The sequence below is a fragment of the Juglans regia genome, chromosome 5, assembly GCF_001411555.2.
Source record: "Juglans regia cultivar Chandler chromosome 5, Walnut 2.0, whole genome shotgun sequence".
NCBI classification, from domain to species: domain Eukaryota; kingdom Viridiplantae; phylum Streptophyta; class Magnoliopsida; order Fagales; family Juglandaceae; genus Juglans; species Juglans regia.
The window spans coordinates 4,663,256-4,728,369 of NC_049905.1; the positions used below are offsets into that span (position 1 = coordinate 4,663,256).

A 65,114-nucleotide genomic window follows, 5' to 3' on the forward strand; every position below is an offset into this window, starting at 1 on the left:
TTACAAGATATATCAAATATAGGTGGGGTTTGCTCTCTATGTTCCTTTGGAATATAGAGATTGGTCTCTTTGATCTCTAATCTAAAGAGGGTGCGTATTCATTGCTCAAGGTTAGCAATGGAGGAGGAGCTTGCAAACTTGTGTGAGGGTCTCAAGTTAACTGAGGAGGAGCAACAAGAGATCAACCTCTCTGAGGAGGATATTTGGCTTTCACAGAGCATAAGCAAAACTTGTCCTGCTGCATTGGTTGTGGCAGACAAAGAGATGAACAAATGAGCCTTCAAAGTTAGGGGTGCTACCCGCATGGTGCGAGGCGGGAGGAGGGGGGGGACCCTTTCTCGCACCCCGCCCCACACCATGCGGGGGAGGGGCTTTTTCCCCCCGCTCGGGAGGCTGGGACGGGGCCCCTTTCCCCTTTCCTCTCCGCCCCTTGCTTAGACCAACCCATTAGGTCTAAAAACTTAATTTTGGGTCTAAAAATATTTTTTTGGATCCAAATTATAATATAATTAAAATTTATAAAAACAAAAAGAACTTAAATTCATTAGAGTTATATTTTGGATTGCTTTGGCCTCCTAGGCCAACCTTTATATAAGTGGTCAAGGCAGGACAATAGTCATACTTAAACAACTTAGTAACTTGGATACAATTTCAAGTCTTTAATAAATTGTATATATTTATATACAATATATTTATTTATATATATAAATGTAAAAAAAAATATTTTTTTATATATCTGGAGCAAAACGGAGCGGGGGGTGGGGCCCCGCTGGGGTCATCCCGCTCCCACTAGTTGTATAAGTTGTATTGATTTTTGTGTTTAGATAATGGTTAGATAAAAAAGTTATTTTATGTTTGAGTGATGATTGGGAATGAAATTATGATAAATTTTAAAAATTTTAAAAATTCTGAAATATTTTTATATGTCTAAACATACCCTAAAATCTTCTCAAACTGAAATAATAAAAAAGGAGAGCCATAACATCATAAAAAATAAAATTAGAAAAAAACAACTTGTAAAACCATGTAAACGATAGCCATTATTGCATAACCATGCAATTCCCTCCAAAATAAAAACAAGTCGTTGAAATTGTCAAAGAGCTTAGCTTTGCTTACTATTTTAAGCTATTTCTTCCGTCAGAACCAAATTACGAAGTCCATAGTTCAAATAAATTGCCAATTTCTCAGCTGTATTTCCGTAGATTAATTTTCTCTCATCCACAATCATTTCTTCAACAATTTTCCCCCCTAAACACATGCATTTGCATTTCTGCAGGCCTACTATTTTAGTCTTGACATTGAGCCCATCCCTGCCCCTAGACTAGATATATATAAGGAAAATCACTGCCGTAATGGAAATTGACCTCCCTGCATGCATACTTTGAGCTTGACTGAACGCCGATTAGGGGTATTCATCGAGGAAAAATTATATACATAAGCCTCACACTCCTACACACCGCTTAAAAGTATGTGAATTTATTCTTTTACCCTCATGTTTCATGAAATATGAAATATGAGGATAAAAGAGTAAAATCATATATTTTTTAAGTGGTGTGCAGAGTGTGAGGCTTACGTGTAGCATAACTCATTCATCCAGATTCCAATCCAGATATACCTGAACCGGGTTGGTCCAGGTTAGACTCGGGCCGAAACCCGGGTGGATAAAACCAGAAATCCGGGTTGTACCCAGATTTTCTTTTAAGTAAAAGCCTTTATTTTATTAATTTTTTTTTCTAAGAAGTCAATTTAATGAAACACATAATATTTGTGTTCTAAAAACAGTAAATGCATGTAAAACGAAAAAATAAATCCAATATTCATCTATGCGTACATCACAATGCAATCCACTACATATTACACGATTGGTATTTATACATTACATTACCAAACACAAAATTACAAGAAATGAGTTACAAAATCAGTAGCACAGTTTTCCCATCAGTGATTTAATCTCACACCGAAGAAGCTTCCCAAAGCAGCATTTTCTGACATTTGATCAGGAACTTTTCCAAGCTTGCCTAACATAAATTGCTTCATCCTAGCTGGGTTATCTTCTATCTCTTTCTCTGCAAGATAGATACATGTAAAAGAAAATTGTGACAATGCTAAGCATAGATTCCATTAGAAAAATGTACTAAGATACAGTATCTTTAAAGATTTGTTTAGTGATGGACTTAAAAAAAAGATGTTGATCACTGAGTTCCATTTTTAAATCAATACTGGGAAGTTGTAACCCGTGTAAAGACTTTTCAGATAGGAAAAGTCTACATTTTTTTTTTCTATCAATATTGCTGCATAACAAGTCAAACTTTCCAAAAATACAAGTAGAAGACACACACACACACACACACACACACACAAAAGAAAACAACCCATACCAACACAAGAAAAAGATGTAGACTTAAAATAAAGATGTTGATCACTGAGTTCCATTTTTAAATCAATAATGAGAAGTTGTAACCCTTGTAATGACTTTTCAGACGGTAAAAGTCTATTTTTTTCTATCAATACTACTGGATAACAAGTTAAACTTCTCAAATATACAGGTAAAATACATTCTGTTTGACTTTTAAGAAAACAATCCATACCAAGACACACACACACAAAAGAGAGAGAGAGAGAGTTCCATACCTAGACGTGTGCTAGAACGGGGAAAGGGTCTATGAGGTCATGTGCAGCATCTGCTCCACTGCTTCTTCCTAGATCTTTGGCTGAAGAAACTTAAGATCTGGGCAAATCAGTAGTGAAAAATGACCCATGTTAAAGAAAAAAAAGGAGATCTAAGAAAACATTAATCCATCACTTTCACCCCAAAGTCTAAAACCCATCACAACCGAATAATCATGTTTATAATATATATGGAGTAGCTACTTCTAATCTATTAAACTCAACTTCAAAATTTTCACTGACAACAACAAATCTTCTAAAAACAAAGCTAAAGAGAAAGCATTGAATCTCACAAGACCTTCGTCGAAATCAACAAAACAAACTCAAAATCAACAAATAGAGAACAAAACATACAGAGAGAAGAAAACATACCCACGTATGACAAGATAAATTACATGTCCAAGATATGTTCCTCACAAGATACATTTCCAAGATATCTTTTTTAAGTCTACATTTCTTTTCTATCAATATTGCTGCATAACAAGTCAAACATTTCAAAAATACAGGTAGAACACACACACACACACACACACACACACACACACACACACACACACACACACACACACACACACACACACACACACACACACACACACACAAAAGAAAACAACCCATACCAACACAAGAAAAAAACGTAGACTTAAAAAAAAGATGTTGATCATTGAGTTCCATTTTTAAATCAATAATGAGAAGTTGTAACCCTTGTAAAGACTTTTCAGACAGCAAAAGTCTATTTTTTTTCTATCAATACTACTGCATAACAAGTTAAACTTCTCAAAAATATAGGTAAAAGACATTTTGTTTGGCTCTTAAGAAAACAACCCATACCAAGACACAGACACACAAAAGAGAGAGAGAGAGAGAGAAATCCATACCCAAACGTGTGCTAGAACGAGGAAAGGGTCTATGAGGTCATGTTCAGCATCTGCTCCACTGCTTCTTCCTAGATCTTTGGCTGAAGAAACTTAAGATCTGGGCAAATCAGTAGTGAAAAATGACCCATGTTAAAGAAAAAAAAGGAGATCTAAGAAAACATTAATCCATCACTTTCACCCCAAAGTCTAAAACCCATGACAACGGAATAATCATGTTTATAATATATATGGAGTAGCTACTTCTTATCTATTAAACTCAACTTCAAAATTTTCACCGACAACAACAAATCTTCTAAAAACAAAGCTAAAGAGAAAGCATTAAATCTCACAAGACCTTTGCCGAAATCAACAAAACAAACTCAAAATCAACAAATAGAGAACAAAACATACAGAGAGAAGAAAACATACTCACGTATGACAAGATAAATTACATTTCCAAGATATGTTCCTCACAGTTCATAACAAAAAGAATGACAAGTCAACAACATGTCAAAACAATTCATCAGAAACACTAGGTAACAAAAGGAAGACACTCAAATAGTAAACCAACAATGTCAGATCCAAATCTTTTGGAAAGAAAAATGCTACCACCAAACAATACATTTGATCTCTCACAGTATGCTTAAAAAGGAAATCCAAGTCACCACACTTGGACATTTTTATGCCAAGTAAACAAAGTTTCCCCTTCAAGTTCAAGGTGTTATTGCATTCCATATCATATCCTTTCCCACGTGCTTACAAATCTAAAACACAGTCAAAAAACACAGATTTGGAAGTGTAATGCATGGGTTTCGGGGATATTTCCCAAAGAAGGAATTCGAACCTTCGGTTTGTTAAGAAGAACTAACACAAAGACAATATTTCACAACCCAAATCGAAATAATAGCACCAACATGGAGAGTGTATGTGAAATGGAGAAAAACTAACCTTGGTTGTAGAAGTCGACGACGAAGCAAAAAAGTAGAAGACGACGGCCATGAGGAACAGATCTTCGATTAATAGAGGATGAGTGACAGGAGCTAGGGTTTCAACACGAGAGAGAGAGAGAGAGAGAGAGAGAGAGAAGAAAACGATGGAGCCACGAAACCTAAGAGAGAGAGAGAGAGAGAGAGAGGACAGATGAAAGCTAAACCTAAAAAAGAGATGAACTGGTACTCAATCCGGTACTCGCTTTAAGTCACCTGCATCCGGACTGTATAGGTCCGAGTTTTATAATCTGGATTTCGGCTCGAATTTGATCCGGGCCAAAGCCCAGAACCGGAAAGCAGGTATCTGGGTTTCGGACTGGCCAAGAAAAAAACTCGGTCCGGATATGTCGTCTTAACGCCAATCCCAAAACTTCAAGATATGCAAAGGATCAAGCGCATTTGTGTGTGTGTGTGTGTGGTGTATTGTCAAGATACCACTGGAATACTATTTTTCCGTATGTAAACTATATTGTATGGTTTATGTTAAGAAAAATCATGTTTTCAAGTTGGTGTGAATGATGTGATTCTCATACCGTACTTAGGGGTGTAAATTTAAACCGGAAAACCGGACTGGACCGGTTGGACCAGTTTTGAACCGGTCCGGTCCGAAACCGGTTCTTGAATTATGCATACCGGCCGGAGCGGGTCTGATTCCGGTTCTATGATTTATGAGACCGGCCCGAACCGGCCCGGAACGATTGGGGGAAAAAATATAAAAATTAATATTTTATATATAAGTTTTATATATAATATATAATTATATGTGAAATTTTTATATATAATATATATCATATATGAAATAATTTCATATTATAATTTATAAATTATAACATAAAATGTTAATCTTAAATATGAACATTTGTAATTTGTTTGATCATATGTTATTAATATAATTATATATAAGATAATGTTACTATAATTAATTTATAAAATAAAACTTTAATCTTAAAGATAAAAATTTAATTGATTATATGCTTTAAACATAATATATATGTTAAATTATATTATATATAGTCTAATATATTATATAGCTATATTAATATATAAGTTTATGACTAATACTAATATATAACGATACTAATAGTATAATATTCATACTATTATATAGTCTAATATATTTTATAGCTATACTAATATATAAGTTTATAACTAATACTAATTTTTTTACTAAAACATATTTTTTGAAGTAGTTTTTTTTATTAACAGATTTTTATTTTTTAATGACAAACTTACATTTTAAAAAACTGGAAAACCGGACTGGATCGGACCGAAAACCGATAAAATCGAAAATACCAGTTTTGGAGGGTAACTGGGGTTTTGGAAAATACAAAATCGGTATATACAGGTTCGGTCCTAAATTTTGTTCAAACAAAATCGGACCGGATCAGACCGGTTACACCCCTAATCGTACTAGAAAAAACATGATGGTTTGATTTATAAAATAAAAAAATTTAAAATTTAAAATTTAAATCTTATCAATTAGATCTTGCCGCATCAAATGTGTGAATGATGTATCCTCCATAGGAGATATCATGTAGAAAGCTAGACTCTTAAGCAATTGATGTAAAAAACTAATTAAATTACACCAGATCAACTAGCGTGACTAGGAATAAAACTTTCACGATTAGGTAAATCAAATATGTAAATCATTACTTATAAGATATATCAAATATAGGTGGGGTTTGTGCTTTATGCTCATTTGGAACAAAGAGATTGGTCTCTTTGATCTCTAATCTAAAGAGGGTGCGTATCTATTGCTCAAGGTCAGCAATGGAGGAGCAAAAAGAGATCAACCTCTCTAAGGAGGATATTTGGCTTTCACAGAGCATAAGCAAAACTTGTCTTGCTGCACTGGTTGTAACAGACAAAGAGGTGAACAAATGAGCCTTTAAAGCTAGGGGTGCTACCCGCATGCCCCGTCCAGCCCCGCATCATGCGGGGGTGGGGGGCCCTGTCCCCGCACCCTCCCCCTCACCATGCGGGGGAGAAGCTTTTTCCCGAAAAATGCCATCTGCCACGCCCCCTCCTAGGCCAACCCATAGGGTTTAAAAAATTATTTATCTGTCCAAAAATAATCTTTTAGACCCAAATTATAATACAATTTAAATTATAAATTAAAATTTATAAATACAAAAAGAACTTAAACTCATTAGAATTATATTTTGGATTGTTTTGGATTCCTAAGCCAATATTTAGATAGGACGTCAAGACAATACAATAGTCATACTTAAATAATGTGGGCAATACATAGCTTGAATACAATTTCAAGTTTTTAATAAATTGTATATATCTTATATACAATATATTTATTTATATATATATAAATGTAAAAAAAAAATATTTTTTTATATATGTGGAGCGGAGTGGGGGGCGGGGCAGGGCTCCACTGGGGTAATCTCGCCCTTGCCCCAGCATGGGAGGAGCAGGGTAGCTTGCCCGCCCATGTGGGGGTGGGGACCCGCTGCCCACCCCTATTCAAAGCTACGATGGCCAAAGTCTGGAAAACCAATGGTTGTCTGACATTCAAGGATATTGCTAGGAACAAATTCCTCATTGATTTCCATAGCATGGCTGTGAAGAACAGGGTGTTATTGGGACTTCTGTGGTCTTTTGATAGGTACTTGGTTAGCTTACAAGAGTGTAAATGTGGTGTTGCTCTGAAGGACATAGATTTCTCTCCAGTACCATTCTGCATCCAGCTTCATGACCTTCCTTTTGTTGGCATGAATAAAAACATGGGAGAGAAGCTCGGGGAAGTGCAAGGCATGTCATGCTCATGGATGTGGATGACAAAGATTGTACAGAGGGTTTAACAAAAGCAAGTGTCAACATTTTGCACTCAGGAAATCAAGGTGGCTCTTATCTGCCGTTTGAGGAAGCCTGAAACTGCATTGGAGAACTTCTAGTAGCTATTGACATGCCTGCTCCCACCAAGCTCCAGATAGGCACACAGCAGATTGACCATGTCATGGCCTCTGCAGAAGACAACAACCTAGTAAGTCTCCCTTGGACCTCTACTCAACAAAGTCCAGCTAGACAAAACAAAACTCACCTTTTGTCTTACTGGAAAATGTGGGCCAGGGGAGTTTGCATCTAGTCCTAAGGTAACTATGGTTAACATGCCTGTGATTTGTCCCAAAAATAGGAAAAATAAAAGAACTAGTGCTATGACAGTTAAGTCCCTGAGAGTCTCTAAAAGACTCAAGAACGTAGCAATGGCAGAGGATGTTCAATAGCCTTGCCAATCCCCATGAAAACCCTTTGCTGGAACTGTCGAGGGATTGGGAACCCTTAGACAGTTCGAGAGCTTCACCTTTTAGTGAGAGATAAGCCCCCATTTGGTTTTTCTAATTGAAAAAAATGCAAAAGAAACAAAGTGGAAACCATTGGTAACAAATTGGGATTTGAATGCAGTTTTATAGTTGACTGCTTGGGTTGAAGTGGAGGTTTGGCAGCCCTTTGGAAGTAGGAACTCAATGTTGACTTAGTCTCTTACTCTCAAAGTCACATCTCCCTTGAGATCCAAGCTGATGCCTTAGACAAGAATTGGATCTTAATAGGCTTTTATGGTCAACCTGTAGTGGCTAAGCGAAAAGAGAGTTGGAGCCTGCTTAGACTTCTTAAACCTACTCAGAACATCTCCTGGTTATGCATAGGGGACTTCAATGAAATAATCTCCCATGATTAAAAGATGGGTGGACCCCCTAAGCCCTCTAAACAAATGGACGATTTTAGGTAGACACTTATGGATTGTGATCTTGGAGACCTTGGCTTTAAAAGATCCGAATTTACATGGTGTAATAACCGAGATGGCACTAATTTCACCAATGAGAGATTGGATAGGGCACTAGTAAATTGTGAATGGTAGCAATTGTTTAACTTTAACTCAGTCAACATTCTGCTTGTACAAAGCTCAGACCATAACCCCTTACTTGTCACAAACTAATCACATGAACCTACCTTCACCCCTCATAAAAGAATTTTCATATAGGAGGCAGCATGGATTAAGCAGGAGGAATGTGATGCTATTGTCAAGAGAGCCTGGTTTGGGTAACTCCAACATGGTTCCAAAGCAGAAGTCATTAGGAGAGGACTCGAGCGATGCAGATTTCAGTTAAGAGATTGGAATAGCACCTCCAAGAGGAACCATCAGCAAACCCTGAACCATAAATGGGTGCTGTTAAGATCCTTACAAGAATTAAACACTGAACTTGTAACTGAATAGATTCGAACCTCATAAAGGGAAGTTGATGCTTTCCTTGAGGAATATGATTTAAAATGGCGCCAGAGAGCCAAACAAAGATGGCTACAAGATGGTGACAGAAACATCAAATATTTTCATAGATGTGCTAGTCCATGGAAACAAAGAAACTTCATCTTTAACATTAGAACTAAGGAAGGGAATCGTGTGCCAAATGTGGAGGATATTAGGGTGCAGTTTCAAGAATTTTACCTCAACCTTTTCTCATCCTCCAACCCAATTGGTGATGCAGCTCTTCTGGAAAATCTTGAGCCATCTGTCACAGAAGAGATGAACATCAATTTATCCAAGGGGTACACTAGAGAAGAGGTGGAGAGGGCTATCTTTGAAATGAACCCTATTGGATCCCCTGGTCCTAATGTCTTCCCAACAGTTTTCTTTCAAAACCACTGGTCAACTGTGGGAGATTCTGTTGAGCTGCTGTCATTGAATTGCTTAATCAGAGGTAGGATTCCAATCCATAAACCACACCTTCATCACCCTCATTCCTATGAAGAGAACCCCTGTGCTTGTAACTGACTACAGACCCATCAGCCTTTCCAATGTATTTTACAAAATCAATTCAAAGGTTGTTGCCAATAGACTCAAAAGCATACAGCCACACTTGATCTCAAACCCTCAGAGTGCCTTTGTCCAAGGAAGACTGATATCTGACAACACTATCGTGGCCTATGAACTACTTCACTCCATGCAAAATAGGATGAGAAGACAAAAAGAGGGGTACATAGCTCTCAATCTCGATATGAGCAAGGCCTATGACAGGCTTGAATGAAGCCTTTTACAAGATTTGATGCAAAAAACGGGGTTTGAAAGTGGCTGGATTGACCTTATTATGTAGTGTGTGTCTGTAGTTTCCTACTCAATCCTCCTAACTGGCTCCCCTCAAACCAACTTCACACCTTCAAGGGGAATTAGACAAGGATACCCCTTTTCTCCTTACCTCTTCATTCTATGTTCAGAAATGTTCAGTTTTGCTTTGAACCAAGCTTAACAGAGGGGTCTTATCTGAGGATTTCATATAGCTTGAGGTTCTTTGTCTATTAACTACCTATTTTTTGCAGATGAAAACCTTGGTTTTTGCAAGACTCCCTCAAATGAATGGTGTAGGCTGCATGGTATTCTAAGCTCCTATGAACAAGCCTCTGGTCAGAGACTCAACCTAGAAAAAACCTCCATCTTCTTCAGCAAAAAGACCAAGCAGGTTACTCACCATTCCATAGGGGCCATGGCAGGGATCCAAGTCTCTGGTCCTTTTGATAAATACTTAGGCATGCCTTCCTATATTGGCAAGCAGAAATCCAAGGCCTTCAATCCAATTCTAGACAGGATCAAATCTCTGATGGGAAGCTGGAAGACTAACCTGATTTTACAAGTAGGGAAGGAGATACTTCTGAAATTTGTCATTTAGTCCATACCCACTTACTCCATGGGAACTTTCAAAATTCCTAAGGGTATCTTGAGAAACATCAACAAGTTTATGCAGTCCTTCTGGTGGGGGCTAAAAGAGCAGAAATCGAAGCTACATTGGCTAAGTTGGAAGGGCCTAGGCATATCCAAGCAGGATGGGGGTCTTGGTTTTAGGGAGTTTGAAAATTTCAACCTAGCTCTACTGGCCAAACAAGGTTGGAGATTACTCACTCACTCCTCCTCTTTAGTTGCACGAGTTCTACAAGCAAAATACTATCTTCATGCTGACTCCCCTACTGCAAAAGTTAGGACTTGCGACTCCTTTGTATGGAAAAACATTACAGTAGCTAGATCTCTCCTCCTCGAAGGCCTAATCTGGAAAATTGGTAATGGTAAGAAGGTCAAAATCTAGTCTGATAAATGGATCCCTATCCCCACTTCTTTTAGAATCCAATCTCCACCCAAGACCATTGAACTTGAGGCCACTGTTTCTTCCCTTATTGACCATGACACTCTCCAATGGAATCTACCTTTACTCTATGACATCTTCAATGAATCTGAGGCCACCACCATCTCAAAACTTCCTATTAGCCCCTACAATAGTCCTGATTAGTTGGCTTGGTAATGTACTACCAATAGAAAATTCTCTATGAAGTTTGCATATCACCTCCAAGTATCCCTTTCTGCAGACAACCTTGGACAATCCTCATGTCCTCCAAGTTCTCCTGCCTTGTGGAACCATATCTGGCATTTACAAGTCCCAAATTCTGCCAATATGTTTTTGTGGCGATCTACAAAGGACATTCTTCCCACTAAGGTAAACCTGCACAAAAGAAAGGTGGTTGACTCACCCCTTTGCCCAGTCTGCCTGCTTCATCCTGAGACTATTTCTCATTTTCTTTGGACCAGCGAAGCTGCTTAGGATGTTTGGAGTTGCAGCTCGAGAAGGCTCCAAAAGTGTAGCATCCATGAGGCACCTTTTAATTTGATCTTGGATGAGCTTTTTTCGACTCTGCCTATGGAGGATCAGACTGCAGTGGCCCTTACAACCAAGCAGCTTTGGCACATGAGAAATAAATGGGTTTTCGAGTCTCAGTTCCTTTCCCCCCAACAAGTTACCAAGCAAGTTTCCACAAGCTTACCAGAGCTTCACATGCTTAAGGGGGTCCAAGAAAAAAAGGTATCTCTGGCCTCATCCCCATCTCAGTGGTGCAAACCTTTCTTCAATCACTACAAAATCAACTGGGATGCAGCCATCGATAAAGTTCATTGCAGGGTAGGTACAGGAGTGGTCATTAGGGACTGGAATGTTTGTGTCACTACCACCTTAAGATCCACCTGTGCCTCCTTCCTTGACCCTTTGCTAGGGGAAGCCATTGCAGCACTGAGAGCAGTTAAATTCTGTGCTGAACTAGGCCTGAGAACTATCATCCTTGAAGGAGACTCATTGAACGTGGTGAATGCCATCAATGGATAGGAGGAAAGTTGGAGTTTAGTTGGTCTTCTCATCTTGGATATCAAGAAGCTGTTGAAACAAGTAGGAGTATGGCAAGTTAAACATGTTCCTCGACAGACCAATGCAGTGGCTCACTGCTTGGCCAAGAGTTCACTAGACCTCCCTGAGAAGTCTATTCATGTAGAGGATTATCCTCATTGTATTCACAACGTCCTTGGTTGATTTATTAATACAATTTCAACCTTTTCTCAAAAAATAAAAATAAAAATCAAATGCATTAGTTCAACCTATGTTAATTTGTAAATTTTATTTTTTATAATGTTTTTAGACTTATATGCGCATATATATACATAAAATACAATACATATATAAGCTATGCTATAACTATACTCATCCACTAGTCACATCACATTGTATTGATGTATTATTCACCACTTAATAAATAAATTCTTACTTTTTAAAATAATAAATTTAATTATTCATGAATAATGTTAAATCGCTGCCGAAAATGAGAATAAGAAAAGGATTTGAGATCAACAAAAAATAATAAGGACTTGTTTATCCATCATTATATCATATTCCGTTTCCAACAAACTTGGATGAATGAGGTGACGTAATAAAATAAATTTTATTAATGATAATACTTTCATTAACTTGCCCGCAGTGGCGGAGCTAGATAGAGCTTGAGGGAGCCATGGGACCTCCTCCAAAGTTTATAATTTCCTTATTCTCCTATGCTTTCTAAAATCTTGTAAAATTTCAATATATATAGATATGTCTCTATCTAATTTTTTCCTATAATCCCTAGATTTTGTATAATTTCTATATTTGATCTATTTTCAAGGATGTGACCGCACTAAAATTAAATTAAAACTAAGATTAGGAGAAATAATAAACTATTAACATTGACCCCAAAGTTTTTTATTATACAGCATTAAGTTTCTTAATATAGAATTCAAAGTGAAAATATAAGAAAAACCATTTAAAATTGATAATTTATATGAAAAATTGTAGAGATGATTTATCCTCTAAACTTCATTGAGCAAGGACAAGCTTAGATATTAGAATGAAATATGACATTCTAAAAGATCATTTGATAATTTCTATGAAAAAATAATTTCTAAATATTTCATATTTACAAAACTAATAATGGATGAATATTATTATATGAAATATTGTCGTAAAAAATCTAAAACAAACTTTAAGTTGTATTTTTAAAATTTTATTTCTACATTATTTGAAAAATTATCGAGATTTAATTTTATTTACAGTTGTACTTTAAGATTTTGTAATATTTTTAAATTTTACAAAAATATCTTGTGCAGTAGAAAAGTTGCCCCCTAAAAAAAATTACTGGTTCTGCCACTACTTGCATGCATGTGCACATACATACATACACACACATACATGCAGATACATACATATACATATATATATATATATATATATATATATATATATACACACACACACATGTATGAATAGATATATCGCTCCCTAATATATATATTAAAAGTATCAATTATGATGACTCATAATGAGAAACTTCACTTTGACACATCCGAAACATACATATTAACAACTTCTCATCCTTACTAAAGCCTAAGAAATTGAAAATTCTACTCATCATCTCCACACCACACACCACACATGATTTTTTTTTTTTTTTTTTTTTTTTTTTTTTTTTTTTTTTTTTTTTTTTTTATCTTTTTCTCTTCTCTTACCAAATGTGTGGTATATGGATTATTAGTAGAAGAATTCAATTAATTTAAGAAGTATAAAAAAAATAATAAATAAATAAAAATAAGTGTGGTGTGTGGGATAATATGCAAAACTCTAAGAATTAGCCATAAATATTAGTGTCTCTAAATGATTTTCATTATGCACGATAACAAATTGTCTTCGCCAGCTCGATAATCATGATGCCAAAGTGTAATTTTGTGTTGCCTTATGATTTTCAATATCATCAATAAAATTAGCAAATTCATTCATTAAAGAATTTATCTTAAATTAGGATGTGGGATAAATGATGATTTTACACCCTCAAACCAAAAAATTTCACATCCATTTTTCATCACAAGCAAAACAAACCCAATCACACACAAAATATATATATATATATTTATTTTTTTAAAAAATGATTATGGTTGCTCACCATAGATAGCTAGATTTCGATTGTTGGAATTCTGCCGCTACTAGCCCTTTTTTCTTTTTTTTTTTTTATAAGAAAACAAACTTTCATTCATAAGAACAAATTACATGTCAATCTGATCAAACCAAAGTACATGAGTTACAAACGCTGGAACCTCGTCCCACCACATATGCACATCATCTACATTCCATGCAAACCGTGCTAAAGTATGGGCCACCCCATTTCCATCCCTATAAACATGCTGAACATTTGAATTTCTGAAAAGCTGCATGAGCCCTTTAACATCCTGAATCAGATTCCCATTTGATGATAAAGTCTCTTGGCTATCTTGCAATTCCTGTACCACAACTAGACAATCAGATTCGACCACCAAGTTAGGAATCCCAAGTGGAAGACAAAATTGTAGTCCTCTCAACACAGCTAGCAACTCGATTGTGGCAGGTTCATCAACATTGTCTGCCGCTACTAGCCCTTGCTTGCCTTGGATTCTTGGTAATTATGATTATTTTGGTCGCAACCCCGAGATACGAACTAAGCAATGATAAGAGATCATGATCTGAAAACTAATTAGGGTTGGTAATTTTTTGGGGACGAAACTCCCTATTTTAGGGCTTTAATAGTAATCCTATGTCTTCTATTTTATTTTACAAATTGCAAAATCATTATGTGGCAACCTCGTTAGGATCATCAAGGTAAGTAAATAACTATATATAGATACATAAATAAATAAGAAAACAAGGTAGTTATGTGTTATGTTACAATTTTATATTTATAACAAAAAATATATATGATGCAGATACTTTAAGCCCCGCATTTCTATCATGTAAATTTGATTGTTATTTCGTGGACACTCGTCTTATTCGTATTTGTGCTCTACAAATATGCATACTAATAACCATTCTTCCAAAACCATTTTTTTTTTTTAAGTAGGATATCTCTTGCTGCCATTTTCAGATGTGACCGCAATACCTTGTTCCAAAATCATATAAATTGATCAGCATAGAAAGTATTGCCAAAAAGGGCGTCTTGACAGGCTAAAAATGACTTATTTTAGAGGGTTAACATGAGGTCATGGTTCTGATGTTTGGTTCTCATAAGCATGGTGGTGTTAGGGGCTACTGATGCAACTAATCTAAGTTGGTCGCGATATCTTTATCCATGCAAGTGGTTCAGAGTCCTACCCCCAGGTTTCCTAAACAAGGGGCCCTATGAAAGAAGCAAACCACTACACTCGAGATTGCAACAAGATTTTTCATTGCCGCGACGGACTTAGCACCGGTACTTAAAAATCAAGCCAACAAAATTAATATTATGTTTAGCAATATATAGAAGATTTCCAATGCAAACATGTTTTAACCCAAATATCTTTTTCTCTTTCCTTCAAGAAAGTTTTCCCCTAATTGTTAGTGGCACATGAAGGAGCGGTAACTTAATTTTGTATGGTGTTTGAAAGGGTATGTTTGAAAGGAGCAGTAACTAGTTAGGTGGAACAACAAGGTACGTATGTTGGGAAGTGTATTAGGTCCATGAACTTTACTTTGTTTCAGTGCTCTTCTTCCAAAAAACAAAAAAAGAAAGAAAAAAGAAAAGAAAAAAGAAATAGTTAATTTGAAAGGGAATGAAAGCCATATGAAAGTTCAATAATATTATATCCTCATGTGTATCTATTTCTTATTCTTCTTTGGAAAAAAGCCTTTTCCATTATTTGTTTTCTATTTCTTCCTCAACCCCTTCTTCTTTTTTAATTTATTTTCTACTTCGTATTAAGAAAATTAAAAAGCAATCTATGCAGCTTTTCCTTGCAAGCCGCTCTTTTTAATATCTATACACAAATATCGACCAGCTAAAGGGACCAAAATTATGGTCTTTAATTGCCCTTAAAAAATATGGCTGCTCTAATCGTCTCTGATAAAATTAGAACAGTCTAAATATAGTTATTCTATTTTTAAGCCATGTAAAACACATCATCTATATTACTTAAATGACAATATTTGATTTGTTAGATTCAAATTTTAAAATTTATATTCTAAATAAAATTATGATATGTAAACACTTTATCCGGTGGCTAGCTATACACACTGTCTTAAGAATAGAAGTTTTTTTTTATCTAAATACGATGAGAAGTAGAAGGTCTATAAATAAAATATAAGTGTTAATTTCTACAGAAATCTTATACAAGTAACTACATAAATTAATTTGACTTAATGTGGCACGCTATATATATTTTACAATAAAAATAGGTTTACATCTAACACATTACACTAAACCACGCCAGATCGCAAACTTCCTTGTATAAAATTTCTATATAAATCAAATATTTTTCTAAATAAAGAATTTCACACTGATATATTTTTATATAGGGTACCCTATATATGCACACAAGTGCAAATTGTCTTTTTGTTTTTTGTTTTAAGCATTTTCTAAACATCCTTAATAATTAATAAAAAATAAAAAATAAATTACAACTTCACTAATAGTCACTTCCTTAACCATTAAGAAAAATTAAGAAATTTTAAAAAATTAAATATATGAGTGGGCACATTTGAGAGTCATATAACTATCATTTTTCTTTTGATATTATACGTCGGATCTAATGAGATTTACTATCAAATATACTATGTCAAATTTCGTCAATTTAAAAAATAATTTTTCCACAAAGGAAACATTTCTCACTTGGATTTCTTGTCTATACCTTCAAATTAAGCGTAGCACTTGAAAACTTGCAAGACTCATAACCTTATATATTGACACAAAAACTATATTAATAATTATTTTAATTATATTCATTTCATTTGTTAGCATCTGAATGCTGAGTAATAGGTAGTCAGATTTCATATATTTCAAAAAATGATTATGGTTGCTGGCCACCATATATAGCCAGATTTCGATTGTTGGGATTCTGCCACTACTAGCCATTGCAAGCCTTGGATTCTTGTTAATTATAATTACTCTAGTAGCATCCCGAGATACAAACTAAGCGATGATAAGAAATGATATGAAAACTAATTAGAGTTGGTAGTTTTGCTGGGTCAAAACTTCCTATTTTCGGACTTTAATAACAATAATCCTTTATCTTCTATTCTATTTTAAAAATTGTAAAATCATTATGTGACAACGTGTGGTTGGAGTTTTATCACATCCTAATCAGAGCAGTGCTCCCCTCACAAAGGGAGCTAATTGAATGAATTTAACTAAACAATTAGAAAAATATTCTTAATTATCTTTTTAACCATATCCTATTAACATCTCCTAAAGCAATATCAAGTGACGAAAAAATAAAATATGATAGTTTTTTATAGACCACATACATGAATGGCATGCATGGCAGCGCAACAAGAAGCTCATGACAGCCCGTCGTGAATTTGCAGGACCTGCCGATGGCCATAGTTAGGTTTATTGGCGCCCTCTGTACCTGACACTGGGGCACCCTACGCCAGCGGCTAATGTACGGGCTCCACGACCATGCAAGGCAGTGGACATCTGGAAATGCCACGGAGCTGCCACGGCGCGCGCGGGAGCGGCACCGATGGTCACTTGCGTAACCACTGGCGCCGTCTATCCTCGTGGGGACGGTCTGCAACCGCCCCTCACAGTGGGGACCTTACCATGCAGTCCCCATGCTTGAGACCACACGTGGCCAATTTTCTCCTCGGCCCAGTCGCACCGTGGCACGGTGGGGGTGCCGGCGGCCACCATGTGGATCGTCGGCATTTTCTGGCCCACCTGAATGCCATCTCCTTGGCCAATGGAGGTATTTGTCAGCCATGCACTGCGACCAAGGAATACATGGCCACGAACACTGGACTACGTGGCCATTAACTGGAGGGCAGACCACTCCACGACTACTGCATTTGTTGCCGTGCAACCTGCTCGGCCACTAACTGGTGGGCAGACCTCCACTCCACGACAACAAACATCAGCACACATCTCCACGGCCATGGGCCACCCCTAAGACACGTCACACTGCCCATGCAAGTTTGCAACATGCAACACACGTTGCATGAACCATGTAACGTGCACACCAATCGCATTCGCTTGACCGCCACGTGCACAGCTCTGGACGCCTTGCATGTCACACGCACGCACGATCGGTACCCTGCATTATCCGTGCACATCTTGGATGACCGCCACCTCAGCCAAGTGGAAGCAGGCAGCCAACACCAGATACCTCAGCCAAGTGCGAGCAAGCAGCTAACGCCAGATACCTCAGCCAAGCATGCACCTAAAAAAAAAGAGAGAGAAAGAAGAACAAGAAAAAGAAAGAAAAAAAAAATGGAAGTGGAAATAAAAATGAGGAGCGAAGAAGAGAAGAAATGAAAAAATAGCAGCGAAAAACTTTGGTCAAGCAACGGACAGACGACAGAGGAAAAAAAAAAGAAAAGAGAAAGAAGAAGAAGAAAAAGGAAGAAAAAAAGAAAAAAATGGAAGTGAAAATAAAAATAAGGAGCGAGGAAGAAAAGAAACGACAGAACAGTAGTGGGCAACTTCGGTCAAGTAGCAGACAGACAACAGCAAATAAAATAAAATAAAATAAAAAAAGAGAAGAAGAAGGAAAAAATCAGTCATGGCGGCAAACTATTTTGGTTTGTCTACTTCAAAACTTACATAGATTTTGTTTTCACTAATATGATTGATTCTTGTAGCAACTTACCTCCCCGGGAGGCAAAAAGGGAAATGTAAGCCTAAAATGTTGTCTTATCACTCTTGTTGAGGAGTGCGGGTTGGCCCTTGTTCACCCGAAGACAGAATCTCCGCCAACAAAATTTACATTAGCGAAATCTCCATCAACAACTTACCTCCTCGCGGGCTGTGAGGAAAAAATGAAAAGGTTGGCCTAAAAGGTTGTCTTATTCCTCTCGCGGATGAGTGCAGGTCGGCCCTTGACCACCCGAAGACAAAGTATCCCCCAACGGAATCTTCATCAATAGAATCTTCATCAAACTTATCTGCACCAATGGAATCTCCAGCAACAGAATGACAAATGGATAATGCCTCAGACCTTTACTAGACCCAAGCAAGACAACTCAGGTTTGGGAATTTCGTACTTGTGATTGAAAAATATTTGTGCTAACAGGTTTGACTTTTGCAACATCTTACTTTCTCGTGAGGGTCAACAGACTGGTCCAACCTTAAGGCGGCTCGGCCTGCCTCACGGTGAAGTGCGGGTTTAGTCTTTTGACTACCCGACACTACTTTCGAAACAACATAAAGCAATCGGGCATCTTTTGCTTACCTTCCCGCGGGGGTCAATGGGTGGGTCTAGCCTTAAGGCAGCCCGACCTGCCTCGCAACGAAATGCGGGTCCAGTTGGCCCGACATTACTTTTTAGATAACATCTCCAATAGTCGACACTGGGTGTTCACGCTCATGCCATAACCATTGCCAGCAGGTTGCCTTCGAGAACGAGCATTCGGAGTTAACGTGCCTCCAAACTCCACAACCACTTGAAGTGGGCTCAGAGGGTCGACGGTCTCCCAGACAACTTCACGTGGGTTACAACAAATATACTCTAACACTAACTGTAATTCACATCAGAAAAGAAAAATTCATCAACGTCATTGAAAACGAGGACGCTGGAAGAACGTATGCATTTCGACAAAACTTAGGGCGAGTCCAGTCTTACGAACTACTCGACCCTTTACCATTTTTTTTTTTATATAAAAGTCAATAGGCGGGAAAGGTCAGGGATCGTCGGGCCTCCCAGGTGTCCGAATTTGTGGGCATGTCACTAGATTGCCAGGCCAACTTTCATACGCGCTTCGTGCGGTCGAGCTTACCTCGCCAAGACGGGCTTTGTGCTCGCACTCCATGAGGTCGAGCCTACCTCCCGCTTACCTCACCATAATCGACCAACTTTCGTATGTACTCCAAGCGGTCGAGCCTACGTTCCACTTATCTAGCCAGGACGTGTACGCACTTTACGCATCTTACGAGGTTGAGCCCATCTCTCGCCTAATCTCGCGCTAGGGAATCTTTACTGCTTAACTTAAGAAGAATGAGTGACCATGGCCAGCTCTCAAAATTTATTTCTCTACGAACAGAGGTGGATCGGTTCGATTACATATTTTGCCTTGAAAAGATTCTCAAGGTCACAAACTAACCTTAAGAATCGCGGGCGACTGTGAAGGGGTAAAATACACTAGGCCCAAAAATAGTTTCTAAGACCCAACCCATCAAGAGGGTCATCACTAGAAAACAAAATCTGAGAGAATGAGAGGGGACAAGAAGGGGCTAGGGGTGAGGGTGTCAGGAGGCATGGAAGTGTCAGGAGAAAGTGGGAAAGGGAGAGGGGGTTAGACACGCAAAGCAGACATCTCTCACTACTACGGAGGGGCACGCGAGTAGAGGGTCAGATAAAAGGGGCTGGGTGCCTACTGTTTCAGTGACTCTTGGACTTCTAACTTCTTTTCGACTCGGGGACTTTTTTATTCTTCTTTGACTGCTTCTTTTTTATTCTTCAACTTGTGAGCTTCAGAGAGAACCGATTCTCCAACAAATAGACTTGTATCTCCCATTGTACAGTGAGAAATGAGAGGTTATGAGAGACTGTAAAAAAGCTTATTATAGTGGAATCTCACACCCCCAAACCCCCGTGGACGTAGGCGTAGTACTGAACTGCATAAATCTGTATGTTCATCTCTTTTTATTTCCTCTGCATTTAAATATTGTTCACCGCCATCGATGTACGCACCAACATCGTATAGCTGCACCGGACCTTTGATGAGGGCTCCAAGCAACACCGATCAAGGCTCAGCCCATCAAGAACTGTGCGCACGAACATTGACTTTTGAATCATTGAGGCGGCTTCAGGCAGATATTTCTATCATCCTCTGTAAACTTGAGATGATATTTCCACCTGCATTTTTTTATATTATGGTGCACCTCGCAATTCATTTACCAGACGAGGCATTACTTGCAGGACCAATTCAACACAGGTGGATGTACCCTTTTGAGAGGTATCTGGGGAATTTCAAGCATTATATCCGGAATAAAGCTCGTCCTTAGGGTTCAGTTGTGGGAGCCCACATTCATGTTGAGTGCTTGACTCTTTGCTCAATATATGTAAATGATATTGAGACCAGATATCACCGTGTTGAAAGAAACTCAGGCATTCCAGAGTCATCCAATGAAGGATTTTTCTCGGTATTCTCACAAAAGGTGCGTCCGCTAGGGTCATCTAACACTCGAATGATGAAAAAAAAAACTCTTCGCAAGGGCCCACTGGTATGTGCTTAATAATTGTGGTGAGATCAAGCATTACCTAGAGTAAGTCGTTAATCTCTGTAGTTACTGAAGTACTTATCCAACCCATTTTCTAGTGCATAAAATAACAATATGTTTTTAGTGAGCATTGTAACAAGATCAAAATAACATTGAGCGTCGACACCAAGCACAATTTCCCGAGTGGTTCAGGAAACGCATACGTATTTTTCTAACTTTGCAATTTTATGTACCTTTTTTGGATATGCATCGTGGCTGGTGGATTGTTGTGCGATTATTAAATTCCACTATGAGTAAAGGTTCAAATTAACCATTCCTTCCTAATTGTAGTTGTTCTTGACTTTCCTATTAGATTCGAGAGATGCGTATGCGGAATCCAGTCGGTGTTACAGATGAAATATATGCACTCGCATGTGGTTCCGACAAGTGGTTTGGATCGTATGATGGGTGTATAATAAATGGAATTAGGTTCATACAAAGGATCGAGAGACACATCGTCGAACGCAAAACAACGGTGCTATTGTCCGTGGAGAACATCAATCAAAGCAAGTTGACTTCTATGGGGTGTTGAATGATATTTTCGTTATATGGGTTGGCGTAAGGTGTATTTGTTTCAATGTGACTGGTGGGACATTGGTGATAGGAAAAGAGGAATAAGCGTTAGCAACCACTTGATAAGTCTGAATACATCAAGAACATGGTACAGAGATGAGTCTTTTGCCCTTGCATGCCAAGCTCAACATGTGTTTTACCTAAAAGATATTAGTGTGGCCGATAGTTGGTATGTGGTTCATAAGATAACTAATAGGAATGTATACAACATTCCTTTGGCTTAGTCAGTTAAGGGTGATGATGATGTAGAATCCGCTGATAGTGATGGTTATCAGGAAGATGAGACCAATACCAGAAGCATGTCGTATGTTAATGTCAATGACCCAGACTTGATGAATCCATTACATAGAATAGACGAATAACCCTTGTTGATTGACCCTTCGACCATATTAGAACGTCAAACATATGAATGAACTAACTAAGAGGCCGAGCTCGAGGATGATGGTTGTGATGATGACTTGAGAATTGACAATGCAAATGCCAATAGTGGTGGCAGCGAGGAAGACCCTTATCTTGACGATGATACTACCTCAGCTTCACCTACGTTCATGTTTCTATTTTCCATTTAAATGGTTGTTGACTTGTTTAATGTACCGATCGTAGAACACGAGACTAGGAGAATAATAACACTCTGTTATTCATCTTGATTTATGTTGTGTGTTAAGCAAAAACATTGATAGTCCTTCAAGTCAATAATGCATTTTTTTTTTCATGAGAGAAGGTGAATGATTGAAGTTATCTATATTAATATTATTCTCATATTTGATTGCATGCGTTGTTTCAATCGGACTTTGACGTAGTGAATAGGCTTTTGCAGAATGAACGTGACGGTCATGAAAACCACATAAGCTAGATTCAATGGCAACAACAGAAAACAAATAGAGGTCACCTTGGGAAATATATAACAAGGTATGATCTTGGGTTATTTTACCACTAAAATAATGACATATTTATTTTCTCCTATCGAGTAATGACATATAACAAGGTATGATCTTGGGTTGCACAATTCACGGTTGTAAATATCTTTTCTCTTATCTATTTCACGGCATTCACTATTTTATGCATGATATAATTCACATAAGTATAGCCATCACAATAGACGCATGAACCTATATACTGACAAAACCATTTTGATCTTATATGCAGATAACGACTATTGTGGCAAGCACCTAATTTTGAAGTTCACGAGCCGGAGATGCATTACTATGTATGTTCCAGGGTGTGAATGTTCCAGTCAATTATTTTCTTATTCCTTTAAAGTCTGTCTTAATAAGTAATGGTAGTCATTAGGTGGTGGTAGCTAGCTAGTAATGCACAACCTCCTATTTCCATTGACTGTAAGTTTCACTTCCTTCCAAATTGATGTGATTCTCATAGAACTAAGAAGGTTTGATAGGTCGACAGGACTTCAAGATACTCCTAAAATCCTCTAACCACAGCAGGTCAGCAGGTTAATGCGTCTTCCTCTACATGCATGCCTCATATGAATACTAATAATGAAAGGGGTATACGTGAAGTCCGCTGAACATCCATATCAATATTAAAAAGCAAGGACGTAATGCATTTTAACAATGGGCATGTGATGGCAAGGCAATAAATTTAAGAAAATAGAATTGGGCTCAATGGCATTCGCAACTAATCAATTTATTTGCAGTGTTTACATCCATTTACAGGCTTAAGATGCAATAATTATTACAAAAGGCCCAACTGATTGCATATATGATTTATAAAAATGGTGGTGTTATGAACGTTGTTGTCATCTTCCATATCAAATTATTATGGAGTGATGGGTATGTTGAGTGTAATCTTTGTAGCTAGCTTTTTGTGTATAATGAATTAATCATTTCTTCCACTCATTGCAAAAAATGGATATCAATTTTATAGCTCATAATTATCTTGTTACAATGCCTAGAGAGGGGGGTTTAGAGGGATATTCAATTTCAACACTTGTATACATGAATAAAATGATCCGAAGGTCTTCACACTAATATGCAAATTAAGTCATTTTTAGATTGACAATATTATTGATTTTTATACTTCTATCATCCATTTGCTTATGTATCCATCCATTCTAAAAATACAAAAATCCTAATCTTCCCGTGGTGGGTCTAGCTGGGGGTGATGGGTTTATAGGAGATTGCATTTTATTTTTACAGACACATTTTTTATATTAAGGATAACTTGTATGTCTTTTAATAACATTGTAGCATTTATAGTTTGTAACAAATATTTAAAGGTGTTAACAACTATTATTAAAAAAAATGGAAGAAGAAAGTACATCACTTGAGTATTAAGCTGTGTTATATTTTTAGCCTCTCACAAACAAATATTCAAAAAATCAAATTAACGTAACTGGTTTTAATATGCAATTTAAAGTTGAAATCAGACAACCAAATCCTAAGAAATTATATGATTAATGTGATCAGTTTAGTTTTCTATTTAAACTAATTAGAAAACCTGAAATCACAGTATATACTCATGGAAGATCAAAATAAAAGTAAGAAAAATAAAAGAAATGTAAAATCAACACAAGAAATTATGTGGTTCGACCCCTGATGGTCTCCATCCACTGCAAGAACAGTCTATGAGTCTTTATTATTGAAGAATGTATCAAAGAACTTGAGTTTTCAATCACTTACAACCATAGATCACCACACAAAATATGAATTGGCTTCCTCGTATTAACCTCTAACGAAACCATACCATAAAATACACTTGATCATCTCCTCAAACTCCAATTTGATCGTGATAAATCTAGAGTTTGAAAAAACCTCTTCGTTTCTCTCTAGATGCGTGCGGTGTCGAAAGGAAAAGGTAAAGTTATTTTCTTTTTTCTGCTTTTTTTTTTTCACGTCCCGTAGGCAATAGCCTTTTATATATAAACTATAAAAATTACAACTTTGCCATCACTTAATATTACAATTTTGCCATCACTCAAATATTACAAGTTTGCCATCACTCAAATATTACCAATTTGCCATTAATCTATTTACAAAAATGCCATTAATGAAATACAAACTTAAAAGCTTGACATATCTTCAACAAGCTGTAACGCCAGTCATTGTGGTGGATTTTTTATAAAATATTTTTAGAAAGGACGACGGGAATTACCGTCCGATTTAAAACTTTTTACTTCCATACCCAAGGTGCAAGACTCTATATTTATAAAATAAAATGTGTTTTGGCAATAAAAGAGGTTTATAGCAGAAAACATTATTCTTACAATAAAAATGTCTCTCGTACAATTAAAACTCATTCCTAGACTTCCGTACTCTTTCCTATGGGTCATGTCCGTCCTGATTGTTCAGTTCCTATGGGGGGGAGGGGCATACATAAAAATTAAAATGAGTCGATGACTCGTAAGCATTACTTCATACAATTACATATAACAACATAGGTTTTCATTCATGCATTCATCATTAATACATATTATATGTACATGCATACATGCATACGTGCATTCATTTGAAAACGTCACTGGACGGAGTTTTTCTTTTAAAAATGGGCTTTCTTTTCGTAAATGTGTCTCCCTTCAGTGTCTTCATTTCTTGAAGAGTTTGTGCATTCATACATTCATTTTTATCACTTTCATTGGCCGGTACACACTGTTATGCCCCATGTGTTAGGGTTAGCGTCTTCCTTAGACCCGGACTCCGCCCGTGGCCACGAGTTGGGAATCCCTTTTCAGTCAGGGGCAGCACTGGGTGCACTACCAGTACTACTTACCAGGCATTGCAATCCGCCCATTCATTGGTACCCCTTCCATTCATTCATATGGCCGTTACGTATTTTCATAAATTAAACGTCCATTCCTTTCTTTCAGTTCAGTCCTTTCATTCATTTCAGTCCTTTTCTTTCATTTCAGTCATTTTCATTTAACAGTTCATTCATGGAAAAACATCCTTTAAAAGCATGGGCTTAAACATCGTCTTTCATGGCATCCATAAGCATCAGTTCATGGCATCCATAAAAGCATCAATTCATAGGGGCATTTTAACATCAGTTCATCTGGACCATTTTAAAACACTTTCTTCGCGTCGGTCAAAATATTAGTTTAGTTTCTTTTCTTTTCTTGTAAAATATATATAATAGATACAGTGTATAGTTATCTATTCACATGCGTACAATTAATTATTTGGTTGCGTAAAAAGAGGTTGCCAAGGAGGGCCGTTACATACATATACTTTTGAACACTTAGTATTTTATTTCGTAAAGCATCTTAAAGAGAAAACGTATCGTTTTCATTTCTTGTATTTTAAAAAACTCTAGAAGAGCATGAACGTAATACTTACCTGGACTCCATGCTACTTTCATATCATGCAGTCCATTCATGTGCGTGTCAGATGGCAACCTTCATGCATACACATGACCTTAACGTCATTCTCTATCTAGTACATACGCAACTTAAACTATAATAGAACTACACATCACTTGGAACACTCTTCTTTTATCTTGTGCACTTACGTGCCTGTTTACTATGCTAAAACCTTCGGGATCTACTTACGGTTACCACATCTTCCAACTCAAGGACTTGCCTCGAGTGCTCATCCACTAAAGTGAACCCATGATTCACCTTAGGATTAAGACACTAGGACCTTCGTTTTACTCTTATTACAGACCATATTCCGACGCATGATTCCGACCGATGGAATCACACATTCCAATCCTAGATAATACACCCATCACTATCTCCATACATCTTAGCCTATACTAAATCCTCATTCTCATCCATACAAGCCACACAGTTCTAAGCCAACTCCGTGGCTTAAGCACTGTGCAACTATGCTTGGGATAGATTACCCATTATATATGGTGAATCCGTTCGGCACATGTGTCTCACTAGATTACACATGTACCTTACCCCTTTATCACCTAAGATCAACATATAACACTTTGATTACCTGCTTGTGTAAACAAGCACCATACTCCGATACCAACCTTCTCTTAACCCAGCTAGCTTGACTCTTTATGCTGCCCGTCCATTTTGATTGTTCATTCTAACACTTAACACGAAAAGACTCCGTTCACAATTACGCCTTACGTCACGTCATATAGCTCGAGACTACTCCCAAGCTACATGTGACCGTGTCATATCACCTAACATCCCGCTACGTCATTTCTATGCCAACTCCTAACACATCACAAGTACAGTCCCTCATGTACTCCTGTCGCATTGTGACATCTCGTCACGTTCCTGCTATGTCATTCTTACACTAACTCCTCATCCATCGCAAGCACGACTGCTGGTAACTAATTCCCCAGTCATGCTTCCGCTGCGCACTCTTACACTTGTTCTTCCACTTCACACATACTCCCAGTCATAAGTCAAATACGGTGACACCTGTCACCCCAAACTATAGGCCACACTATTACAATTTCGGGACACTGTTCCACAGGTCCCGACACTGCTCACCACCCTCTACGCCCATCAATCATACAACCATTCTTATCTCTACGACACGTCACACGGTGTGTCGCTGCACCTCATGGAGTACACTCCACGTATACACCTTCTCACACGTTGCGCCACATTATCGCTATGGCGTACATGCCATGTGGTACACCACTCTATCACATGGAGTACACTCCACGCGTACACCCTTTACACATGATACGCCACATAGAGTACACTTTACGTATACTCTTCTCGTTTCACACAATGCCACGCCACCATTACATCACATACTCCGCAACCACACTACACAATACAATACACAACACTACACAGTACAATCCACAACACTATACAACACAGTTCCCAACTGCTCCCAACATTTCACCACACTGCACATCACAATATAGCAAACTCCACAAATACTAACATCACAGTCCACAACCTAAACAACTAATTAACATCTAACATAAATACGAGGGATATAGAGTTATACCATTGACGGGATAACCCGTGCGTTGTTCACTGATCGTCACTATTGATGATACCGGAATGGTCGTACGTGGCGGCTAACCCACGTACAATGGTTGTCCACCATGTGTGGTGGCTGTCCACCACATAAAGTGGCGGTTTGGGCTTAGGATTAGAACAAGGGAGGTCAATGGAGGTTACTGGTGGAGTCGTGGAGGCTCGGTTGTGGTGGCATGGCAGTCCACGGTGGTGGAGGGGAAACTGGCCGTGTGTGAGAGGGAGAGAGGTCGTGAGAGAGTGAGGGAGCATATGTGGCAGATCAAGGCTATGGGTGGTTGGGATGGGTCGATGGTGGCCTAAGGATGCCGGAGAGGGTGGTCACACGTTGTGGGTGGCGGCGTACAATGGTGGAGGGAGGAGAACCTATGCGTGAGGGAGGGAGGAATCGTGAGGTGGATGAGGGGGCTACTGGCCATGGGTCTAAGGGAGGAGGAAGAGGGAGGCTAGGAGATGCCCGTGGTGGTGTCCGGTGGCCACCCACGGCGGCACTAGGGGCATGTACAGTGAACCCGTGCATGGAGGAGGCCACTTACGTGCATGGGAGGAAGGTGGCCGTGAGGTGGAGGCTGAGCTTGTTGGAGGATGATGGCCGGTGGGAGGGGAAGCTGCAGTGGAGGTGGTGGTGCCGTTGGGTGGCGCACGGCGGTGCAGCGAGCACCAAGCCCATTCGGGCTATGCATGGCCAGCGGGGAGAGAGAGACCGGGATGGGGGAGCTCGCCGGAGGGAGGTGGAGCTGGTGGTGGCAGCAGTGAGGCCTGCTGGTGCACGGCGGTGCCGGGTTGTGCAGTGGAGGAATTGGGCATGGGGGAGGGGCGTGCTGCGCAAGCCAAATGAGAGGGAGGAGAGAGAGAGGGCTGGGGAAAAGTGAGGGAGAAAGAGAGAGGGGCTGGGGTTTTATTCTAAAACCCAACGTTTGGGGATCTACGCAACGATCTAACGACGGAACTCAAACACTGATTTAAAAATGTATAAACGTTAACTTAATTAAAAGCACTTAGAGGAATTAAGGTAGAATATTATTTAAACTAAACTTTAGTTTACAAAATAATATTCATTCATCATTAATAAAATGATGAAGTTTTATTTAATATCTTTAAGAGAATAAAATCATTTAATTAATTAAAAATTTTAACATAATTTAAATCTCATAATATCTTAAATAGTTGAAATCATTTTAATAATGAGATTAAAATTATTTCCGACAATTATAACATTTTTGGAACTCTTCAAGAATATTATAATTGTCGTATTTAAAATCAAGCTTAATTCAATAATACTGAAAATACTCCTTATAAATATTTCTATCACATTTAGAACACTGGGTGTGCCCTAGAAGTCACATAATATCTTTGAAAACATGCAATCGGGGTTCAGCAGACTCACAGTTGAATTTGCTTACGTCAGAACCAGAGGGGAGAAGGAGGAGCAGGGTGTTACATAAGCTAAGGCAACAACCAGAGGGGTTGATGAAATAAAATCAAATGTAGTACTTAAGGGCAGGAAGACACAAAAAAATAGACGGGATATATGGGGTAATTGGCTTAGATGCATTTTTCATATCGATATCTGGTAAAATGATTACCACAAATATATGTACTTTCCTAACTCTACCTAAGAGGCAATACATTGGTTAAGCTAACCACCCCACAACTAGTTCTCATCACACAAAAGAGGCAGAAACTAGTCACTTTGATCACGTAAAAGTGAGAGTGGGATTGAGCTTTCTGTGGGAATGAGACTAAAGAAATTAGCAAGTTGAGATGCCAAAGATATCCCAAAAATTCGACTAGTGTTGCAAACAGATTTGCAGTGTTTGCTCAAGCAAGGATCTAGAATCACACTACATCGACCACACATCGAGGAGTCTAGGGTTTGCCATTTCTCTCTCTACTCTCACTCTCTCTCTCTCTCGCTCATCAATCTTTTTTCTACACTTTTCTTAACACTTTGCTGTGAAAAGGGCTCAAATAAACCCAAAGAGGAGAAAGATGAACTCATTGACCGTGTTCAGGTAATGCATGTTTATAATACGGACTTTGTCAGAAACCTTTTTACCAAATTTCAACACTGAATATTAATATAAATGCATACATAATTGTTTACACTTCTTTTTCATAGGCCGACTTTATATTGGACTGGACACAAAGTTCCCATCGTGAGTGTGTGACAAACGCAGTTGCCCGAAAATACAATGCATTCCACTATACTACACAAACAATACTTGGTGTATGGAAAGCACGAAGCGGCACTTTTCGATGAGACGACCTGGGTGGAGAAGCCCGTATGGGAACACTTATGTGCAATATGGTCAAGTGAAGGTTTCAAGCTAAATGTACAAATGTTTAAGTTATTGTTTTTACAAGTTACATAATATTGCTAAATGGTTATTACTAGTGCAGGAGGAATCAATTTATATGATGACTCATTAATGTTTGCATATGTTAAATCACAGAAAATGTCAAAGAGAAATAGAAAAAATAGGATGAAACAATGGGTCAACCATACAAGTGGTAGAAGCCCTTCGTTAGGATTATGGAGAAAATGGTAAGATGTAGTTGGTGACATGTCAAACATGGTTTGCTAAGTTATTTCTTGTGTTTATAGTTTGGAGTACTTAACAAATTGTTTTGATGATAAAGAATGAACAAGGTCCGAATCAAATAGCTTTTTATAAAGAGGTGCATTGGTAAAAAACGAAAGGTAGATTTATCATTAACACACCAGAAAACAATTATGTAAGTGGTTTTTTTTTATGTTTAATGAAATAAATCTTCTTAAATAAGAATTTTAATGATATTCATGCTTATCTATGGATGCAAAATCTTATGCTTGAGCGGTTGGATGAGACCGAGGTGGATGCAGGGAACATTGATGAAGCTAGTAATGCAATGTTCAGGGAGGTTTTAGGACACCGATCAGGTTATGCAACAGGACTAGGCCACTCTGTTATACCTAAACCATCTCTTTCATTGCGCAACAATAGGCATTATCAATGCATTGTGGAAGAGAACGAGAAGAACAAGAATGACGCAACATTGTACAAGAACCAGTTACAGGCATTGAGAGTTGATTTACAAGAATTCAAGAACTAATTTAAAGACTGAGAAATTGATGAATACTCGCATGATTGATTTGGAGTGTCACAGGGAGTCTCATCAAGAGACTCACATTGATGCCTATGCATCTATATCACATGAAATCACCCCTGCTTTTCATTTTTTGGAAGGATTTTTGAAGTATTTTTTGAAGCTTGAGCAGCCAGTTGATGGTGATGTGGTATTTTGTTGAGCAACTTAAGATGTGTCTTGGTTGGAAGTGTTAGGAAGATCATACGGCACATGCACATTGAGAGGTACAAGTTGTGTCCATGTATGCAATTATGTTTCCTATATTATCTGATTTATGTCCTACCATATATGTACATGTATTTGAATGCGAGTTATGTGACACTTGCTAGATTGGTTGTTGGAGATGAACTGATAAAATAGAGACTGCATTTTAGATTATTTGCATTGGATACATACATATGAATCATTAAATGATCCAGAAACTAAGTGGTAAGGCCTGAAATTGTTTGTTAGTGATGAGATATCTTTACTTGAGGTTGTCAGGTGATTTGCTAGTGTGGAAATTTCGCTGATAAAATCTCCAGTAATGGTTGATATTTTCTTATTACTTGCTTTTGCAAGTCTGTAGCTTGTAGCAAGGGGACTGGATGGGACTAGTGCTAAAGACACAATGCTACCAGCTGAGACAAACAAGTCCATTGGAGGAGGTGCGTTTTTTAGCTTCCACCATAGCTCATGTGTTTGACCAGTAAAGCAAACACCATGCAGTTCTATTGAATCTAAATATACGAACTGCCTATGCAAGTTGCAATATAATTGGAAATTATATGTGTGCGATGTGCAACTTTATTTAGGCTGCTTGTGAAGTTGAACTTTTATGTGGACCTAGTTTTTTTTTTTATCACAGAAGTAATATTACTATTAGATGTGTATATATGATGCTGATGTGTCTTGTTTGGAGTTGGTAGAGTTTTAATCACATATGTGTACTTGATGATGGCATTAATGCAGCAGTGTTAAATTACAAAGTATATCAAATTGCTTGTGAATGTTATTTCTGATGTTTAATGATAGTAGATGTCAAATGGATCATTATAACAATGGCAAAAGATTGGACAAGTGTCAGGTTACCAAAATATTATTGATGGCCTCATCTCAATAGAGGTAGCAAATATCTAGGCATTAAGGGTGACTAATATGTAATTAGAAATAATATTGTTTGAGGACAATGCAACCCAGCAATCTATGTATATGAGTTAGCTGGAGTGTTCTATTACCTGCAATGCTGCCAAGTGCATAATAAGATATATGACTCATTATTGGCGAACTTACAGGATAGCAATGCGAATGCCATCCATGGATGTATAAAACTAGATATATTATGATCTATATAGTAGGACTTTAATAATAATAATCCTATGTCTTCTATTCTATTTTAAAAATTGTAAAATCATTATGTGGCAACGTGTGGTTGGAGTTTTACATCACATCCTAATTAATTTGAGGAGTGCTCCCCTCACAAAGGGAGATAATTGAATGACTTTAACTAAACAATTAGAAAAATATTCTTAATCATTTTTTTAACCATATCCTATTATCATCTCCTAATGCAATATCAAGCAATGAAAATTAAAATATGATAGTTTTTTAGATAGCACATATATGAGTGGTTTTTATTAGGTGATAATTTGGAGCTAGATTATATTTTATTGTGATAAACAATGGATGCTTGGGGGGCCAAAACTATATACAACTTAGAGGAATTTTTAAATGCCATCAAATATAGTAAAGGTGTATTAGGGTTTTTCAAAAATATATATGGGGCCTTTTATTCCATTTTCTTCTATTTCTACATGGAGATTAATTATAAATGATATTATAATTTTATAGTATTTGTTATTTTCTCTCGTGGAGGACATTTAGAAACCAATTTTGCATACTTTCAACGCATATAAAAAGAAGAAGAAAAACACAAATGAACCGATGTGTTGCGTTTAGCCACAATTGTGCCAAACCAAAAACCATATCATAAAATTCGAAGTGAATTTTTTTGGGACAATGCTTGGGTGCCTATCAAATGTGTCTACCAAATGTGGATACTAGTACAAATGAGTTTTTTTATTTAATTTTTTATTTTTCTTTAAGCATTTTTTAAACATCCTTCATCGTTAAGGAAAAAAATATAAGTTCACTAATAGTTACTTCTTTAATCATTAAGAAAAAATAAAAAATAAATAAAAATATATGAGTGGCAGCATTTAATGGGTATATTTGGTAGTCATACTATCATTTTCCATTTTTTATTTACATTCACTTAATATAATTCTCTAATATGAAAGATTAGAATTTGCTCATTAGTATTGTTACTATATATCTGATGATCATCAGATCGTAACAACTCCATATGCATACAACAATCATCTCTAATATGCAGAAAGGGAGTGTGAGCTCGTTATCGTCAAGGTAAGTAAATAAATAAATAAACAAGGTAGTTATGTGTTATGTTATAATTCTCTATTTATAACCGAAAATTAATGATGGAGATACCTTAAGCCCCGCCTTTCTATCATGTAAATTTGATTGTTATTTCGTGGACACTCGTCTTATTCGTATTTGTCCTCTACAAATATGCATACTAATAACCATTCTTCCAAACCCAATTTTTTCCCAAAAAAAAAAAGAAAAGATATCTCTTGCTGCCATTTTCAAATATGACGCCAATACCTTGTCCCAAAATATATAAATTGATCAGCATAGAAAGTATTGCCTGAAAGGGAGTCTTGACAAGCTAAAAAGGCCTTATTTTAGAGAGTTAACATGAGGTCATGGTTCTGGTGTTTGATTCTCATAAGTATGGTAGTGCTAAGGGCTACTGATGCAACTAATCTAAGTCACGATATCTTTAATCCTTGCAAATGGTCCAAAGTCCTACCCCTAGGTTGTCCTAAAGAAGGGGGCCCTTCAAAAGAAGCAAACCACTACACTCGCAGTTGCAACAAGATTTTTCGTTGCTGCGGCGGACATAGCACCGGTACTTAAAAATCAAGCCTACAAAATTAATATTATGTTTGGTAATAGAAGATTTCCAATGCAAACATGTTTTAACCCAAATATCTTTTTCCATTTCCTTAAAGGAAAATTTCCCCTGATTGTTAGTGGCACATGAAGGAGCATTAAGTTTTGTATGGTGTTTGAAAGGGTATGTTCGAAAGGAGCGGTAACTTAGGTGGAACAACAAGGTATTTTTGAAAGGGTGCACATTTTTCTACATAAATTTTTTCTATATAAATTTCCTTGTATAAAATTTCTATATAAATCAAACATTTTTCTAAATAAAGAATTACATACTGATATATTTTTGTATTGGACAATGCTCGGGTGCACATTTCGTATATGCACACAAGTGCAAATGGTTTCTTTGTTTCTTTTTCTTTTAAGCATTTTCTAAACATCCTTGATCATTAATAAAAAAAAATGAAAAATTCACTAATTGTCAGTTATTTAACCAATAAGAAAAATTAAAAAATTAAAATATATGAGTGGGCGCATTTGAAAATCATACTAGCAATTTTCTTTTGATATTATAGGCCGGATCTAATGAGATTTACCATCTAACATATCATATCAAATTTCATCAATTTCTAAAATAATTTTTCCACAAAGGAAACATTTCTCACATTAATTTCTTGACTAGACCTCCAAAGCGCAACACTTGAAAACTTGCAAGACCCATAACCTTAAATATTGGCACAAAAATTATATTAATAATTTTTTTAATTATATTCATTTCATTAGTTATATATAGCATCCGAATGTTGTGGAATAGGTATTCATATTTCAAATATTTGAAAAATGATTATGGTTGTTGGCCACCATAGATAGCTAGAAGTTCGTAGTTTTTTTAGGTAAAAAATTTTGACTTTCTATTTTAGGGCTTTAATTTTCTATTTAGATACTTTAAGCCCCGCATTTCTATAATGTAAATTTGATTGTTATTTCAGGGACACTCATCTTATTCGTGTTTGTCCTCTAAAAATATGCATACTAATAACCGTTCTTCCAAAACCGATTTTTTCCAAAAAAAAAAGTATATCTCTTTCTACCATTTTTAGATGTGACCCCAATACCAGCTTGTTAGAAAATTATATAAATTGATCGGCATAGAAAGTATTGCAAGAAAGGGAGTCTTGACAGGCTAAAAAGGGCTTATTTTAGAGGGTTAACATGAGGTCATGGTTCTGGTGTTTGGTTCTCATAAGCATGGTGGTGCTAAGGGCTACTGATGCGACTAATCTAAGTCGCGATGTCTTTAATATATGCAAGCGGTCCAAAGTCCTGTCCTCAAGTTGTCCTAAAGAAGAGGACCCTCTGAGCCCTCCAAGCCCTCCGAAAGAAGCAAACCGCTACACTCGCGGTTGCAACAAGATTTTTCGTTGCCGCGACTCACAGACGACCGGTACTTAATCAAGCCAACAAAATTAATATTATGTTTGGCAATAGAAGATTTCCAATGCAAACATGTTTTAACCCTATCTTTTTCTCTTTTCTTCAAGAAAATCCCCCCCTAATTGTTAGTGGCACATGAAGGAGCATGACGTTTTGTATGGTGTTTGAAAGGGTATGTTCGAGAGGAGCAGTAACTTAAGTGGAACAACAATGTATGTTTGAAAGGATATTAGCTAGGCCCATGAGCTTTATGTTGTTTCAATGTTTAATAAAAAAAAAAATGAAAATAATAGTTTGGAAGGGAATGTAAGCCATATGAAAGTTCAATAATATATCCTTCTCATGTGTGTCTATTTCTTATTCTTCTTTTTAATTTTATCTTCTACTTCGTATTAAGAAAATTAAAATGCAGTCTATGTTTTTCCATGCAATATGTTCTTTTTAATGTATAAACACAAACAACAACCAGGTTAAAGGGACCAGAAGTCCAGAACTATGGCCAGTTGCAACTTGCAGGCATTGGATGAAAAATGCCTAAAAATACATAGTACATAACAAAGTTGAGAAAAATTGTTCAGAGACAGTTTAAATATAGTTATTCTATTTCTAAGTAGGTGCGTAAAACACATCATTTATATCATTTAAATGATAAGATTTGATTAGATTCAACTTTTAAAATTTATATTTCAAATCAAATTATGACATGTAAGCAATTTATCCATTGTACTCTACGCACTAACTTGAGAATATAAATTTTTGTCTAAATATAATGAGAATGAGAAGGTCAATAAATAAAATAGAAGTGCTAATTTCTATAGAAATTTATACAAATAAGTTCACAAATTAACGCAACTTAACGTGACACACTATATATATATATTTTACAATAAAAATAACTTTACACATTTGACAGATTACACTAAATCACGTCAGTCTGTAAATTTCCTTATATAAAATTTCTATATAAATCAAATTTTTTTCTAAATAAAGAATTGACACAGGAGTATTCTACGTACAACTAGGGTGGGGAACCACAAGGGAATTGCAGTCGATTTATTAAAAAAATAAAAGAAGTATATAGACTCAAACAACACGACGACCTGAACTAAGGAGGAAAAGCAGAGATTTTTTATCGCGGGGTCGTCTTCATGGAGGAGAGAAAGCAGAGATTTGGGTCTTTGGGTCGTCTTTGTGGGAGGAGAAAAAACAGAGGCTTCAGATCTAACCCACTCTATGCTTGTTGACGACATTACTCTAACCTACTCGAAAAGCACTTCGTTTTCCTAGGTCGTTGAAGTGGAGCTTCATATCTAACCCACTCTGTCTTCTTCTTTTTTTTTTTTGTGAGAATAAGCGAGAGCATAAAAGAATTTCTTTGCCTTTTGAATTTTTATAAACTGGCTGTCAATGGCTTCTAATTTCTTAATGTCAACTCATGAGCGAGAAGGCTTTCTGATGTATCAGTGCCGCTTATTTCACCATTTCTTTCTTTGCCTGACCAGAGCTTTGAAAATAGTTTTGACGTGACCAAACATTTCATCTTATTTCCAGTTAACTTTTTTCGCATTACTTTTAGCATAGTTTGCTTCACAAGAACCCTTTCCACCTCCTAATCTCATAGTAGTGAGCTCCCATTTCAAAGCATTTAAAGCATTAGTATTAGATTGGTTATCCTATTCTTTAAAATTTGATTAATATGTAATTTTTTCATATTTAGCTAATCATTCAAAATTTGAAGTCTACATTAGATTAGTCATCACACTCTCTATAATAATAAAATATTATTATTTTTTATTACTTATATTTTTTAAATAATTTTTATTTTATTTTCAAAATCTTCAATAACCTCCAACAAATCATATTCATTTTTATTCTCACAATCTAACAATCTATAATATAATAATCTCATATGTATATAGATAGTAAAATCTCATATGAATAAAAATATCATATCTATAATATAATAATTTAAAAAAATACTTTTAGATTTGCTATAGTTTTTTTCATATTTGAAAAAAAGAATGGATTTATTGTAACTTATAGTTTGGATGAAAACAATTTAGTTAATTCAATTTGAAGCAAATATGGATGATATTTGCTAAATTTGAATATGAAAAGGCATTTGGCTAATCCAATGCCAATGCTCTAAATTCTTAGTTGTTGGCACGATATCTCATTCCTCCTCCGTGTTGATTGATGTAGACTCAGAACTCCAATGAGAGCTAGCAGGGATTAGGGCCCTAACTGAACAAGGAAGCTCAAGTGTGCTGTTTCCAGTAGATGTGGTAGCTCTAAGATGCTCGAACAAAAGGACCTGTACTACAACTCGCAAAGGCAGCCGCTCATTTTGAACTGCATGCAAGTAGGCTTCCATTGACAACTTCCAACAGTCTATCAACCTGCATATTCTCTTCCTCTCACTCTTACTGATCTCAAGGTGTTTCTTATGCAAATAGCATTTCAGATCTCGAAAGAAAAGTGGGGATAATGGTGGGGAAGACAAAGAGGAAATGATGGGGAAGACAAAAGGAAAAGGGGATTCGGGGGAAGACAAAGGGATTCGGTGGACTGAATGCACCGTTTTAACCAGTTAAATGAAATGGTAGTGTTTTAATTTATCCACATTAGCTACAGTTTCCCGACGATTCAACTTCCTAGTTACCACTAACATTTTTCATACCTTCAAAATGTTATGCACTTGGGAACTTGCAAGATCCACAACCTAAAATATTGGTACAAAAATTATATTAATAATTATTTTAATTGTAGTCATTTCATTAATTATAGCATCGGAATGCTGTAATAAAGAAATATTATATGATAATAAATCTAAATTAAATTAAGGGGTAATGGTTACTAGGATATTCCTTGACAGCTAGAGTAGCGAGCCCATTAAAGTAGTAGGTCCCACCGGACTTTCTGAACTGTGCCCAATAAGAGCTAAACGCGTAGCTTGCATGCCAGGTCACCGAGTCGGGTTTATGACACCCACCCCCGGGTTGAATCGGGTCACAGGTTTTCTTCCCCTGCGAGCACGCGTAGGATAATAACGACCCCACCTCACTCCTATTGGCTCCCGTCGCCACCAAGCACCATATCTTCCCCTTGTACGGCTCATTGTTCATCGGCTTCGGCAACGGCTTGTACTTCGACTCCGCCGTCTCTCCGAAGAGGTCCATCTCATACACGTTCGACCCGTTTGGGTACAGTGACCCAACATTCTGCTCCGTACCCACACCTGGCTTTTGGTTCTCGTTGAACACTGAACAGGGAGAAAATGAACGACGGCAAGATTCAACCCGGACGAGCAGGAGTACAGACCGGCGGTTTGGACGTGGGTTTCTTTACTGCGTTGCGGTTGTAAGTGGCAGCGTTGTAGATATTGCATCCCATCTGATCGAAGTCGCCGCCGTTGGGCCAACCCGTTTCGGTGATCCATATGCGGATATCAGCATAACCGAGTCTCTTCATCGTGAAAATTACAACGTCCACCATCTGGTAGAAGAGGTTGGTGTAGGTCAGGCCCGAAGCCGGATCTGTGTACGTCGTGTTCTCGGCCTTGAACAGAGCGTAGTCTAGTTTGATATTGACTGGGTTCGAAAACTAGGGGAAATACGGGTACACGTCAAGGAAGAAGAAGGATTTGGTCCAGTTCAAGAACTGCAACATCGGTTTTACGATCCGCACCGCAATGTTGGACCGGAACGTACCGTTAGAAGGTGGAAATGAAGATTCGAGGACGTCCATGGCGGACGGAGTCCCAACCTTGACCTTGTAGATCCCTTGGGCTCTCAGGATTCTTGATTTTGCGCATGGCGGGAACGATGTCGTACCAGCTTTGGGTGCCAAAATAGGAGCTCAGGATTTCGTTTCTGACGAGGAGGTACCGTATTATAGTATGCGGGTAAAACGGTACGACGTTGGAACACTGGTCGGCAACGGTTTAGTTGGAGGAGATGTTGGAGATGACCTGGTTGGGGACCATGATCGAGACCTTAAGGTTTGTGTTCTTGAGGGATTCGAGGATTTCTGCATTGGCGATGTAGATTTTAACGCGCTTGGCTTTGAGGGATTTAATGAGCTCTACCGACCGTGACGGCGATGGCAGATTATTTCCCAACTGACCATAGTTTACCCCCACCTTGCCTGAGAGCACATTAAATGAACCCCACAAAACCACTTTCGAGAACTTTTGAGCAAAAAAGAACTATGAACTTACTGCAAATGGAAACCAAATGGGAGAGAATGAGCAGAGGAACAAGACCCAGACCCATCTTCATTGTACTCTACAGCTTCCTAAACTCATGAACTCAGAGTGAAACCATCCCAAGAGGGAAAAAAAAAAAAAAGGAAACGAAAAGAAAGGAAATTGTTGTAGCCTGTATTAGATATGATGATTAAAAAAAAAATGAAGATAATAAGAGTGCAAAGCAGAAGATGTGGAGCATAGAGATTGTATGAGCTATGGGGTTCTGGCAGGTATGGGGAAGATTGAAGCTAGTTGGAAAGGTGGGTTGGAAAAAAGATAGGGGAGTTGAACTAAACCCCACCGACCAACGGTGTCAAAAAGAGAATGAAGGGGTTTGGGGAATAGCACTCTTTTTTTATTTGCAGTCAGCTTTGTGGAAAGAAAAGATAAAAGAAAAGGAAATCAGAGTGTAATCTACTGAGAAAAGAAAGCGAGGTCAGATGGATGAAGGGACATGGTTCGTTTGTAAGGTAACGTCATTGTCAAGCTTTTTTGCTTGCAGTAAAAGCTACTGTGTTAAAGCTTAAAGCTTGGTTTCCGAGGAGGAAGAAAAAGCTGGCGGATACTGGTACGAAAAAATGGAGAAAGTAGTCGTTAAGAGTCAAGACTGAAAGGGTTGCTGTTGCTGTCATGCTGATGATCTTTCTTCGCTCCCATTGTGTAAGAACTGTACTCTAACGCCCGTCCTTGTGGTGGGACTTTTTCCAAAATATTTTTATAAAAGGACGACGGGAATTACCGTCCTATTTAAAACTTTTCACTTGCATACCCAGGGTGCGAGACTCCACGTTTATAAATTAAAATGTACTTTGGGATAAAAGAGGTTTTCAGCGGAAAACATAAATCTTATAATAAAAGGCCTCTCGTACATTTAAAACTCATGCCTAGACTTCCGTGCTCTTCCCCATGCATAAAAATTAAAATGAGTCGAAGATTCGTAAGCATTACTTCATATAGTTAAAATATAACATAGGTTTTCATTCATGTATTCATCATTTCTACATACTATTACGTGCATGCATACGTGTCATACGTGCGTTCATTTGAAAACTTCACTGGACGGAGTTTTTCTCTTTAAACATGGGCATCCCTTTCGTAAAACGTTTCTCTCGTCAGTGCCTTCATTTCTTCAAGAGTTCGTGCATGTTTACGTGAATGCGTGCGTTCTTTTGAAAACTTCACTGGACGGGGCTTTTCTTTTCAAAAAGGCTTTCCTTTCTTTAAAACGTGTCCCCCGTCAGTGCCTTCATTTCTTAAAGGTTCGTGCGTTCGTACATGCATGCATACATCCATTCGTTCTTATCACTTTCATAAGCCAGTACACACTATTACGCCCCGTGTGTTTGGGGTTAGCGGTCTTCCTTTGGACTCGGATTCAGCCCGTGGGTACGGGTTGGGAATTCCTTTCATAGGGGGTAGCACTGGGTACACTTCCAGTACCACTTACCCGGCATTGCAATCTGCCCATTCATTGGTACCATTTTCATTCATTCATGTGGCCGTTACGTATCTTCATACATTCATGCTTTCATTTCTTTCTTTCTTTCTTTTCATTCATGCATTCATTCATTCATTCATATCAGCTCGAAAGAGCTGAAGCTTTCATTCAGTTCATTCTTTCATTTAACAGTCCTTTTCTTTTCATGAGAAAAACATCGTTTGGGGCATAAGCCCGAAAATCGTCTTTTTGTCTTTCAGTTCATTTCAGTCCTATCCTTTCTTTAACAGTTCGTTCATGGAAAACTTCATTTAAGAACATACATGGGCTTAAACGTCAGCTTTCATGGCATCCCATAAGTGTCACCTTGAACGTCGTCAATCATGGCGTCCACGAGCATCACCCCATGGTGCACATGAGAGCATCGGTTCGTAGGATCCATAAAAGCATCCATTGTCATGTCTTTCATGCATTTTCATCAGTTTGTGGATTTTTCTTAGAAAATACATACAATAGCTACAGCGTATAGTCATCCATTCACATGCGTACAATTAATACTTTGGTTGTGTAAAAAGGGGTTGCCAAGGAGGGGCCATACATACTTATACATTTGAACACTTAGCATTTTCTTTCCTAAAACGTCTTTAGTCTTTTCTTAAAGCGTCATAAAGGAAAAGCTTTTGTTTTTATTTTCTTTTATCTTATAAAGACTCTAGAAGAGTATGAACACAACACTTACCTGGACTCCATGCTATTTGCATGTCATGCAGTCCATTCATGTGTTTGTCAGATGGCAACCTACATGCATATACATAACATTAACGTCATTCTCTATCTAATGCATAAGCAACTTGAATTATAAACAGAGCTACACATCACTTAGAACACTCTCCTTCTATCCCGTGCACTTACGTGCCCTTCACTATGTTAAATCCTTCGGGAACCACTTACGGTCACCACATATTCCAACTCAAAGTCTTGCCTCCAGTGCTCATCCACTAAAGTGAACCCATATTTCACCTTAGGATTAAGACACTAAGACATTCGTCTTTCTCTTCTTACAACCACATTCGACGCATAATTCCGACCGATGGAATCACACATCTCAATCCTAACGATGCATCCGTCACTACCTTCATGCATCTTAGCCCACACTAAATCCTCATTCTCATCCATACAAGCAACACGGCTCTAAGCCAACTCTGAGGCTTAAGTACCGTGCAACTATGCTCATGACAGATTACCCATTACATATGGTGAATCTGTCCGACACATATGTCTACCCAGATTACACATGTACCTTACCCCTCTATCACCTAAGATCAACATATGACATGTTGATCACCTGCTTGTATAAACAAGCACCATACTCCGATACCAATCTTCTCTTAACCCGGCTAGCATGACTCTTCATGCTACCCGTCCCTTTTGATAGTTCATCCCAACACTTGACATGACAGGACTCCATTCACAACTACACCTTATGTCATGTCATATAGCTCGAGATTGCTCCCAAGCTACATCATGATCTTGTCACATCACCTGATATCCCGTTACATCATTTCTATGCCAACTCCTAACCCATCACGAGTATGGTTCCTCACGTATTCCTGTCACATCGTGACATCTCGTCACGTTTCCATTACGTCATTTCTACACTTTAACACTTCACCCATCATAAGCATGACTGCCAATAACCACGTCACTTCGTGACGTTGCCCAATCATGATTCCGCTGCGTACTCTTACACTTGCTCCACTACTTTGCCCATCACAAGCACGACTGTCAGTAGTCATGTCACTTCGTGACATTCCTCAGTCATGCTTCCGCTGCGTACTCTTGTACTTGTTCCACTACTTTGCGCATACTCCTAGCCATAAGTCCATCACAGTGACACTTGCCACCTCAGACTACAGGTTACGCCATAACTACTTCGAGACACTGTTCCACAGTTCTCGACACTATCCATCACGTTCCACACCCATAAATCACATAACCATCATTATTTCTGCGACACGCCACACAGAGTATCGCTGCCACGTGTAGTACACTCCACATATACTCCCTTCACATACGCCACATCACCACTATGGCATACCTGCCATATGGTACATCACTCCATTGCATGGAGTACATTCCACTTGTACTCCCTTTACATACGCTCCGTCACCACTATGACATACCCGCTATATGGTGCATCACTATATCATATGGAGTACACTCCTCGTATACTCCATTCATACACACTACGACACATCACATGGAGTACACTCCTCGTATACTCTTCATACACACTCCACCACATAGAGTACATTCCACATGTACTCCCCACATATAGAACACGCCACATCACCATTATGGCATACACGCCATATGGTGCATTGTCCACCACATAGAGTACATTCCACATGTACTCCCCACATATACCATACCCCACACAGAGTACACTCATCTCTCTTCATACACACTACGGCACATCACCATTATGGCATATCCGCCATATGGTGCATCATTATATCACATGGAGTACACTCCACGTGTACTCCTTTTACACGTACTACGCCACTGAGTACACTCCACTCGTACTCACCCCGTTCCACAATACGCCAGGAGGGTATATTTTACATATACTCTCCTTGTCTCACATTACGCCACATACACACACAGTACACTCAGCGTGTACTGTTCCCATTCCATACATATACCACGCCACCATTACAACACAGTCCACAACACTACACAGCGCACTTTCTAATTACACCCAACACTCCACAGCACACTACACGGCACAGTCCACAACACTTCACAGCACACTTCCCAATTATGCCCCACACTTCACAATACACTACACGACACAATACACCTCCATACAACACAGACAAGCCCAACACTTCATTACATAAAGTGCCCAACACTTCGTTACACAACACCACATCACAATACCACAATTCCACAAAACCAACAGCACAGTCCACAACCTAGTCAACTAATCAATATCTAACATAAATACAAGGGATAGAGAGTTATACCATCGACGGGATAACCCGTGCGTTGCTTGTTGACCATCATGGTCGAAGACGTCGGAAGGGTCGTATGTTGTGGCTAAACCGCATACGGGTGACTGTTTAGGCATTTAGATAGCTAGGTGTGGTCTTGGAAGGGCTCGTGGTGGTCTTGTGATGATGGCAAGGAGCATAACACAGCAGATCTAGCCGTGTGCAGTGGCGGTCAACCACGCGCAGTGGCTATCCATCACATGCAGTGACTACCCACCACTTAAAGTGGTGGTTTGGACCTAGGGTTCAGCTAAGGGAAATGCAGTGGATCTCGTGGTGGCGTTGAGGTGGCGCCACGGTGGCAGATCTGGCCATACAATGGAGGAGAAGTGTGGGAGAGTGAGAGAGTGTGTGCTTTCGTGGGTGACAGATCGAGGCCGTGGGTGGTTGGCTTGGCTTGGTGGTGGCCTGAGGAGGCTGATGACGGTGGTTATCAGCCGTGGGTGGCGGTGCACAGCAGTGGAGGACATGCAACCCGTGCATGCATGAGGGGGAAACCCGTGTGGTGGAGAGAGGCTATGGGCCTCGGGTCACGTGGAGGAGGAAGGGGGAGGAAGAGGGAGGTCCATGGTGGTGCTGGGTGGCTGTGGGTGGCCGTGTACGGAGGCGCACGGTGAGGAAATGGGTTAGAGACACATTTCAGGTACTTACTGTGGAAGGAGAGGGAGGGTTACGTAACAGGGGCTGGCTTCGGTGGAGGATGATGGCCGGTGGGAGGGGAGGTTGTCGTGGGAGCAGTGGAGCCATTGGGCGGCGCACAACGGCGCAATGGCCTTGAGCCCGTTCGGGCTTTGCACTTCCAAGGGAGAGGAATAGAGAGCGTGGGAGAGAGAGACTGGCATGGATGGGCTCGCCGGAGGGAGAGGAGGCCAATGGTGCCGGCGGTGAGGGTTGGCTACGCACGACGGCCTGGGCTGTGCTATGGAACTGTTCGGCGTGGATAGAAGCTGCGTACTGCATACGCTTGGGAGAGGGAGGGGAGAGAGAGAGGGCTGGGGAAAAGTGAGGAAGAAAGAGGAGGTCTGGGTATTTAATCCAGTCCCTTCGTCTGGGGATCTACACAACGATCTAATGATGAGGGATTAAAACACTGATTTGAAAACACGTAAAACATTAACTTAATTACAAGCGCTTAGAGGAATTAAGGTAGAATATTATTTTAAACTAACTTTAGTTTATAAAATAATATTTCTTCATCATTAATAAAATGATGAAGTCTTATTTAACATATTTAAAAGGATTAAACCATTTAATTAATAAAAGTTCTCAACATAATTTAAATCTCATAATATCTTGAATAATTGAAATCATTTTAAAAATAATATTAAAATGATTTCCGGAAATTATAATATTTTTGAAGCTCTTCAAGAATATTATGATTGTCATATTTAAGATCAAATATTAATTCAATAACAATGGAAATATTCCTTCTAAATATTTCCAGCATATTTAAAACACTGGGCGTGCCTTAGAAGTCACAATATATCTTCGAGACACGCCATCATGGTTCGACACGCATAACGTGGCTCGCAGTCGCTAGTGAGAAGGGCAGATGATCACATAATCTCTGCTTTCGGGATTTGCTTACGTCATAAAGACCAAACATAAGTCAGAAAGAAGAAGCGTACGTAAGAAGAAAGGAGCAGGGTATTACACGTACATGCGTAGTTTACTCTGCGAGCCTGGTGTTCAGATACGGAATACATGCCTCCACATCAACTCGAGCCTTTTTTTCTTTTATGTTTTTTTATAAAATTAAAAATAAACTTATAAATGGTTGCTTTAATTTAAAAGGAAATAGATAAATAAAAAATATTTTCATCATACTTTACACAATTTTAAGTTTAGCAGGGACCAAGTTGGGGTCATCCCGCCCCCGCTACGCCTTCTCCACGTGGGGTGGGACGGGGCGGAAGAAGGGCGGGGGCTTTGCTGCCCACCCCTATATATATGTGACAATTAATAAATTTAGTTTTATAAAATTTCTTTATAGATTTAACAACTTCTTTATTATTTAAAATTTTCTGTACTATAGTTATAATTGGCGGTTTGTTTTTTTTTAAATGAGTTGTGCACGGACTAGTTATTAGAACGGTGGAGCTTCTACATCAAAGTTATGTCATGTGTATGAATAAGGAGGCTTGTAAATAAGTTTGTTATGTCGAAATCTATTTAAAATGTCTTGTATCGACAAGTGCGACTGAGGATAAAAGAAAAAGATGAAGAGTGTCGTAACACTAAGATTAGATTTGGATAGTGAATTGAGTTAATTGAGTTGAGAAACAGTTAAAAATTGAATAAAATATTGATAGAATATTATTTTTCAATATTATTATTGTTTTGAAACACATGCTACGGTGGATTTCTCTTTCTTAAAGAGCATATGTATATATCAACACCGTACAGATCTTAGTCTAGCCGCTCCTTAAACGTCTAACCCGAATTCCTCTATTTGCATGTCTCCAAGGCGTCAAAGAGGAACTCACATCTGGCTTACTATAGGCTACATGGATGGTGGGGTAACCCATGCATAGTCCTATCAATGGACCTCATCTTAGCTCCTACTAAGGTGACATAACTTTGTGTCAACCAACTTATCCCTTTGGACAAGTACCAAGGGACACAATGTCTCATCTCTACTAGCTACTTAAGCGCTAAAGGCGATTACTCGTGTGAGTGAGCCGATCTAAGCCTATTGACATATCTTGTGTGTGTGTATTAAAAAACAATACGATAAAGACAAGAAATGAATCATATTATATTAATATCCCAAAGGAAATGTTACATCTTAATGTCATTTGAAACACAAATTACATTTACAGTCTATGCAGTCCTAAATTCCTAACAAGAGCCTCGAAGACATCTCTTGCTATAGGCTTCGTTAAGGGATCAGCAACCATGCGACTCGTAGAAAGGTGTTTCAGAACCACTTCCTTTTGCACTACCATGTCTCTGATGTAGTGATATCTGATATATATGTGTTGGTTCTTCCATGATACTTTGAGTCCTTAGCATATGCGAGAGATGCCATGCTATCGCAGAATATCGTCATCGGATCTGAAGTATCCGTGCCAATGTCTAAATGCTTGAGGAACCTCCGTAACCAAACAGTTTCTTGAACTGCTGCAGAACAAGCTATGTATTCTGCCTCCATGGTAGATAAAGCTATACAGGGTTGTTTCTTGCTGCTCCATGTAATGGCGCCTTGGTTGAGGAGAAAGACATACCTAGTGATTGATTTGTGCTCATCTAGGTCTCTGCCCCAATCGGCATCACTGTAACCTCTTAGCTGCAAATCTGAACCCTGATAGCACAGCATATAGTCAGCAGTTCTCTTGAGATATCGCATAATCCTTTTGACCGCTTTCTAGTGAGCTAGTCCAGGGTTAGATTGGAATCTACTCACTAAGCCAACTGCATAGCATATGTCAAGCCGAGTACACATCATTGCGTACATCAGACTACCCACAGCATTAGCATGAGGGACACGAGCCATCTTTTCCTTTTCTCTTTAAGTCTTAGGACACAACTCTTTAGACAAGTTCTCGCTTCTTGCAACAGGGGTGTCACTGGGTTTACATCCATTCATTAGGAAGCGCTCGAGGACTTTCTTTATGTAAGTCTATTGAGACAAACACAAAAGTCTCTTTGAGCGATCTCTGTAGATTTTAACTCCTAGAATGTATTCTGCCTCACTCATATTCTTCATCTCAAAATTGAAGGATAACCACTATTTTGTGGCGACTATCAGCCATTTATCATTTCTAGCTAGTAGTATGTCGTCAACATATAATGAAACTCTTCTTAGACCTTTTGACATAGACACAATGATCATCTGTGATCATCGTAAACCCATTCGAGAGAATGGCTCGATGGAATCTGAGGTACCATTGTCTAGATGATTGCTTTAAGCCATATATAGATCATTTAAGCTTGCACACTTTGCGCTCTTGACCTTTGACCACAAAACCCGTTGGTTGATCCATATAGATCTCCTCATCTAGTTCTCCATTGAGAAATGTTGTCTTAACGTCCATCTAGTAGAGTTCCAAATCCATGTTTGCTACTATAGCTAGAATCAAGCGAATTCAGGCAAACCTCACCACTGGTGAAAAAGTCTCCTCATAGTCTATATCTTCCTGTTGGGTATATCCTTTCACTACTAAGCGAGCTTTGTACTTATCTATTGATCCATCCGACTTGCATTTGACCTTAAGAACCTATTTGTTCCCAATAGTCTTATTCCCTATTGGTAGATCAACCAGATCCCAGACCTGGTTTGTCTTGATAGACTCAATCTCATCATTAAGAGCTTTCATCCACTCATCTTTAGTAGAAGATGAGAGAGTCTCATAAATTGTCCTAGGCTCGTCATCATCATGCAGAGCTACCATAAAAGCTTCCCCTTCAATCTCAAAACGACGATGGGGAATACTTTCACGTGTGTTTCTACGTGGCTGAGGTTATTGTGATTGATTGACAAGTGATGTGCTCCCACTCGGATTCAAATAATTTGTAGGAGCTTGAAGAATTTCTTCCTCATTCTCAACTAAATTCCTTGGAGCACTTTCATCTTGTTCCATAATCTCATGAAGTTCTAAACTCTTATCAACCTCACCTCTACTTGGAAACTCATCTTCAATGAAATCCACATCTTGTGACTCAATCTCAATCACACTTCCATCAAATTGTTCATCTATTAATACATACCCTTTAGAGTGTTCTGAGTACCTTATAAAGATACACTTCTTCCCTCTAGGGCCTAACTTCCCATACTGATGAGAAAGATCGTGAACAAAACCCGTTGATCCTCATGGCCGCAAGTTACTCAAATTGGGTTTCTCGTCGGTCCATAGTTCATATGGGGTGGAAGTTATTGATTTGGAAGGCACTCGGTTAAGAATATAGGCAGCAGTCAAAAGTGCATCCCCCCAAAAAGAAATTGGTAGGTTTGCTTGCGCCATCATTGACCTAACCATCTCAAGCAGTGTTCGATTTCTCCTTTCCGCCATGCCATTTTGCTGCAGCGTACTCGGCATCGTCAACTGTCTTTTGATTCATTTTTCATCACAGAGCCTTTTAAATTGCTCAGAGAGATATTCTCGTCCTCGGTCAGTTCTTAGAGTTTTTAAACTCTTTTCTAACTGATTCTCAACCATTCTTAGATATCGCCTAAAGCATTCCAATGCTTCATACTTATGGGAGATTAAGTAGACATGACCGTAACGTGAAAAATTATCTATAAGTGTGATGAAGTAGACACCTTCGTGTCTTGCCCTCACACTCATTGGACCACAGATGTCTGAATGGACTAATTGCAGTGGAAAAGATGCTCTAGTGGCTTTTCCAATGTTCACATGTGGGCAAGATGACCTTAGCGAGATTGCATATTAGGCCTTCTCTTGCTAACCTAGCCATTCTATCTTGCCCTATATGGCCAAGCCTAGCATGCCATTTAGATGAATCCAAATTATCTTATGTACAAAGAAAAACAATAGATTCATTTATATTTGAATAATCCAAAATCAAAATCATAAAACCGTCTTGAAGAAAAGCATTGCCATAAAACACATAGCCCAAATAAAAGGAAACATAATTGTTTTCAAATACAATTCGAAAACCAAGTCTTAATAGAGTGACTACAGAAAGTAAGTTTCGTCGGATCTCGGGAGCGTATAGCACATTGTGGAGGAAAAGAGTGCGGCCACCCTGCAAGTCCAGCTTGTAGGTACCAAGTCCCAGTACCGCCACGCTAGCTCCATTCCCCACCTTGATATCACGGCTCCTAGCTGGAATTCGGCGATACTACACAAATCCGACTCTCTCTCGCGCTATGTGTTTGGTCGCTCCTGAATCAATAAACCACACAGGATAGGAGTGAGCAATCATCATATGGCTAGTTACAAAAATAATGCGAGAAAAGTTAGAGTGTACCTTCTTCGGCTCAGTGCAGTCACAAGTGAAGTGGCCATTCTTTCCACAGTTGAAGCACTCTAATTTTGACTTATTCTTCCCGCGCTTGCCCCTCTTGCTGCGCTAAGAAGTTCCTGACATCTTCTTAATTTGTCCAGTAGCTACCTCATTCTTAGACTTCTTGCGCTTAGGCCTTGATGCCTTACGCGAACCAGAATCAGCCACATAGGCTGTGTGATTGGGCTTGGCAGCCTCTAGGCGCTCAGCCTCCAATTCTAAGTGACGCGAGACATTATCAAAGTCTTTGATATTCTCGTTATGCATCAGGTTCTGGCTCATATTCTCCCAAGAATTCGGCAGTGATCTTATCACTGCCTGGACTTGCTGTTCATCAGTCAGGTAGTTTCCTGCCGACTTAAGTTCGCGGATCATGGTTGACATAACCCTAAGATGCTGCTTCATCGTGCGGTCAGAGCACATCTTATAGAAGTCAAACCTCATGGTTAACCCACGCATCTTCTAGTCCTAGTCACATGTAAATACATAACCTATTAAAATCGCAGTAACCTTTTGGGCCAGTCTACAAGAACAGCTACTCCAACCACAGTAACCTGTTGGGCCAGTCTACAAAGATGGTTCATATAAGACCATTACGGTCCATTTTTCTTGTTCTATCAGTGCATTTACAGTTCTTACTGAGGTCACTGTGGTCTTTCGGCTATACAGTGCATTTACAGTTCTTACTGGGGTCACTGTACTTTTTTTTTCAATCTATCATTTACACTGACAATTCTAACTAAGACTACTTAGTGGAAATTTTTCTATTTTATCAATAAAGACTAATGTATAAACATTCAAGCCTAACATTCTTAGATGATAAAATAATCACATATCCACATGTTCAATTCACATATACATGTAATCACATTTGATATAACAAATTAAATAAAAAATCACATGTAATATAACATAATGGAATAATAAAAAAAATAGCATGAATATAACTATATATTCACATGTAATCACATTTAATTTAAATAAAAAATAAAAAAATATTATGGGCCGTGAGGCCCAGGCCCATGGAAGAAAACAGATGACCTAATGGTCATCTTCTTCCTCCAGTCGGCTACGCGAATAGTAGCCGTTCCACAGCAGCAGCAGAGACGCCGCTCGAGACTACCACGCAACACTGCAGACGCCGGAAAAACTCGATCCAAGCAGCTGGGTGCTGCCGCACCACCTCGCTGGTGCACACTGCACCACGGTGGTGCGTGCAGCACCACCTCGCTGGTGTGGGCTGCACCACGGTGGTGCGCACAGCACCACTGCATTGGTGCTCGCAGCACCTCCTTGTGCGCGCAGCGCCTTGCGATGGTGCGTGCAACACCACTGCGTTAGTGCTCGCAGCACCTCCTAGTGCGCGGCCATTTTTTTTTTTAAATCCAGAAAAAAAAATTAAAAAAAAAAAAGGATAAAAAAAGACACCATACAAATCTCAAGCATATGCGAAAAAAAGTTATAAACTGGAAGCAATTCAAAAAAGCTCTGATACCAATGTCAGAATGCACAATGGAAAAGTACCTCAAGCTCAACTTATAAAATTGCTCCACAAGTTTTTCCAGATTGATAAATCTCAAGCGTTTCCACTTAGTGGCGAAAGTGTACTACGTAGTATAAAACTAAAGTAGCACTTAACAAATCCACATCCTATATATTTTATCAAGAGAGAACCAAAAGAGAAAGAGTTTTCTTTTATGTATCAGATGGTGCCAAAACACAATTGAGGAGGACTATATATAGTCCTCCTCCATACGGCTGGCCTTAAAGGCCAACCTTTACACTGCAGCCGTTGCAAGCTGCAACAGCTTGTAACCTATGGCTTTAAGCCATACGTTACAAGTCAAATAACGTATGGCTTAGTGCCATATGTTGCTTTGAGGCTTAAAGGGAGGGGGTCAGCCCACATGGGCTCCCCTCCTTGCCTCTTGCTAACATGTATTAGACAAATTAGTATGAGAAGTGAGAATGAAACGATTGACAAATACACACAGGAGTGCAGAATCAGACGAAGTGAGAATGAAACGATTGATATCGTTGTACACAGAAAATCTGTTACTATATAAAAGCGAAGTTATAGAATTCCGACATAACATTCTACCTATAAAAATAGACTTCTACCCATTAAATTTGAAGTGTTATGTTTATGACGCGGTAAACCTTTTAAAAGCAATGTTTCATTATGAACCATTGCAACTTTTAAGTTTCATTTCTTTTCTTACTTATTGATGAAATTCATGGGCCTAACTCATCTCATAAAACCGGTTGTATAAGAGAGGATTGCTCATTGCTTATAAACATACCCAAGACCTTGTCCACAGCCAATGTGGGATTATTCCTCAACACCCTCCCTCACGTGCAGGCCAGTATTTTTTCTGGTCCTTGTCACGGGATAAGTAGTGTGGGCCCCCATTCGTCCTGTGGCAGGCTCTGATACCATGATGAAATTCATGGGCCTAACTCATCTCATAAAACCGGTTGTATAAGAGATGATTGCTCATTCCTTATAAACATGCCCAAGACCTTGTCCACAGCCAATGTGGGATTATTCCTCAACACTTATAAATATATAAATCAATTCAAGACTCCCCCCAAAAGCACTAATTCAATATTTATATTATTTTGTATTTTAAGTGAAATCATATGACTCCGATGTGGCATTCTACCCATAAAATTAGACATTCTATCCATTAAACTGGAAGTAGCCGGTAATCAATTTAAAAAAAAAAAATTTTAAAACAATATTTCATTATGAATTGTTATAACTTTTAAGTTTCATTTATTTTCTTACATATAAAGATATAAACCGATTCAAGTCTCCACCCAAAGATACTATTTCAACCTTTATATTGTTTCGTCAAATAAACCATCTTATAAACAGTTTCAAATTTCTTCACTATAAAATCCGGTCTCTCTCAAAATCTCTATCTCTCATATACAACAATCCATACATTGGGTGGGTTATAAGCTCGTAAAATTAAAAAAAGTGAAGCCAAATGCCCCGCAATCTGTACACGTGTGAGGCCGAAAGAGAAGCTCACTTTTAATTGCGATGAAAATTGGATGCCACTAAGTCATAAAAAAAAAAAATAAATAAATAAGCCATATATGGAGCAAAGCAACAACTTAAGAAGTTGAGTTGCAAAAGCTTCAAATTCTCCTCCCCTAACAAGAATCTTTATCCCAACAACAATATTTTTCTTCTCATATTAATGCACCACCTATGATGACTTTTCCACGTCATTGAAGCTCATAAAGCATGACAAGCGCCACAGAGTTAAGTGAACTCTTTTTATCAGCTCTAGCATCTCTGGCATGTGCATTCGATGCTGCCAAATCCAGGTATGTGCAAGTTTATTCTTGATACAAAACTGCTAAACCCCGTCCTTTTTTCGAAGCCTTCAACAAGTTTGATTGGAGTTCTGTAGCAGCAGCAGGCAAAATAGTTGAGCTAAAAGGCCAAGCATAATTTAACAACACAGGGAAGAAAGGAAAATCTTCTTGCAGCCAGGCTTGGATTCTATTGGCTTGACTAACCTTGATTTACTTTCAGTCGTTTCAAATGTAGGCATTGGCCACTGTACTTTCTTACATAATTCATAAAGACAGGTCCGGGGTCCTCCTTTCTTCATTTTGATCGAAGCAATGACTGCAAACAAGAACAGACAGCATTAAACAATAATTCTTGATCTAGGTAATAATAAAGGTATAAGTGCAAGTATGTGAGGTTAGATAGCAACTCCACAATCGTCTCATAAGACGAAAAAGAAGAAAGATCAGTGCCCAACAAGAACAATGAAATGCTAATGTGGTTCAACAACTGTATAGTCAACAATGGAAATTTTCCACATTTAAATTTTAGATATTGGAATCACATCTTGTATGAAGGGAAATATCTGTGGTTCTCGAGTTTGACGACAATTTGAAACTTTATTATGAACTAAATTCATAAATATAGCACTAGACTTCAACTGTAAGCACATCTCGTTCTTTTTTGCAAAGTTATAAATCCTCTGAATTCCAGTTTGGTAAACTAAAGAAAGAACAACCTAATGTATGCAAGTTCAATATCAGCACAGGCAATGATGTGATCAATTATAAACTAGATCACATAACAGTTTAAATTGAAGAAGGGGGGCAACTAGGGGTGGCAATATATGACACGACCCGTTAATCCAACACGAACACGACACGATAAAAGCGGGTTAGGGTTTAGGCTTAACGGGTTCGGGTCAAAACGGGTTGACCTGTTAAGACACGATACCTTAACGGGTCACTAACGGGTCAACCCGTTATAACCCGTTATGACCCGTTAAGATAGTTAAAATTACCCTTATACCCTTTACCCTTATAACCTAAAGCTATAACTAAAAGTATAAAAACTAATTAAAAAAAAAACCCTAACTATCAGCCCGATTCATTCAGCCGCCCCCCCCTGTTTCGAACTTTCTGGTTTCAACTTTCAGTGTTCACTTTCGTGACTTCGTCGTTCTGCCTTCTTCAGAAACGCGATCTGAAGGTCGAACCGTCGAACTCCTCGGCTCCTCAGTCCTCGCGACGACGATGCCGCCCTCCTGGCTCGCCGCTCCACTCATCTTCACGGTGACGTCGCGTCGCCTCCAGGCCCTCCACTCCAGTTTGCTTCAGTCTTCGCGCCTCACGGTGACGCCGCCCCCCTCTGGCCTCTAGTTTCACGGTGACGCCGAGTCGCCCACAAAGATTTCAACCAAGGATTCGCATTTGCCGCCGCCAGCGCCCCGTCGCCCACGCCCGTCGCCCACGCCGCGCCTTCCACTGTAAGAAAATGTGATTTTCGAGTTGTTAAATCTGTTGTACAAACTTTCTATTGTTTTTCTCGGCATCCAAACAGGGGTAACCCGTGATTCCAATTGTTCTATACTTTTTCTCGGCATCCAAACAGGCCCGTAACACCCATGATGAGCGATTGAATTATTTATGCTTCTTCTGAATGTAAAATCGTGTTGTTCTTCTGTATGTATTTGTACACTTGTTATATAGATTTTCTCGACATCCAAACAGGCCCGTAACACCATGATTCCCAATTGAATTTTTTATTTCTTCTGTATGTAAAATCGTGTTGTTCTTCTGTATGTATTTGTACACTTGTTATATGGATTTTCTCGGCATCCAAACAGGCCCGTAACACCATGATTCCCGATTGAATTTTTTATTTCTTCTGTATGTAAAATCGTAATGTTCTTCTGTATGTAATTGTATTTGGGATTAAGTGCAGATCATGAATAATTATTTCACTGGCCGGTTTAATTGAGGGAAAGGATAATTTAATTATTTCAGCTTTGTTGTGGTTTGTTGAGATGACGGAGAATTCTTCCTAACAAGAATAAATTATTAAATTTGGATCCAAGAATAGATGATTATATATTGCTACATGAATAGATGGCGGAGAAAATTTAATAAATTTGGTGTGTATGTCATCCCAAAGTGGAGAAAAATAAAACAAGAAAAAAAAATTAAAATAAAAAAATTAACTCAACTAAAATTCTAATAAATTCAGTTAAAGAGTTCATTTATTTTATTTTACCCAAAGTCTCTTGAAATGTAATCTACACGATTGTATTACGAGTCTATCTTTTTCCTACTCAATCGGGCATATTCTAGTCTCTAGATGATCTTAATCAAGAATTTTAGAAGATACATATATATATATATATATATATATATCAATCTCGTAATAAATTTTGTAATTAATTATAAAATCGGGCAAATAATCTACACGATTGCTGCTTTCGTTTTTTACGCGTAAATTGGTTCCCTATAATTAATGTCATGCTCTTACATTTGTTCTTGTTGTTTGTTGTCAGATGAGTTCAGTAGCAAGTGAAAATGATGAGATGATTGATTTGGACCCGTTTGACTCAGAAAGTATTCAAAATGAGGAAGTTAAAAGAAAAAGAAGGAAGCGGTCAAACGTGTGGGTTTTTTTTGAAATGGTTCCTGATTCTGAGAACAATGATGGCAAACCACGAGCCAAGTGTAAGATGTGTGGAGTTATTTATATGGCAGCAAGCAAATATGGAACCGGCAATATGAGGCGTCACATTGAGACATGCCCTAGGAGAAGTTCACGAGATATTGGTCAGATGATGTTATCACAAAATAGTGGAAATATTTCGGTAAGCGCTCATAAATTTGACACTGAACAATATAGAGAAATTTTGGTATCTGCTATTGTGAAGCATGAATTGCCTTTTCGGTTTGTTGAATATTCGGGGGTGAGATCCTTATTACAATATTTACGTCCAGATGTTCCAATTATTTCTAGGAATACTGCCAAAGCTGATTTGGTTAAGATGTATCATCGAGAAAAAAAAAGGATTAAATGCATGTTAAATGATTCTCCTGGTAGAATTAGTCTAATATCTGACTTATGGACTTCTATAACCACTGATGGTTATATGTGCATTACATCACATTTTCTGGATAAGAATTGGGTTCTGCAGAAAAGAGTTTTGAACTTTTCTTTTATGCCACCACCACATAATGGCATATCTTTGTCTGAAAAAATTTATAATTTGCTATGTGAGTGGGGAATTCAACACAAGATTTTTTCATTGACTTTAGACAATGCTTCTTCTAATGATGTTTCAGTGGAGTTGTTAAAAACTCAATTGAACATTAAGAAAGCTCTTCTTTGTGATGGTGAGTTCTTTCATCTTCGTTGTTGTGCCCATATTCTGAATTTGGTAGTACAAGATGGATTAAAAGAGATTGATGTTGCTATCCAAAAAGTTCGTGAAAGTATCAAGTATGTCAAAGGATCATAAACAAGGAAAGTAAAATTTATAGATTCAACAAATCAAATGTCTTTGGATAGCAAGAAAGGGTTGAGACAGGATGTCCCCACTAGATGGAATTCTACTTATCTTATGCTTGAGAGTGCTCTTTTCTATCGCCGTGCCTTTACTCATTTGGGGTTGACTAATTCCAATTTTAAGCATTGTCCATCAATATCTGAGTGGGAACGAGTACAGAAGATTAACGATTTATTGAGAGTTTTTTATAGAGACACCTGTAATTTTTCTGGGATTAAATACCCTACAGCCAATCTCTACTTTCCATCAGTGTTTTCGATTTATTTTACATTAAAGAGGCACTCTGAGGGTGAAGATGACTACATGAAGAGAATGTGTTGTAAAATGCTTGCTAAGTTCGAGAAATATTGGTCCGAGTTCAATGTGTTGTTGGCTATAGCAGTTATATTGGATCCTCGATACAAGCTTCATTTTGTTGATTTTTCTTATACAAAGCTTTATGGAGAATGTTCTATAGAGTATATGAATGTTCGGAGCAAAATGTCATCTCTTTTCATGGAATATGGTTCTTCTAGTGCTCCTACAACGACATGTTCTACCACGACTTCTGATAGCACTGTTATTAGAGAGGAAAGTCAGCCTTCATATGATAATTTTTTATTTGAGGTAATATCAAATAATCTTTTTTGTTTAATGATTATATATTATATTGTTGTTTCATATCACATATTGGCTTGAAAATATTTTTATTTGTTTTTTGTATACAGGAATTTGATACATTTAGACCTGATGAACTTTCTGGCTATATGAAAAAAAGTCAATTGGATCTTTACTTGGATGAACCTAGGGCAGAAAGAAATGCAAAGATTGATATTCTTTCCTTTTGGAAAGGAAATGAATTTCGTTATCCTGATCTTGCTCGTATGGCTCGTGACATTTTGAGTGTTCCAGTTTCTACAGTTGCATCTGAATCTACTTTTAGTGTTGGTGGGCGTATCATTGATCAGTTTAGAAGTGCACTAAAAGCAGATATTGTTGAAGCATTAGTTTGCACTAGAGATTGGTTATATGGTGAAGAGCAAGGTAATATTATAGTATTTTATTAAATAAATGACTGTAATTTTTCAATAATATAAAACTTTACTGATGTCTTTTTTTTAATAGAAATACAAGAAGAAGTTAAATTGGACGAGTTAACTGAAGATGTAATGGAGTTGGAGAACAACAAGGGCAAGGGCTTGGAGGACGCTCCACCTCATTCTTCATCTTCTAGATTTGTTTAGATTTGTGTTTTTAATTTTTATTATATTTGGGATTGTAATATTAATATATTTACTATGTGTGTTTTGTTTATCATATTTGAGATGTAATTTTAATATATTGTTACAATGTGTGTGGATATTTGTTTGGATTGTAATTTTAGTCTTTAGACTTGTAGTTTTTTTTTTTAGATATTATTTATATTTAAAATTTATAATGGGATAAAACGGGTCGTGTCGGATCGTGTCATATCGTGTCAGTTCAATCCATTAATGTAAACGGGTTGAAACGGGTCGGATCGTGTCGTGTCAATTTATTTCCTAATGTGTCATAACGGGTCGTGTCGTGTCAACCCGTTATCAAACCGTGTCGTGTTCGTGTTTAGAATTTGGACACGAAACCCTTAACGGGTCGTGTTCGTGTTGACCCATTAACTGTAATGTATATACTCTGATACGATACGAACACGACCCGTTAACACGATTTGACACCCCTAGGGGCAACGTAGCTTATAGGCAGGATAAAAGGAAATGAGAAGAGAAATATTTAAAATATGACTTTTTTGCTGAACTATGTGTCAGATTCTAAGTTGGTTTACTCTAAGGAGATGTTTGGATTCGAAGGTGACTTCAGAAAATCTCAAATTGAGTTCGTACGGAGAAGTGGTCTGTCAAACCACACCTCACATCTTTCTCTCATATAAGACAAATATGGGAATGACCGTTGCTTTTTGCCTTTTTACTGTTTCCATTACACGGGTGTAATGAAGGCTCCTACTGCCCTCTCACCCACCCCTTCACCCATGCCCTTCACGCACCCATCAACTCCACGCAGAGCTCGAAGGCCCTCACCCACCCCTTCACGCACCATTCATCTCCACGCAAAGCTCCTCACTCTGGGCAGACCCATCTCCTGCCATCATCGACGCCAGACCTCACCATTTCAGACCACTTCACGGCATGGGCGAGGGGGCATCTCATCTGCAATCTCCCAAACGCACCAGTTCGAAGGCAACCCGAGGTGGAAGCATCTCAAGACTGACGGCCTAAGGCAACCCAGGGAGCTCAGTCACGTGAGAGATACCATCCCCACCAATCGATTTGGGTTTCATCTATATGTCTGGTAACCGTACACAATCACATCCCGCTTCCATTACAGAGATTCCCCTGCCCCCTGACCCAAAGGCTGCGAACACACGTCTAGGGTTTTGATTTTAGATTCGCATTGTACAGTGTAGATTTAGGGAATATTGTCGTAGCCCCTTACATGAGAAATTCATAAATCCCCATCACAAATGAAACCCACAATTCCAAAAATCTGCAAACACCCACCTCAAGAAGTCGATTCCACCATAACCACCTACGGGGTATTTCTTTCACCATCACGGCTCCAAGAACACGATCCTTCCAAGTATGTGAATCTCACCTCAAATCATTTTAAGCTGTTAGAAATGCAATGCATCAATTTCAGTTGGCATTACTCTAGAGTGGAGATGAATTTCACCTTAAATTTATTATTGTTGTGGTTATTGACCTAGATAAATGTATATCCATATTATCATTGATGTGCTCATGACCATGACAGTTAAAATTTTTATGTTATTATAATTTTCAGTGCTGTATGGTAAGCTGTTTAGAAAATTTTTATGTTGTTTACCCATTTCATTTCTTTAGATGTTATTTTGTTAATTTGCATGATTGGTCGATGCATACTTGAATGTGGATAACAATGCATAATCATGCCTGCATATGTTTATGGTTGCCAAGCTTGTGGTTTTATTTTTGGGTTTGCATGGGTTGAATGTGGTAGTTTGGTTGGGGCCTCATTCATACGACTTAAAATTATCTTTAAGTAGGGCTTCCTCAACTTATGCTTTTGTGAATTGTTTACGAAATTGCCGTGCATTATGTGGGGAGATTCGTGCATAATGTGGGGAGATTTTTCCATTTTCATGTATTTTAGTTGAATGGAGTTTGCTTGGGGCGTCATTTCATAGGTTAGTTGTAAAAGTGATTATTGTTCTGTTTTTTGGGGTTTTGGTTTTGGTACGCATGTGGTTGAATGTGGGAATGGGGTGTTTTCATTTTTCTTTCTTTTCCTGCTACTGCCGTGCATAATATGGTTTATTTTTGCATTTGCATACTTGAATGGCATAGTTTGCTTGGGTCCTCATTTCAGCTTGTTAGTTGTAAAATTGATTCTTGTTCTGTTTTTGGGGTTTTGGTTTTGCTATGCATGTGGTTGAATGTGGGAATGGGGTGTTAATTTTTCTTTCTCAAATTAGCTACCACCGTGCATAATGTGGGGAGATTTTTGCATTTCCATGTATTTTAGTTGAATGGAGTAGTTTGCTTGGGGCCTCATTTCATAGGTTAGTTGTGAAAGTGATTATAATTGATTATTTGGGAGTTTTGGTTTTGGTATGCATGTGGTTGAATGTGGGAATGGGGTGTTAGTTTTTCTTTCAAAAATCTGCTACAGCCGTGCACCATATTTGGGGACATTTTTGCAATTGCATGTATTTTATAGTTGAAACATTAGTTTGTTTGGGGCCTCATTTCATAGGTTAGTTGTAGAAGTGATTATTGATCTGTTTTTGGGGTTTTGGTTTTGGTATGCATGTGGTTGACAGTAGGAATGGGGTTTTATTTTTTCTTTGTCAAATCTGCTACTCGATGCATAAATATTGGATAGATTTTTGCATTTGCATGGATTTTAGTTGGGGATTATTGTTGGCTGTAATGTGGGGAGATTTTTTCATTTGCATGTATTTTATGGTTGAAACATTAGTTTGCTTGGGGCCTCATTTCATAGGTTAGTTGTAAATGGGATTATTGTTCTGTTTTTGGGGGTTTTGGTTTTGCTATGCATGTGGTTGAATGTGGGAATGGGGTTTTAATTTTTCTTTCTCAAATCTGCTACTGCCGTGCATAATGTGGTTTTGATTTTTGCATTTGGATGTATTTTACTTTCATGGAGTAGTTTGAGGTAATGTGGGGAGATTTTTGCATTTGCATGTATTTTATAGTTGAAACATTAGTTTGCTTGGGGCCTCATTTTATTTTAGAGTTGTAAATGGGATTATTGTTCTGTTTTTGGGGGTTTGGGTTTTGGTATGCATGTGGTTGAATGTGGGAATGGGGTGTTTTGATTTTGGTTTTTCTCCTACTACTGTTGTGTATTAATATATAACAAAGTTTCATGGGGATTAATGAACTTCCGTCATCCATATTTTCTTTCAAAAATATGCTACTACCGTGCACCATATTTGGGGAGATTTTTGCATTTGCATGCATTTTATAGTTGAAACAATTATTTTGCTTGGGGCCTCATTTTATTTTAGAGTTGTAAATGGGATTATTGTTCTGTTTTTGGGGGTTTTGGTTTTGCTATGCATGTGGTTGAATGTGGTAGTGTAGTGTTTTGATTTTGGTTTTTCTCCTACAACTGTTGTGTATTTATATATAACAAAGTTTTATGGGGATTAATAAACTTCCGTCATCCATGTTCCCATAGCGATACTCCTTACGCTCATCTGCTAGGCATCGTATCAACAGGTATGGCTCATTTTTTATTCTGGGTCATTACTCATATTAAGGCAGATTGCACTATAACGTAGCATATTTGACGTTAAACATATTTTTTTCTCTTATATTACCATTTTAGCTATTCCAAATGGATGACCCAGAAGACACGAGCCGGGATCATAAGATTTGGGGCAATGCCATGGAGGAGATATTCATCGACATGCTCTACCAGAATGCCCTTCACGGTAGATTCAAGGGTGGAAAGATCACGTTTAGAGAGCATTGAGTTTATGCTCAGCGGCTCACCGCTATTAGGAGAAAGTGTTTGACGCGAACCAGGTTTGTGGAAAACTTACGACATTGAAGGGTTTACAACGTTTATTTACCGATTTGTTGAGCCAAACTGGGATGGGTTGGGATCCCAACACGAAGACAGTAGTCGCGAGCGACGAGTGCTGGGAAAATGCCATTAGGGTAAAAATGCATGTATTAACCATCTTTATTGCACCAAAAAGCAAGTTTGGTCACTCTTAGTCTGATTATTAACATGTATGTTTATTCTGTAATTGTTAGGTTAAATCGAAATGGGGGAGGTTTTGCACTTTCGGCTGCCCAAAGTATGAGGAGCTGTGCACCATATTTGGCGCTTCAGTTGCATACGGGACTATGCAACACACGTCAACACAGCTGCCTGCAGATAGCGACGAGGAGTGGCGCCTTGATGAGGAGATGAGAGCTCGGCGCCCTCCCTCATTTGGCAATCGACAAGGATTACCAATTGACAATTTATTGACTTGATGGGGATCGGGTCACCTTCAGTCGATGCAGCGACACAATCATCAAGTAGGTCGAAGAAGAAAAAGAGCAAGTTTGAGGTACAACTTTTTGAGGCCGTGGAGGAGGTGAAACTCACCCAGAGAGCGCGGCGTAAGCGGTATGAGGATCAGGAAGCTGTGGATTCATTGAAGCACAGCAAAGGATCGCAGCCTACTGATGGGACCAATGGCAATTACGTCATTGTGCGACATTACTCAGCGAGCTTTCCCAGAGGCTGGAGCCTCAACAACTTGTTCTTGCAATTAAGGAATTACTAAACCCAGATATGCGGTAGTTCTTCTTGTCATTGGATGCCACCCGGAGGGACGATTGGGCCCGTAATTGTTAAAATACGGTGCATGAGTTGTGGTTTTATTCTTGATGGCATTGTGACTATTGTTTTTCTTTGATGAGTTTATGTACTTGTATTTTTTCGACCATCGTTGTCTAGACCATTAATATTATGAAGTACTTGAGGGCATGATTTCTGCGAGTTTAAGGCCCTGTTTGGATTATGCATGATAATAGAAGAATAATGTTTAATAATTATATGGTTATAATAATGCATGATTAGTTTGTTAACTTGGGAGATTACTTACAACTGTATTCAAGAGAAAACTGCGAATTAACCTACTGTGCACCATGCAAATGGCTCAGCAGGATGCTACTCGATGAACGTAAACCGAGATGCAGATGACATCTTCCCTAATGTGGGTTCGACTGATAGTAGTGGAGATGACCTTGCAACTGATGATCTTGAGACACTCGCATTTCTTGAGAGGGCCGGTAGACAAGCGCAACAGCATCTTAGACGGCCACAACATAATATCGGTCTTCGGGGACATCAATATATTTTGGAAGTTTTGAATGGGAATCCAAGGAATTGTCACGAGTTATTCTGAATGGAGGTTGATGCCTTCCACGCATTATGCCGCTTGTTACGCTCAAATAGATTTTTGAAGGATACTAGAAAAGGGCTAACTGTCGAGGAACAATTAGGCATGTTCACATCGGTAGTGGCGGCTGGAGACGAACAATGGATTGTGGGGTAGCGATTTCTATTGAATCTAAATATATGAACTGCCTATGCAAGTTGCAATATAATTGGAAATTATATGTGCGCGATGTGCAACTTTATTTAGGCTGCTTGTGAAGTTGAACTTTTCTGTGGACCTAGTTTTTTTATCACAGGAGTAATATTGCTATTAGATGTGTATATATGATGCTGCTGTGTCTTGTTTGGAGTTGGTAGAGTTTTAATCACATTTGTGTACTTGATGATGGCATTAATGCAGCAGTGTTAAATTACAAAGTATATAAAATTGCTTGTGAATGTTATTTCTGATGTTTAATGATGGTAGATGTCATATGGATCATTATAACAATGGCAAAAGATTGGACAAGTGTCAGGTTGCCAAAATATTATTGATGGCCTCATCTCAATAGAGGTAGCAAATACCTGGGCATTAAGGGTGACTAATATGTAATTAGAAATAATATTGTTTGAGGACAATGCAACCCAGCAATCTATGTATATGAGTTAGCTGGAGTGTTCTATTACCTGCAATGCTGCCAAGTGCATAATAAGATATATGACTCATTATTGGCGAACTTACAGGATAGCAATGCCATCCATGGATGTATAAAACTAGATATATTATGATCTATATAGTAGGACTTTAATAATAATAATCCTATGTCTTCTATTCTATTTTAAAAATTGTAAAATCATTATGTGGCAACGTGTGGTTGGAGTTTTACATCACATCCTAATTAGAGGAGTGCTCCCCTCACATCCTTGTATAAAATTTCTATATAAATCAAACATTTTTCTAAATAAAGAATTACATACTGATATATTTTTATATTGGACAATGCTTTGGTGCACATTTGGTATGCACACAAGTGCAAATGGTTTTTTTTTCTTTTTTTTTTAAGCATTTTCTAAACATCCTTGATCATTAATAAAAAATAAAAAATAAAAAATAAATGACAAATTCACTAATAGTCAGTTATTTAACCATTAAGAAAAATAAAAAAAAATTAAAATATATGAGTAGGCACATTTGGAAATCATACTAGCATTTTCTTTTTGATATTATATGTCCGATCTAATGAGATTTACTATCTAACATGTCATATCAAATTTCATCAATTTATAAAATAATTTTTCCATAAAAGAAACATTTCTCACATCGATTCTTGTCTATACCTCCAAAGCATAGCACTTGAAAACTTGCAAGACCCATAACCTTAAATATTGGCACAAAAATTATATTAATAATTATTTTAATTGTATTCATTTCATTAGTTATATATAGCATCCGAATATTGTGTAATAGGTAGTCAGATTCCATATATTTAAAAAATGATTATGGTTGTTGGCCTCCATAGATAGCTAGAAGTTGGTAGTTTTTTTAGGTCGAAAATTTTACTTTCTATTTTAGGGCTTTAATTTTCTATTTTAGATACTTTAAGCCCCGCCTTTCTATTATGTAAACTTGATTGTTATTTCGTGGACACTCATCTTATTCGCATTTGTCCTCTAAAAATATGCATACTAACAACCATTCTTCCAAAACCAAATTTTTTCCAAAAAAAAAGGATATCTCTTGCTGCCATTTTTAGATGTGACCCCGATACCTTGTCCCAAAATCATATAAATTGATTAGCATAGAAAGTATTGCAAGAAAGGGAGTCTTGATAGGCTAAAAAGGACTTATTTTATAGGGTTAACATGAGGTCATGGTTCTGGTGTTTGGTTCTCATAAGCATGGTGGTGCTAAGGGCTACTGATGCGACTAGTCTAAGTCCCGATATCTTTAATATATGCAAGCGGTCCAAAATCCCATCCTCAAGTTGTCCTAAAGAAGGGGACCCTCTGAGCCCTCCGAAAGAAGCAAACCGCTACAATCGCGGTTGCAACAAGATTTTTCGTTGCCGC

At 38.1% G+C, this 65,114-nt stretch overlaps 1 protein-coding gene and 1 pseudogene across 1 annotated transcript; one reads left to right on the forward strand and one right to left on the reverse strand.

Moving 5' to 3' along the window:
- Positions 1–11,199: 11,199 nt before the first annotated feature.
- LOC118348408 lies at positions 11,200–11,658 on the forward strand. The gene has a single exon (XM_035690009.1). The coding sequence runs from the start codon at positions 11,200–11,202 to the stop codon at positions 11,656–11,658; it is 459 nt and encodes a 152-aa protein (XP_035545902.1).
- Positions 11,659–34,255: 22,597 nt separating this feature from the next.
- LOC108996116 lies at positions 34,256–39,334 on the reverse strand (annotated as a pseudogene).
- Positions 39,335–65,114: the final 25,780 nt, after the last annotated feature.

Excerpts from the sequence above, each read along its gene's own strand:
- LOC118348408 (XM_035690009.1), top strand. The coding sequence starts at position 11,200 with ATGGAGGATCAGACTGCAGTGGCCCTTACAACCAAGCAGCTTTGGCAC.